Below are 69,048 nucleotides of genomic sequence, written 5' to 3' on the forward strand. Positions count from 1 at the left end.
CACATCTGGCCACCCCAGCACCCCATCACTCCATCCCTGGCCCCCTCCCACCGCAGCCCCCCCCCGGGTCCCCCCCCACTCATGTACCCGGCCCCACACCGGGACCCTTCTCTGCCCCTGACCTCTGAGGGGACCTTCCCCCCTTTTATCTCCCAGATTAGAAGAATTTTACCAAAAAAACCCCTTTCCTCCTGGGCAGATTCTCCTCAGCCAGCGGAGCTGCTGGGATAACTGCTCTGAAAAAGCCCCAAACCCCTAAAAAATTAAAGGGGGGGGGTGTTTTTTAGGGCTCTGCCCTGATTTATTTGTCCCCCCCACATAGTCTGACCCCGAAATTTGCGGAGGCGATGCAAGAAACTTCCCTCCTGCGTTTCTTTCCCCGGTTAAAAACCTCCCCGGATGGGTTTTTTTGAGGCAGGAGGAGTTTTTTGGTGAAAAAAAAATCAAAAGCAGGAAAAAAATTTATAATAAACTCACCAATTTTCCTAAGGGGGGAAAAAATATGTGAGGAATTCCCGGAGTATTTGCCTTTTCCTGCCCCGCAGCCGCGCGGGGCACTGGATGCAGGGGCCGAGGATGGAAGAAAAAAGTTTCTTTCCGTGTATATCGGCGGGTATCGCGACATACGACACGTGCACGGACGCAAAACGCGATTTATACCGCACCAATGACACGAACGCGTGTCTAATCAGGGCTCTGCGCAATTATATCTCTGCTAATACCGGTATCCATTAGCGGTAGATGCCCCGTGTATTATTGCTAATAAATATTTCTAATAATTAAAGATGCTCCTGAAGTGCTGAAGCGATTTTTTTTTAAGCCTAATCGGGAAAATATCGAAGGTTTCCCCCCGCCAGGGATTAAACCCAATATATTATTATTATTATTATTATTATTATTATTATTATTATTATTATTATTAAACTTGCTCGGCGCAGCCCGGCGTTATTTGGATATTTTTATTTTAATCCTAATCCAGGCGGGGTTAAATAAAGCTTTTTCAACCTTAAATAAAGCTTTTTCAGCCACAGTTTAGCATCTCCCCTCAGATAAGTTCGCAAAGGTGGAAAATAAAGTTAAAAGAGGTGGAAAGGGGGAGGAAGGGCCGGGGGGGGGGGCAAAGCCCCTCTCCGGAAGGGGCAATAAACCCATTTCCCAGCTGCAATTAAAATTCCCCCCGAGGCCAGAGGAGGAGGATGAGTCCCTTCCTCTGAAATTAGCTTTTTGGGGGGGAAATCGAGGGGTTTTTTACCCCCCCCCCAGGAGCAGGCTGCGGGTGTAGCCGATTTACCCCCAGCTTGTTGCCCCCTCCCCACCCTGCCCCTCTCCAGCTGCATCCCAGGCTGGATATTACCAAAAAATATAATAAAAAATAATTAAAAATTAATAAAAAATAAAATAAAAATTAAAAAGTGATGGATTAAACCCCCTGCTCCTGCCCCCGGATTTTTAGGGCCGCACCATCAGCTGAACCTGCGGGACCCCCAACCCCAGACTCTTCCCCCTCCCCTTTTGTCCCGCTGGCCAAAGCCGGGGTCATGACCCAGCTAATGCAGAGCCAACCTGGACGTAAACACTTTATGGGCTCTTCTTTAAATATTTAGAGGCACTTCAAGGAACCTGGGATGGGGCCGGGAGGATTTCAGAGTATTTGAGGGGTTTAGTGGTTTGGGGTTGTGGGTGTTTTTTTTGTCTGGCATCTTCCTTTGCAAAAGGAGCCACCTCCTCCTCCTCCAAAAATAAACCTGGGCGTGGGAATAGGGATAAAATAGGAATAAAATGGGAATAAAGATGGAATAAAATGGGAATAAAATAGAAATAAAATAGGAATAAAATGGGAATAAAGTAGGAATAAAGTAGGAATAAAATAGATATAAAATAGGAATAAAGTGGGAATAAAATAGGAATAAAATGGGAAAGTGCAGGCGGGGGATTTAAACGCCGGCGTATAGTGAGGTTTTGAGCGAGGATGAAGCAGCTCGGAGGTATTTAAAATCAATGGTAATAAATAAGGGTTGTGGTTGTTAATCGTGGGCAGCTCCACGCGTGCTGGTGTGTCCCTGGGTGCTGCGCAGGGACACGCGTGGATGTGGCTGCTTTTATCCCTCCCCAGGCAGCTCCCGGCCTTGCGTGCCTCTAATTGTCCCTATAAAAGCGAGGGATAATTATAAATTGCAATTATAAATGCACCTCGACGGATCCCTCTGCCTGCCCAGACTGGCTCAGCGGTCCCTATAAATAAATCCATATGCGCTGGGGTTGTGCATGGCTGGGCATGGTTACAAACCCACCCGCAGAAACACACTTTTTGGTTAAAAGTACCCACTCGGGGAAGGAATAAATGGATATTTGGAGAATTTACTTGAAGACGAGCGGGGACCCCCGTCGGGGAGGGTGGGGGGGATAGTTGGGAGCAGGCTGGTTTAATTTCCAGTTTATTCATTTAATAATAATAATAATAATAATAATAATAATAATAATAATAATAATAATACCCTCCTCGAATTCCCGAACCGCAAACCACTTTCAGCTTGTTTAAGTTTCTGATTGCATAATCAGGGAATTAATTGGGGATAAATGGAGAGCGGCTCCTCAGGAGAGGGGGGGATGGAGCTGGATGGGGAGGGGGGGGAAGGTGGAGTCGCAGCAGCATCTTGGCGAGGGGAGAAGGGTTTTAAGAGGAGGGGGGATGCCCTGGTCATAAATTACCTCTCGTTTCCCACCTTCCAGTGTGCTAAAAATTGGTATTTTATGGTCGCGGGGGGTGTTGTTAGGGACCGCTTTTGATTGGAGGCGCCGCTCCAGCCCTTTCGGGATATTTTTGCTGTTTCTCCCCCAAATTTGCCAAGCAAAGGGTGATTGTCCTCCTTTCTGCCCTTAATTCCCCCAGAATAAGGTGGGGAGGGGGCAGCAGAAGCTCCCCCCTCCGCCCCGGGGATGGGGCTGGCTTTGAGTGGCAGCTGTCAGCAGAGGCGGCCGGACCCGAAGCTGGACGGGGGAAATAAATACCAAAACACATAATAAACCCAGGTAAAGTTGCCAAAATTCTTTGCCCAAAAACCTCCTGACATCCCGGCTGAGTTTATTCCTCAGCAGAATTATTTTCCCCGGCTGTTCCTGAGCTGGGGGAGCCCCATCCCTGGGCTATATGTCCCATCCTCTTCCTCGGAGGAAGGGCAAAGGGCTCAAAAAGTGTCATCGGGGCAACAAACTCCTCGGAAAGAAGGCAAAAACCAAGAGAAAAATATATTAAAAAAACAACTTTTCTTTTGGGGATACAGCTAAATATTCCTTGGGAGGCAGGGAGCGGTCCCACCTCTCTGTTCCGCTGCATCCCAGCTTCCCCATTACATGGCTCGGGAAATTATGCGATACATATGTTGGATTAGAGAGCAAGGAAAAATGTTAATTAAGACACGGGAGGAAAAAAAAAGTTAATCATTTACTAAGCAGTATTTCATCCCCTGCGCAGAAAGGGATGATTTATTTATTTACCTATTATTTATTTCGCACACTCCACAAGCCTGGAGCTTGTCCCAGGCACAGCTATTTTCCAAGGAGAGGGGAAAAAAATCCCCACAAAACACCACCAAGACGCCTAAAAAAAAATAAATAAAAAGGAAAGAAGCCGGTTGCACTGAAGCAAATACCCAAACAAGCAGGAAAAGGTGATATTTGAAAATTGCTAACAGCATCCCCGCGGCTGCTGCCTGTTTGGAAAGGAAATCCGAGTCTTTCACTACTCAAAAAAAAAAAAAAAAAAAAAAATTTTAAAATCCCAAAATGTTTAGCTTGGTACTTTGCCCATCAAAATTAATCACGGCGACAGATTAGGAAGTACATAAAACTATATCTCTGGATAATGATATACGAGAGCACAATAAATAAAAGTTGCACGTTGGAGGTGCTGTCAGGTCCGGGGCGAACCAGTAACTCACTCGTTTAACCCCGGGTGCGTGTTTTGGCTTTTAATTCCAATTAACGCCGGCGAGGAACATTTTCAACCTTCCGAAGGGTTGAAGGAAATTGCTGGAAGGACCCGTAATGCCGTGTTAACTGCGAGCTAAAGCCCCGCTCAACAGGAGAGCCCTGGGGCAAGAAAAAAAAAAGGGGAGGTGTGGAAATAATGTATAAAAACTGCATAAAAAATAAAATAAACAAGTTCTCAGAAAACTGAGGCTGCTGAGGACCTTCGCCCGCCTGAGATTATCTCCCCAAAGCATCTCTGGAGCTGTTATTTGCCTTTTTTTTCCCCCCTTCCTAACAGGCAATACAGGAAGCTAATTTTCTCAGCCTGCTGATGTAAATTGGAGAGGGGTTACCACTCCTGGCAGGCTCTGGATACAAAGACTTCCTCACGCTTTTTTTTTTTTTTTTTCCTTTTTATTGCCAGTTAAACCCTTCGTAAAACGACTTTGCAACGCTCTTAAAACCTGGGTCCTTAGAGAAGCTTGTTAAAGAGAAGAAGAGGGGGGGAAAAATAACATAAAGTAAAACCCGAACTGCGAAAGGAACCGGTAAAAACTTATCAAGGAACTTCAAAACAAATTGGACTCGAAGAACATTAAAGGGGGGGAAAAAGAAAGCCCTGGCCTCAGATGTTAATTTGAGCCTCCAGAAACACGTTGTTGCTGGGAGTTTTATAGCCCAATAATCAAAGTAAAGCGAATTATCCGAGCACTGAACAATGCAGGACCCGGGATGGGGTGGGGGGACACCTCCTGCAGCCACATCTATAGGTGCCAGGGCCAGGTCTGGGACATATAGCCCAGGGATGAGCAAGCTCTGATGCCTCGGGGGGACCATTTCGTCCTTAAACCCCTCCATCCGTCCGTGTATCTGCCTCTGTGTCCGTCTGTCCCGCAGCTCCTCGCCGCTGGAGAAACCCGGGGTTATTTTGCATCGCTGCCCACAGCCAAATCTCTGTCTCCCCCTCAACCCTCCCCGCATCACCGCTCCCATTTGCATCCTGATTTTCATCCCCGCACCTCCCAAACTTTCAGAGGCTCCTTTTTGTTCCCCTTCGGCTTTTTTTTTATTATTATTATTTTAAATTTTTAAAAATTATTTTCATTTTTAATATTTTTTTTTCCCTGAAATGGGGGTTACTTACGTGGCTGGGAGCGCTCCTGGACCAGCCGGGAGGGAGAGCATCTCTGGAGGAAAAGAGGGGAGAGTAGTTTGGCCGCCACTTCACCCTTCTCTCCTCTTTTTCTCCCGGGTGATTTTGGCGAGGAAACAATACCATAACACGCATCGCATCTGCCCCAACTCCCCCTCGCCCCCCCCTTCCTCCCCATACACCCCATTACTATGGTAAAACCTACAAAGCCTCTAAACAGCGCCGGTGCCTCTAAATCTGTGTCCGCAGACACAGAAGGTACAACGTGGGGAGAGGCAGCGGGTCAGGAGGGCTCGGGGTCACTTGCTCGCCTCCAATAGAGCTGCTGGCACAGAAAAGTTGCCCTTTCCATGAACCCGCTTTTGCCGTTTACCCGAACTTTCAATAAAGTTTTTTTTCTTTCAGCCTCTCTACATGGAGGCGTCAAGAGGCTAAAAAGGCACCGTGGTTCGGGCTGTTTGCAGCAGGAATAGCCATTTTCCCCCCTTTTCCCTTCTTTTTTCTTTATTTTTCCCCCTTTTTTTTTCTTTTTTCCCTTTTGTTTAATTTTTTCCCAGTTATTCCCCCCTTTTTTCCCTTTATTGCCCCTTTTTCCCCTTTATTCCCCCTTTTTTCCCTTTATCCCCCTCTTTTGCCCCTTCATTCCCCCCTTTCCCCCTTTATTCCCCCTTTTTGCCCCTTCATTCCCCCCCTTTCCCCCTTTGTTCCCCCTTTCCCCCTTCATTCCCCCCTTTTCCCCCTTTTTTTCCCCTTTTTCCCCTTCATTTCCCCCCTTTTCCCCCTTTATTCCCCCTTTTTCCCCTTTATTCCTCGTTTTTCCCCCTTTATTCCCCCTTTTTCCCCTTTATTCACCCCTTTTCCACCTTCATTCTTCCCCTTTTCCCCCTTCATTCCCCCCCTTTCCCCCTTTCCCTCTTTTTTCCCTTTATTACCTCTTTTTGCCCCTTCATTCCCCCTTTTCCCCCTTTATTCCCCCCTTTTCCCCTTTATTCCCCCCTTTCCCCCTTTATTCCCCCCTTTCCCCCTTTACTCCCCCTTTTTGTCCCTTCATTCCCCCTTTATTCCCCCTTTATTTCCCTTCCCCCCCCTTTTTTCCCTTTTTCTCCCCCCACCCCTTCTCCCCCGGGCTACCTCGGACATTTACCCCCTCCCTCCGTAGCCCCAGTTGTGTCACGGCCAAGGCTGAGGGAGATGCTGGGTGAGGACCCTCCAGTGGGCAGCAGGTAGGAGCCCACCCCTGGGCCATGGCCCTGGCACCCCAGGGACCTGTCACCCCTGGGTGCCATCCCCAGCACCCCCCACCTCCACGGGATACACCCAGCCTGGAGGGGGGGGTGGTTACAACACCCCCCAGCAACCCCAAAACCCCAACCCACAACTCCAAACCCCCCAAAAAAAGGAGAAATCCAACTTGGAGCGATGCTCCTTCCTCCCCACCCTCCTCCTCCTCCTCCTGGCTCCAGCCCAGCCCGCAGCGGTGCAGATGCCCAGCTCTGCTCCCCACCCCCGAGGAGATTTGGGGTGCTGGCCTGCCTCAATTTTGGGGCACTGGGGTGCTTTGGGGGAGCACCCACCTCCCAGCACCTGGGGCTGCGCTTTCCCCACAGATTTTCTGCTATTTCCTGCATTAAACCTCCTTTTTTCCCCTCCCTGGTGCCTTTTTTCCCTCTATTTTCCCCCTTTCTGCTTTGATTTCTCGCCTATATAAAAGGATATTAAAAATATCCAGCCCCCCAGGATGGGCCGAGTCTTGGGTGATGTTTTCTGATAGTATTTTTATTTTATTCTATTTTATTTTATTTTATTTCATTTTATTTTATTTATTTTATTTTAGGGCTGGGTTTTATCTGGGTTTGATCAGCTGTGCAGTCTGGGATCTTCCTTGGAAAAAAGCCCAAATCCCAGCTGGCTCCCAACACCTTTCCCTGCTCTGTGGAGGAAATGTTTAAAGAGGAGTAATGGTTACGTGGCCTGTCGATATGTTTTATCTTTCCAGCCTCGTCCTTACATTAATATCCCCTAAAGCAGGACGTGAAAGAAAATTTTTTTTAAAAAAAAAAGCTGATGAGCTTTACATATAAACTCCCCAGGATAAATTATAACCTTCTCCCTCTCCAGCTCCGCATCCCCAGCTATCACAAAGGGGTTTGAGACCATGATTTGTTTAATGGCAGCTTAAATCGATGTTGGAGAGAGCGAAAAAAATTATAAATAAATAGAATAAAACCTAAATCAAAGGCTCTTCTCCACTAACTCAGGGTGCCAGGGCTTGGAGGGGGGGGCACTGAAGCAGGCCTCCCTCTCCCAGCCCCTGCCACTGGGGTTTTTAAGCAGCAAACTTCCCAAATCCAAGGCCTAAAAGATAAAAAAGGGGGTGCTCAGCCCCCCTGCCCATGCACCCCCTGCCCTGCCCTGCCAGGGGAGCACAGGGGTGGGGGGGACCCCAGGTTTTTCCCTAAAATCCCCCCCCTGCTGCCAATTTGCAGGCTGCCTCCAAAGGCCAGGAGCAATGAATTAGAGTTATTAGCGCTATTACTACCATTATTCTCATTATTGTTATTGTTATTATTATTCTTTAACAGGCTTTTCATTGCCTGGCAAAATTCAATATTGACCTCGCGGCTTGAACTAGTCGACACGAGCGCCCCACGACAGCGAGAGAAAATAATAACAATAATAATAATAATAATAATAATAATAATGATAAATAATAAAAAAATACCACGAGGAAAAAGTTCATAGCAGGGAGAGGAGCTAAAACCAGACAATTTTCTGCAGGATGGAAAGAAAATGAAGAGGAATGACTGAAAGCTAACCCAAATCCCCAGCACTGCTCTGAAAAAACAGATTTCTCTGGTTTTTGCCCCCCATATTTAAGGGTTGGGAGGGTCTGAGATTTAAAGTCACCGGCCACATCGTGATGTCATAAAAATCCGGAGCGGAGAGTTATCTTTCGGTTTGCTTAAACTTAACTTAAGCAGTAACTGGTGCACATGGGATCCATTGCACATCGTCCCAGCATTTTATTATCCTTCTTATTCTTATTATTATTCTTATTTTGGGGCGGGTTTGAGGGGAGATGTGGGGATAAAATAAGTCACCAGACATAAAAGTAAAACTAATTCACACTGACTGGTTTATTGAACACTGGGACTTTCACATACACACTAAAACTCTTTATTGCAAGTTTACAATGATCATGGAAAATCAGTCCAAAAACACAAATAACCACGACAAAAAACCCTAGCTACTGACTTTTTAAAACCTTCTTCTGCTTTGATTTCTCAAATATGTCACTCTTTCTTCCTCTCTTCCTCTCTCTCTCCCCTTTTTCTTCTCAATTTCTCAGCAAAGACTCGTCCACCCTTGTGTGCTGTTTCGTGGCTGCTTTTTGTTTGCCTTTTTTTTTTCCCTCTCTCTCTCTAAATCGTGATTTTTAAAGCTTTTTTTTCCACATTTCTATAAAAGAACTTCATCGCTCCTTCGCTCATTGTGCATTTGTAATGCAGAGGGGGGGGGAAACCCTACATTCGCCTTTTTGTTTGTTTGTTTGCTTGTTTTTTGCCGTCAATATGATCATTTCTTCAGTAAATTCACCCAACAGAACATTTACCTCTTCTTCCCCCCACCCTGTCCTCCCTCCCCATCCCCAGCCCCCCGCTTTAAAAAATAAATAAAACCCTGAAACGGCGTAAAAAAAACCCTGCAGGTACAGACACCTGGCCTCATGCTATCTGACATGCACCTAAAGCCCGTGGTCTTGGGGGGAGACCCGTTGTTTTTTTTATACGCACAGGAAAAAAATAATAATAATAATTATTATTATAATAATAAAAGGAAAAACTACCAGGGGAAGGGGAAAGGGGGAGGGAAAAAAAGAACCAAAATATATATATATATATATTAGATTCTATAAATAATCCAGAGTCATTTGTGTGCGGGTCTAGGGGGGGGTGTTTATAACCTGGTGATATCCTCCGTGCGCGGGTCCTGCGCGGCGGCGGAGGGCAGCTCCTCGCCCGCGGCCGTGCTCGGCGGGGCGGCGGGGGCGGTTGAAGCGCTGGAGGCCACCGCTGCCGTTGCGGCTGCCCTTACTTTGGTGTTAGGCAGCCTGTGGTCTTTTTTCCATTTCATCCTCCGGTTCTGAAACCAGATTTTGATCTGTCGCTCGGAGAGGCAAAGCGAGTGCGCGATCTCGATGCGTCGCCGTCGGGTCAGGTACCTGTTATAGTGAAACTCCTTTTCCAGCTCCAAAACCTGCTGCCTCGTGTAGGCTGTCCTGGATCTCTTGGGTTCGCCTCCATTGTAATTGGGATTCACTGGAAAGGGAGGGGAAGGAAAAAAAACAAAACAAAAGGAAAACAACAAAAAAAAAAAAAGGAGAAAGGAAAGGAGAAAAAAAAACAAACACAAAAACAAAAAAACACACAAGGAAAATCAGCGTGGATGGAGAGAGGGTCGGGAGAGGCGACTGGAGGAGCCGGGGGGGGGGGGAAGTAATAGGCTAAATAGGTAATAAAGAACTTTGGGCAGCTCAAGAGTTTCTATTCTAATAGGAAGGGGTTTCCCTGGCTGAAAAGACTGAATTATTTATGCACCCCTTACAAAGCTTTCGGAGTTTCACACATACATAACAGAACGAGCCACATGGCTAAGGCTGCCCACAGTAGCTCGGCTATAAAATTTATGGTGGGTGTAATTACCCATTCGGAGTCGTAAATCCAGTTCAATTGTGCTAACCCAAAGACTCTCATGGAAGGGAAGGAAATAAAAAAAAAAAAAGAGAGAGAGAGAGAGGAGAGAGGGAGCGAGCATGGTGTGAAAATAAGAGAGCGGAGAGACAGAAGAGGAAAATAAAAGTTGCATACCAGTACTGACGTGGATTTTTTTCATCCAGGGATAGACTATGGGCTGTTTGGAAGCTGTGCTGTTGGGATGGTCGGGGTTTGGCTGGTTGCAGGCTGGAGGGGCTGGGGAAGGAGTGGTGGAGGAGGTGGATAGAGCAGCCTGCTCGCAGAGCTGCTGTGCTTTCTCTGAGAGGTGTTGGCCTCCTGGAGTTTGCCCGTGTCCCCTTTGGAGCGCGGCCGGGTTGCCGGGAGCCTGGAGCCCCCCGCAGCTGAAAGGGCGGTCGGGGAAGGAGGGTCGTGGCACTGGGTACAGCTCTTGATGGTGATGCTGGTAGCTGGACTCCCTTGTCCGGCTATAATATTCCGGACTGTGGTCTGGGATGTAATTATTTTGCGAATATTCCTCGCATGGAGGAAATTTCGGATCGATGTAGTTAGAGTCCATCAAATAAGAGCTCATGATCATTAATTTCTGGAGTGGAAAATAATTTTTCTCGCTTTGTCGTTTTTCTGCTCCATAAAGCCCTCCTACTAGCTGGCGACCCCGTAAAGTTACTTTCACCATGTGACATCCCCGGCCAATCACACCCGCCAGCCCAGTCCCCGGATAAGGAACCAAAAGCTTCTGCAAAATGTACCCAAATTGGGGGGGGGGGAAGCGTGGGAGTGGGAGTGGGGGGCGAGGGGAGAGCCGGGGAGATGCGCATGGGTGCGAGGTGGTGGCTCCTGGGGTCCCCCCACCCCCCTTCGGCTGCTGGGTGAAGGGGGGGGGACACACACAATGGGGGACCCCCCCTTGGTGGGGGTGTGAGGGTGTGGGTGAGGGTGGATGGGGGTGTTGGGGGGCACCGGGCATTCCTCCGCCATCCGAGCTGGGAACAATGAGCCCCCCCACCCTTAGTGTGAGTGTGTGTCCCCCCCCGCACTGCACCGACCCTTCAGACCCCCCCAAACTCTACCCCTGGCATCCTCCCCCCATTTCCACTCCCCCTCCCAAGGCTGGGTAGGGGACAGGGCAGGTTGGGGACACCTCTGGGGGGTCACCCCCCCCCTTCCACAGCCCAGACCCCCCCATCCCAGAGGGGAGAGGGTTAAACACCATCAGCACCTATTTTGGGGGGGCCGGTACCTGGAAGGTAGAGGCAGGTTTTCACATCCTTAACTCCCAGGCAGGAGCTTTGCCCTCCCCTGCCTGCAGCCAGCGGCACGGGCAGGGCGAGGCTGGGGGGCCCCCCACCCCGCAGACCCCCCCTTTGCTCCCCAAACTGCCCCCACTTTCCTTAACCCCCGCCTTAGGGAGCAGAGCGGGTTTTTTTCTGGGGGGGGGAGGCAGCACCCTGCTTTTCCCTGGGTGCTGCAGCTAAAGGCACCCACGGGGCTCCACGGCCACGCGTGGGCAGCACCCACGCGTGGGCAGCGCTCCCAGGCCCTTGCTTTAAGCATTGACCTCCTCGTGCTCAAGCTCTGCTGTCCATATATATAAAAATATATGTATAATTTTGGGGGCAAAGCTGGAGGGATGCGTTAAAAATGGCTCCCACCTCCCCGGCGCAGGTCGGGGAGCTGGAAATGGATGTCAACATTTTGGGAGGGTTTGAGCTCCCTCAATTAAAGCTTTTTTTTAAAAAAATTTCATCTCCATCTCGCCCTAAAGAGAGGGGCAGAGGAGGGAGGTGGGGTATTCCCTCCTTGTGCTTGATAACAATTATAGTTGAAAATCATAGCTTGCAGGGCATTGCCATATTTTACTTGATAACAATAAAAGTGACACATAAAGTTAACTGTTTATGTTTTATTTATTAGACTAAATGTGCCAGCGGTGTCGAAGGCTTTTGGCTGGTTGTTACAGCTTTTTATGGGGTTGTAAAACGCCATAAATCAGTCACTGCGAAATGGTCGGGGCTCTTTGTGCTCTTGGCTGAGAGTTGTGTTTGCGGTGGCTGCTGTTTCTTCTGGAGATGAAAAGTAATAATGGGGGTTTATTTGGATTATTATCACCCCCCCATACACCCCCCCCCCCAAATCATCGCGGTGATTTTACATTTTACCCTTTCTATTTTTAATTATTATTATTATTGTTATTAACAAACCCTGGCAAACAGCAAACGCCGCTTTCGCACTTTGAATCAACTACCTTTAGCAAATGACATCAGCAGGGTTGGAGGATTTAATTAGGAGCGCTGCAATTAAAGGAAAGCAGAACTTTCCAAGGCTCTGGCATCGCCCATATATTCCCCTAGAGACGAATTTGTGACTGGGAGACGCTCACACAAATTCGAGTCTACAGGGTACATATAGGCGACGGGGAGGGTTGGGGGGGGCAAAGGGGGGTGCTGAGCCCCCCTCGGACACCAGCTCCGCACCTATTTGGGCACCGGGACATGGAATAAGTCGTTTTCTGGCTTTATTTGGCTTTTTTTTGGGGGGGGGGAGGTGTTTATTGGCGGCTGATTTGCAGGGCTTCGCTAATTGCTGGCCCCGTGCAGAGCCTGCTCCTTCCTAAAGTTGTAAAATCCCGGAATTACATCTAGAAACGCCTATATAAATACCTATATAAGGTAAAATCCTTGCTCCCGAAAGGTTTCGGGGATGGGGAGTGAAAGAGGGGGAGGGATGAGAGCTGCGAGGTTGAGAGGGAAAAAAAAAGACATGAATAGAAATGTATTCCGGAACCCAAAACATTGATTTAAATATATCCAATAAATTCCTTTTCTCCAGCTATACTTCATTCTGCCCAAACACCTCAGCCTCATGCAGGGCTTTGACATTTATAGTTCAGACTGATGCAACAACTTTATTCCAAGGCTGAGGGAATATTGAATAAAGATGGAGAGTTAATAAAGTAATTTTTACCTACGCATATCCCTTTCCCCCCCCGCCACACCACCTCTGAATATATGGTTTTCAATAAGCACCAGCAGAATAAATAAATATCCACAGGTAGTTCTCTTAAGGCTATGCTGGATTTTTTTTTAAAAAAAAAAAAAAAGGAAAATAAAGCACGAAACAAAACGGCAGCGATCAAAGCATTAAAAAATTCAAGGCGTGAAGGTCACAAACTGGGCGGCTCTGGACTCTCGCGCTTTCTCAGGGGGGGAAACGCAACTTTATTTGCACCGCCTGCCTCCCCCCACCCCCGCTTCCCACCCAAATACATCTATTTTCGAGGACTCGCTTCTCCAGCCTCTTTTCCCCATCTCCCTTCAACCCTTCTGTGTGTTTGGGGGGGGCTGCCCCCGGATTTCTGACAAGTGCACCAAAAAAAAAGAGAAAGAAATCCCCCGGATTTCTTACAAATGCACCCAAAAAATCCTGTTTTCCCCTTTTTATTCCTTGGGGATTAACGTTTCCCCCCTCCCCTTTGCTTTTTAGAGCTGTGCCTCTTGCTGAAGTGTTTGGATTTTTTATTTATTTAATCCCCCCCTCCTTTTTTTTTTTTTTTCTCTGTAAAATAAGTCTGCGGGGACGTGTGAAGAATAGTTGTACAAGAATCTGGCTCTTTTGTCTATAAAGCAGCCCTCCCACCGCTCTCCATCCCTCGTCCCCCCACCAGCACAACCGTGGCGAGAAACACTTTGGGAGGGACAAAACCCAGAGAAACGCAGCACCTCGGCGGAGAAAAAGCAAAAGGGAAAAAAAAAAAAAAAGAGAGAAAATAATTTAAAAATCTCATTTGGGGCTTTATTTCCTTTTCCTACCTAGGATGAGGGCTGCGAAATATAGATGTGGGGGGATGCGGGGATGTTTTTTAAGTACAAAGCGCCTTTTTGACAGTACTGAAGAAAAATAAGTATGCATTGTCTCTCCGGATTCATTGTGTTGGCGATTACCATACTGACCGTTTGGTAACCTGTACCTCAGCCCATTAGCAATCTGTGCTCTCCAGAAAAAAATGAAGTACCTATCTACTGGGGGTTTGTTATCCCCGTGTTTCATAAGAATAGGGGAAAGCGGGGTAAAAGCTCGCGGTGGATGAACTCTGCCTCCTTGAGATGCGGGAGGTGGGAAGCAATTTGGGAGTGGAGTTTTATTCCCTGCTTGTTTGGAGGTGATTATTGCACGATTAGTGGTAGGAGAACTAAAAAACTGTATGCGTGTATATATATTTTATATTATTTTTTTTAACACTTAGGTTCTCCCTGCCATAGGCAACGACACGTAATTAATTAAATTTTAATTTTTTCCTACCAACTTGCGAGCAGCAAGTGCAAAGAAGACCTTTCCTTTTTGTCCCTTCCTAATGCAAATAGACAAGGTCTAATTTATGCAAAGAAATATGCAAATGTTTAATTGATTTTTTTCTTAAATCTGTTGTCAGTAAAAGTAATGAATCGGCCTAAAACGATTTTAATAAGCAAAGCCTGTCACCCAAAGTCCTAGCCTTCACATTTTTCTTTTGAGCCTCTTTCGTCTCAAAGAAACTAATAATGTAAATATTTATCCCTTCATCTGAACGTATCGAAGATGAATCCCTCTTGTTTACCAAAAAATATATATAAAATAAAATATGCAAACCACTTTCTCCGTCTCTCCCTCCTCCCCCTCCCCTTCTCACCCCACCCAGGAATTCAATTTTCTTCAAATCTCGTTGAAAGTGGCTTTTTAAAAAGTGGGCGCATTTTAATATTGGTTAGACAGCGTGACCTGAATTTCACCTCAACTGTTTGACTTGATCCAATAGGTCACTGCCAAGGAGTTATTGATGGGGGAACTCCATTGAAATTTCTCTCCTCACAAATGGCCTTTAGATCTTCTAGCGAGTTCAATAACTAGTTATAATGTAGAAGGGGAAAAATGAAGCCCAGAGGCAAACTAATTTGATGTTTCATTTTTATGCTGGAGAAATTGTTGGTTTTTGTTCCTCTCACCTCCCGCTCTGTCCCCCTCTGCCTCTCCAAAAGGGAGGGTTGGGGACAGGGGGGTAAAAATAAAAATAATCTGGTCTGAGCGAAGCCCCCTCTTGAGCCGAGGTTTGTCGGTGCTAGAAATATCTGCTGGTTTATGTATAATTTAATTGGCGCTGGCGCTTCAGGCCGGGAACTCTTCGGGACTTGGCGGAGCGGGGAACCCAGCAAGAGCAAAACTTGCTGCTTGGTAGGAAACACACTTTATTTTTTGTTATTTTTATTTTTTTCCTTGTTTTTGTTTTTTTCCTTTTTTCCCTTTTCCTTTTTTTTCCCTTTTTTTGTCTTTATTTTTTATTTTTCCTTTATTTTTTCTTTTTTTCCTTTATTTTTCTATCCCCCCCCCTTTTTTTTTTGAAAGATTGTTTAAAATAAATCAAAAGGCGCCAGTAACCAAGTCACACCTCTCTCCTCTCCCAACTCCTGCGGTGTAGCAGGACCGGGCAGACCCAACTTTCTGCTCCCCAGCAAACCCCCCCACCTCTTCCAGAGCCGCTCGGACGCGGAGCTGAGCGATAAAACCCCCCCACATTCTTTTTATTCCTCGGGTTTTTATTCGTGTGCTGGGTCACCCTGGTTCATGTGACCACATCTGGGCTCTTCCCTGGTTTGTTGGCCTTGGGGAGGGTTTTCTCCCTCTCCCTTCCTTCAGATCCGAGTTTTTTAGGCTGAAAATATTTATTTAAATTGGGAGGGGGCGTTTTTTTGTGAGTAGGGGGGTCCAAGAGGCAGAGGAGGACTCAGCTGGAGGATGCTTTTAAGCGATACATATCCAGGAGCTAAGATTTCTCCTTGACTTTTCGTAGACAAAGACGACTTACACTGACCCACCGGATAATTGCTGAACCCTGGGTTAAGTTGAAAAGAAAACATTGGGCTTGGCTTGGGGAAAGGGCATGTTTTGGGGAGGGGTGGGGAAGTGAAAGTTGCAGGAGAAAGTGTCCAGGGGCTGCAGCGAGCCCATTAGCAGATCTATAGCTGTTATTGTACGGGATGGAAACATATACAAACTTGAGGCTGGTGCCTCTTGTTGGAGAGAGCTTCTGCTTGAGTGGTACTTATAGCTCTCACCCCGTAGAAATCTTCCTCCGGGATGACAATATTAATAATTAACATCATTTCCCTCCTCCCCCAGACCCCCTCGGGTTGCAAATCCACTTCTAGGCTCCATAATCCTCAGTCCTTGATGGCTTGGGCCGGGGAGAAGGGGGTGGAAAAAGTTTCTGTGTAGGGACAGAGGATAAAAATGAAAGTGTTGGGGTTTTTTCCCCCCAGAAAGTTAATCCAGCCCCAACTGGAGTGGTTTGTACCGGGGAATTTTGGGAGGGGGGAGCCCTGACCTGCTGTCGCTGCAGAGGAAATGTGGCCGAGATGGCTCAGCCTTCGCTTGCAGGGATGCAGAGCCCATGGCCTGGCATCAAAATGGGGTGAAAGGGGATAAAATAAGCAAAACCACCCTCTTTTCGGTGCATTTTGAGTCCTCCCAAGCGCAGACGAAGCCCAGGTTTTCCCAAGCTGCGCTCATTCCTTTTTAACTAAAAACCCTTCGCAACTAAAAATCAATCCCGGGGGTTGCCGCCTCCGAGGACGCGACCCGGCACTTTTTAAGCAAAAAGCAGCCAAAAAAAACTCTGCAGAAACCCCTCTTTTTTTTTTCCGCCTCGTTTCTCTGAGCAAACCCATCCCCGAGACCCCCCAGCCCCCCTCCATGCACCTTGGAGGCTGCTGAAAGCTCGGATCGATACCCTGCTGTTATTAAAATCCTTGGGTATCCCTTCCCTCTGGATGCAGGGCAGTGAAAAGTGGGGTGAGGAGGGATGGAGAAGGGGAGGACACGCGTGGGGAGTGACACGGAGGTGGGGGGGGTCCTGCTGTGGGGCCAGGCAGCATCACATGGAGGGCAGATCTCCCCCCAGCACCGCAGCCAGCTGCAGATGGGGAAGGGATGGGATGAAGGGCCGGATGATTTAAAGTCCCGCTTTTATCGCCTTTCGAGCCGTGTTTTAAACTCTCTCGATGTGTAAACACGCTCTTCAAACCCGACACGAGCCAGATGCGCGCAGCTCCGCGCCCATGTGCGCACCCCCGGCCCTGACAGCTCGCAGCCAGGCGGGGGAATCGGGCTTTTCCCAGGGGGGAATTCTGCTCCCCCGGGGGTCAGGGATGGGGGGATGATGTCCCCTCCGCACCCGCAGCCTGGAGCCTGCCGAACCGCTTCGCCGAGCCATCACATGTATTTAAATCTTAATATTAATTGCAATAATAAGAATAATAACTCCCCGGGAAGGCGGCGCGGGCACCCTGGAGCCCGGGGGACCCTTGTTAGGGTGGGAAACAAGGGATTTAAGGCTAGGAAAGGCTCTCCCCGCTCCTTTTAATGTTTATTTATTTTTTTTCACTAGGGTACTTTCAGTTTAATCTTTCGCAGTGCAATAAACTATTATCTTAGTTAATCCCCAAGGCGAATCCATCAAAACCTTTTAATAAAACGTTTCGTGGCTTCCGCGGGGGCCTCCAGCAACAGGGGCTGAGGAAGGGCGAGCCCTGGGTTGGGTTTTTTTTGGGTGGGGGGGGTTCTCCCTAAAATTTCCTGTCAGTAAAATGGGGGGAGAGGGTGTCCCCCCCCACCCTGCCTCGGTGAAGCCATTAGGATTCCGGCGGCATGGGGAGCTGCGGGAGCCATCACTCACGGCCCCGGGAGCAAAGGGAGCCAGGCTGGAACAAGAGGAGCCGCGGGGATGATATAGAGAAGCAGGCCGCCAGCATCAATCCCGACCTGATAAGAAATCGGCTGCTTCCCTGGGGGAAAAAAAAAATAAAAAAAAAAAAAAAAAAAAAAGAAATCACGGCCCGTTTGCCTCGGCCGTAAAGGTTTTTGGGGAAAAAATCGCCTTTTCCCAACGCTAAAGACGTCCCCGGTCCTTTAGGTTTGCTGGGAAAACTGGGAAAGGTGAGCTGATTTTTTTGGGGGAAAAAAAATGGGGCAAGCAGCCCTTCGCCCAGAGGACACGGTGAGGGTCGCTACCAGGACCAGCCTACGAGTGGTTGTTCAAACCTCAGCTCCCCCAAAATCTTCTTTGAAGCCCCAGATCTGCCCCGGAGCGTGGCGTTTGGGGCTTAAGTGAAGAATTAGGCGTTAGTGCGGCACGCTGAAAGCCTCCCATAAAATATAGGTTTGTTCATACTCCACTTCTCCCCTTACACATGACCCGGCCGCTCCAGCCCCAGCCTATTTTTTAAAGCTTTCTATTTCGCCACAATATTACAGCGAATTAATTCCGACAAGAGGCAGGTACCGAAGAGGAGCAGACACAGATGTAAAGTGTCAGCTTGAGTCTGCAGGTAAATATTTTCCCCCTTTTCCAACGTGCAAAAGGGTTTTATCCTGCCTCGGAAAGGAAAAGGGCAGGAAAAGGGGATTTTTCTTTGCGCAGGACACGCGTGGACACGCACAAACCCACGCACGGACACGGACAAACCCACGCACCCAAGTGGCCTTTCTATTCCCCCCAAAAAAATTCTCCCCCGTGTTCTCCAGAGGAATAAGAAACCCCCCAAGGGAGAAAGGGAGAGGGGGGATGCCCAGCGCACCCCCCCAGCAGAGAAACCCCCTCATTGCTCCCCAAAAATCTCTCTCGGCACCCGGGGGGTTACACGCACCAGAGTGGATCTTTTTTTGGGGTGGGGAGTTGCTTAGATCCCAAATTTGAGGGGCGTTTTGGTGAAGCGGACTGTTCTGCAGGGTGCTGGATCCCAACGCAGGGTGTGGAGGAGAGGAGGGGGGGATGAGGTGGCACCGAGAGGGGGGGGACACGAGCTAGCTCGTTGTTAATTACAGAAACTCATCAAGCTCAGCCTGCAAACCCCTTAATGTGGGCTCTGACAGAGGGGCGGCGTGTGTCCCCCCGCAAAGGAGAGGAGGGTTTGAGCTCTGCAGAAGGTTTGCTGTCCCCCCCAAAAAACAATGTGTCCCCCCAAGGTCCCTACAAAGGACAAATCTGCTGCTGGAAGGTGTCTGTGTGTGGGGGGGGGCATTAAAAATAAACCCAAGAATGAGTGAATGGGGAGAAATAGGGGTGGAAAAATCCCCCAGGTGTTGGGGTTTGCCAAGGGGCTGCTCGGGCTTTCGGGGGGCGGGGGGGGGGGGCTTCCAGGGAGGTGCCTTCGGTTTGGGGTGGAAAAGCAGAGTTTAGAGGGCGGGGGAAGGTGGGGGAGAAGAGGGAGAAGAGAGAAAGAAAGACGAGATGTATAGAAAGACGGAGAGAGAGAATGAGAGAAATATGGAAAGAAAAAGAGGTGGAGAGAAAGGGAGAGATGGGGAGAGAGAAGGAAAGAAAGAGAAAAATAAGGAAAGAGAGAAAAATAAGGAAAGAGAGAAAAATAAGGAAAGGAGGAAAGGAGGAAAGGAGGAAGGAAGGAAGGAAGGAAGGAAGGAAGGAAAGAAAGAAAGAAAGAAAGAAAGAAAGAAAGAAAGAAAGAAAGAAAGAAAAGAGGGAAAATGGATGAAAACATGAAGAAAAAAGGAAGAAAATAGGGAAAAAATAGGAAGAAGAGCGGAAGAAATTATCCCAGAGATGGAGGTGTATTGATGGCAAAAGAAATCCCCGATGTGGCTTGACGGGTTTTGGGGGGCTGGCGGGTCGGGGGTGTCCCAGCAAACACCTACCGCTGTGTCCCCCCCGCCCCACAGAGCCCTCCTGCCCCCGGCCATCCCCGGCTGGGAGCCGGGGCCGGAGCTGAGCCGCGAGTGCGGGGCGGGGGGACACGGGACGGAGGGAGCGGGGAGCTGGTGTCTTGAAAATAAAATTAAAAAAAAAAAAAATAAAAATCAGTGCTGCATCCTGCTGACTCCCTCCGGGTTGTATTTATTTATTTTTCCTAAACCTACAGAGAAGACAGCTTCATTTTTTCGAGCAGGGTGAGCAGCAGCTCCAACTCTTCCCCAAACTCCAACAAACTCTAAAATCCTGCCCTGGACGCGAATAAATACCAGAGGTCAACAGTAGCCGCTCGCCTTCCCTGCTGATTATTTTACTGCCGAGAGGGAACCGGAGGAATCTGCTAAGTGCCAAGAAAACATTTAAATACACCCGTGTCTGTTGACAGAAGCGTCCGGGTCTGTGTGCACACACGGGCACAGCCCGAGCTCTGCAGCCCCCCAGCACCTATAGACTGCACGTATATACATCCCTCCCCACACACGCACAGAGTACCGGTGCCTATGGCTGCGTGTAACATAAATCTGCACATAGACACAGCCCAAGCGGGAAGAAAAGGATGAATAAATTGTATATAGGCGGAAATAAAGGTGGGGGTTAGTTCATGTCTGGCCAAACCGTGTTGCTTTGACCCTTTTCCCTGTAAGGAGAAGAAAAGGGTTGGGATAAAGAGAGATAAAGGATGTGTCCGGAGCGAAAGTAATTGGGGTGTTTATTTTCTTTTCTCCTTTCCTTCCTAAAAGTAGGGAAAGTGGATGGGGAGGATGGATATTCCCAGTCCCTGCTGGGAAAAGGGGTCGTGTCTGCCAGGCAAGAGAAAAATCGTAAATAAATCTCCCCCCACACCCCCAAAAAGGAGGGAGGAAAAATATAAATCGATAACTCGGAATTCAACTCTTGACCGGGAAAACCCAGATCAAAACATCATTTGATAGAAACGCGCTTTGAGGAGTGGATAATAAATCAATAAAATCAATCCATCAATAGGATGTGCAGGGACAGGCGGGCTCCGCAGCCTGGCTGCCGCGAACGGGCGGGGGGGGAAATGGAAGATGATGGTTAGAAACTCTCTTCCCCACCTCAGGGAGAGGAAAAAAAAAGGCCCAGATGATGGGATGGCAACACGGGGCTGCACCTACTGCAGCCGCCTTTCCTCCGTCCTCCCATCCACCCTCCAATAACCCACTTTTTTTTTCCAGCGCCGAGGTGGATGCGAGGAAATTATATTCCCCAGACTTTATTTTTTTTCTTTCTCCTGTCCAATTATGCAGGAAATTATTTTGCCTGTTCCTATAAAGGGGGTTTTCTTACGAACACCGTGGTTTTTGAATCCCGCAATTCACACCGCAGACGACTGGAAGCTCTCCCGGTCACGTATACAAACGCGAAGAGCATCTAAACTCAAATTAAATTATATTTAAGCGAAACCCCAAAATATCTGGAAGAAATGTCTCCAACCCGGCATCTATTTTTAATGACCCCAACATCCATCACCGAGAGGAAGAGGTGGGAAACGAGAGGTCGCAGGGGAAAAGAGCCGAGTTTCAGTCGGGCGCAAAAAACTTTCTTCTTTCTCCCCAAATCCAGGACCCTCCCCCGTGTTTCTGCCACGGCCAACCTCGACACGCGTGGGAGAACATCCCCTTTCACCCTCGGAAAGCTCTGGTGGTCCCTGGTGAAGCTGGGGGGACCGCTACCCCCCAAATCCTCCCCCTTCCCTTAGGATGCTGCCAAGTTTTGAGCCGCTTTGTGTCATCCCAAAAGCACTTTTTTTTTTTAAACGAGCCTCGCGAGGACTTTCCGTGGGTTGTGGGGTGATGGGGGGGGGGGGGCTCCGGGGTCCACCCAAGCCCTGCGTGTTCCCAGCTCCCCTGGGCTGGAGCTGCCCGATTTTTTGGCACCGTTTTTTCTTTCTCAGCACCTTTCCCCACTATTAACGACCGCGGAATAAAGGGAATAACTCTAATTTTTAGCTTTTTTTTCCCCTTCCCAAGCCCGTAGCTCCCAGCCAGGCCAGGGCAGGACCTGCACCTTCCCGTGGGGGGGCAAGAAAAGGATGCTGAGACCCCAGGGACCCACTCCGGAGAGCTGGGGACAGTGGCCTTGTCCTCCACTCGTGGGGACACCTCCCTGCTCGGGGGAGGGGAGTGTAAAGAGAATATTGATTATTTTTGATGCTATTTTGGGGTATATCCTCGGGGAGGGGGCATGCTCAGGGCACGCCCGCCCCAGCGATGGAGCCCTATAAAGTCCTATAGAGCCGTATAGAGCCCTATAGAGCCCTAAAGAGACTTATAGATCCCCATAGAGCCCTATAGAGCCCTATAGAGCATTATAGAGCCCTATAGATCCCCATAGAGCCCCATTGCTGCACAGGGCTCAGGTAGACGGATCTGCCCGGGGTGGGGAGGGAGGATCCACCTTCTCTGTGGGATTTGGGGCAAAAATTAATCTCTATCTCCATGGAGACTAATTCTCGACCCCCCAAAATATGCCTCCGCATTGGTTTGTGCAGCCCCTGGCCCTGGTGCCAAAAGGGGGGTGCAAAAAGGGGGGGCAGCAAGGGCTGGGGGGGGGCTTACACGGCCCCTGCAGAAGAGAAGCCCCCCCAGAATCGCTGAAACCACCCTCCGACCTCACCAAGACCCTCTGGGATGGCGAACTGCTCCCCCCAGGAGAGCTCAGCCCCCGCAGGACCCCCCCAAATGAGGGTCCCCCGATAAGGCCCTTGGAGAAGGGGCTTAAAATCCCCCCCTCGGGTGCCCCAAAAGGAGCACAGGTCCCAGGGGGCTGCCCCAGGGCTGCTCCCTGCTTTTGGGGGGGGGGGCTTGAGCCCCCATAGGGCTCTGAAGAGGAAAATATTTGGGGGTCCCCGGGTGTTTCACCATGTCCCTGTCATCCTGCAGTAGTGCCTGAGGAGTGGGGTGCACCCTGGCTGCCCCCCAAGCACCCTGGGGTGGGGGGCAGCCCCGTCCCCCCCCCCCCGGGTGGGGAGCAGTGGTCCCTGGGGTGCAGAGGAGGGGGGTTCGGTCCTGGATGCAAGTGGGGTCCCCAACCTTGCAAGGGAGCTGCTGGGAGAGGCTTAGCACCCCCAGAGCCCGCCAGCACCCACAGAGCCCCTCCCAGCACCCACGGGGGAGGTTGTGCATGTGGGGTGTGGGTGTTTGTGTGTGTGCAAGGCCTTGTGTGTGCACGTGCACTTGTGGGGGGGGGTGTGAGCACGTGTGTGCATGCATGCACGTGTGTATGAGCGTGTAGTTACACGTCTGCATGTGTGCTGGCATAGGGGTGCACATGTGTGTGCATTTGCACGCTTGTATGTACGTGCACGTGTTCATGCATTTACACGCTGACCTGTGCATGTACACATGTGTTCATGCTTGCATGTGTGTGCACGCATGCGTGTGCACCCCCGGGTGGAAACCCCTCCAGACAACTTGTGTCACGGTGGGACCCTGAGGCCTCTGCTCCCTGCGCTGCCCCCCCCCAAAATACAACCTGTGCCCCCCCACCCCCGAGGCTGCATCCCCCCTAAATGCCAGGCCTGGGATAACACCAGGATGGGGGCTCGTAGGGTGGGGGGGGACACACAAAGCTGAGCATCTGCCCCCCCCCTCCCCGGAGAACAATAGGGGCCCGGCCATTGTCTGGGGGGGGGGTGAGGAGGGGGTGCCCCATTGTTTTCTGTAGGACCCGCTCCTCAGGGGGGGCACCCAGGGGTGGGGAGCAGGGAGCGAAGCCACCTCTTCCCCACCAGGTTGCCCCCCCCGACCCAGGCTCCTCGGGGAAGTTTGACCCCAAAGAGTCCCCCGGGATGTTGGAGGGGGGCACCCCGGCACCCCAAGGGCTCTCCAGGAGGGGCTCCCTCACCCCCAGCTTCCACTCAGACCCAGCGATGCCCCTGCCCCACGCGTAACCCCCCCCACGCGTGACCCCCATCGCTTCACCAAACATTCCTCACGGCCCGAGGGGGGGGTCCACCCTCTTCCCAGACCCTCCTCCTCCCTGCGTGGGCCCCCCTACCCCGCCCCGGGTGCGGTGGGGCCGCGCACGGAGCGACCCTCCCTCCGCGCACCTGCGCGGGCCCCGCCCGCCCCCCCCCCGCGCATGTCCCTTCCCAGCGCGGCCGCTTCCTTCACTCTCCTTGCAATAGTTCTATTTTTTCCCCCTTTTTTTCCCCTTTTTTTTTTGCTTTCTTTCCCTTTTCCCTCCTCTCTTTGCAAAGCCCAACTCTCCCCTCAAACACAAATAAATCCCACCCCACCATCACCACAAATAAACCCCCCCACCACTCCCCAAACTCAGGGACGGGGTTGAAACTTAGGGACGCGCACAGCCTACCTTCGGGGGGGCTGATGGGGAAGGGGGGGGTTGCCTGCTGAACCAGTAACATATAGACCTTCTTTGGCCTTATCTCCTCTCCAGCAGCCCTGGGGATGTGAGGAGGGGGGGGATAAAGGGCGGGGGGGGGGGGTGTTGGGTGAGATTCCTGCCAGATAAGATCCTCGCCTGCAGGATCTCAGGGTTTGCACAACTCACATTCCAACTCTCCCCCCTCCCCAACGCATCCCCCACCCCCTTTTTTTTTTTTCGCGCAAGGAGGGGGAATTTTCAAAATGTTTCGCAATTCCTAAAGAGGTGAAAACAACAACAAAAAAAAACCCACAAAACTGAAATAATTCGAAAGATATTTAAAAAAAAAAAAGAAAAGGAGAGAGTGAGGAAGAAGAAGAAGAAGATGATGATGAAGAACTTACAGGGGTGGCCGGGGAGATGCTGCGCCGGGAGCCCCGCAGCCGCCGCGCTCCGCACTAAGCGCCTTGTCCCACTGTCCCAGCGTTAAACAGCTCTAGCAGCTGCGATGGTGGACAGTTAAGATTATATATGATGTAAATATATTGTGGGTTTGTCAGCTCCCCCAAACCATAAAACTTAGTTTAATGACATCACGTGCTCCCTGAGAGCCATTCAGGGCTTTTGCTTAGGGCCATCCACATAAATAACCTTCAAAAGTTTTAAACTACTAAATTCACATAGAAGCCATGAGTATTTCTGCTAATGTTCTCGGTGAAACTAAAAGAGCTTTGCTTTTTTTTAAAAAAACAAACAAACAAACAAACAAGTTCTGGATTTATAGCTATAAAAAAAAAAAAAAGCAACTTTGGTTTGTTTGTTGTTTTTGGGCCATTTTAAGTTCTCACGGGGTTGACACGGATGACGGGGCAAGGTAAGTCCTTTTCTATTTCCTACTTGAGTCTTTGGGAAGGGATTGAGCAGCCGAGAGGGGAAATAAAAAGGCAAATCTCTTCCAGACAGCACCAGCAACACCATCCACCAAACACCCACCAGCCCCCAGAAAAATGCCCCTTAAAGAAGAGAGGGATGAGGGGTACAGAGAGCACCCCCCGCCCCCCTCTCCCCCCCTCCCCGGGGCAGGAGAAGCCAATAATTAATCATAAGTAGCCGCACTCCGCTCCGCAGGGTGGAAATGCGAAAGTTTGAGGTTTAAAGTGGTTTTTTGAGGGTGTTTTGGGGTTGTTTTATTCCCCCCCTGCTCTCGCAGATAAAACACGCGTGGTCTGGGAGGTGGTTAACCCTTGCCTTGACAAACCCGAGCTGCCTTGACAGCTTCCCGGTTCAAAAGGAGAGGAAAAAAAGGTGTTGTTAGAGTGCGAAATGTAATCAGAATGAAAAATAATAACCCAGAGACGCTGCAATAATACCGGTGAGAGTGAAGGGGAGACATTGCTTAAGAGAAAATTGAACGGAATAACGAGCAATTACCAGCACACGCCAAGAGGGGTTTTGTGCCTGAGCAACCAGTCAATAGGTTTACACAGCATGGGGAAAAAATAAAAACCGAAAAAAAAAAAAGAAAGAAAGAAAAAAATCTGAAAAGAGATGATTGGAATCGCTACCGAGCCCTGCCAGCCCCCCTGAAATCACCCCAGGCCCCAGGAGTGGGGGAGCCACTCTCATATAGGCAGAAAATACATGTGCGAGGCGAGTCTTGCTGGGCTTTGCAGTATTTCACTCCAAAGCGACGGGAAAATGACAGTGGAGATGGAAAGAAAAGAAAAAAAAAAGAGCATTTTTATCCACTGACTGTTAAACGACAGTAAAATTAAATATCTTTGCAGCTCGCAACTCACCAAATAACCAGAACCCAACATCCACGAATAACAACCATCAAATAAAATAAGAATTGAAATAAGGATTGGAATAAGATAAGGATTGAAATAAGATAAGGATTGAAGTAAGGATTGAAATAAGATACGAATTGAGATAAAGAATTGAAATAAAGAATTGAGATAAAGAATTGAGATAAAGAATTGAGATAAAGAATTGAGATAAAGAATTGAGATAAAGAATTGAGATAAAGAATTGAAATAAAGAATGGAAATAAAGTAAGAATGGAAATAAAGTAAGAACAGAAATAAAATAAGAAGAATTCAAATCAAATAAGAAGAATGGAAATAAAATACGAAGAATTCCAACCAAATAAGCAGAATTCAAATAAAAGCCCTCGGAGATGAGGAGGTGCCCCACTTGAGCACGCTGTGCTAATTGTACCCCTCAAGGCAGCCGGAGCCGGGGCTGGAAGAAACTTTTGTTTTGCAGGTTCAGGAAATTGTTCCCTTGTTTCCCATGTGTAAAGGAAATCCTATAAAGTTTTATGGAGCTTATTGGCTTCTCCCAGCATTTGTTTTCGCCTGTAAATAGCTGGCAAGACCCGGGAGGAGTCACCCTGCGTGTGCGCGTCTGGGTGCGCAGCGGAGCGAGCTGCCTGGGAAAATATAGGGTGAGCCCTATGCAAATCCGCCGGCGCACCTATAGGCGTTGTGCCCGCACCTCTGGGCAGGGGCACGAGTGGGTTTGGGCCCCCTCGATGGCTCCGTGGGTGGAAAAACACGTGGGGAGGGACGTAGAGACCCGCCACGAAGGTTTTTCTCAGCCCCCGCGCTTATGCCATATGGCTGTAGGGATGGAGAAGTCCATATGGACCCAAGTGTGAGGCTCCGGGATGTATGGACACCCCATGGAAGGCGTGTTTCCACCCCGAGGGCAGAGCCCATGTGTTCCGCGTTAGGCCCCTCCACCTCAGCACAGACAGAAAATAATATATATATTTTTAAAAAGCAATATATATATATATATTTAAATAGCCAAGAAGGGGGCTGCAGCCCACCCCCCTTCCCCCGCAGCCACCCTGGGGGCTGCTCCCCTGGGGAGATGGGGGTCCAGCAAGGCCTGGAGCCCCCCCTCATTCCCATACAGCCCCCCCCATCCCCATCCCAGTCACCTCCAGTCAGGTACTGGGACCTCCTTCCCGCGTCCAGGTGCTGCCCAACCTGCAGCAAGAGGCAGCGGCTGCCAGATTTTGGGGTAAAAATCATTTTATCCCGACCATACATGAGGGAGAGAAGAGGGGGAGGAGGGAGAAACAGAGAGAGAAGGTAATTTTAATGCGATATTCCTATTAAAATGCCATCTGCCAGGCGAGGACACCAGCCTGGAAAGAAAAGCCTGAGAGAAAGAAAGATTTTAAAGTCCGAGCTGGGACAGGGAGCAACTCACCTTCCTCAGGGCCCAGCCAGCACTTAATCACCAAATTAAAAAAAAAAAAACCAACAACTTTTTCCCCCCTTCACCATGCTCTGGGAAATAGGAAATGCAGCACGTACCTTTTCCAGGGTGGGGGGAGAAGGATACTCTGAGCTAAAGCATCCCTTCATCCCCCCCGAAATCGGCTTTTTTAAAAAAAATAAATAATAATATACCAAAACGCCATACTAAAGCAGCAGAGGAGCAGAAAGCTCCTCCAAGGCGGGGAAGGAGCACAGAAATATCTGCCCGGCGCGCCAACTTTTGGATTATTTACTGTTTATTCCGTATGACAAAATAGAAGTTTCCTCGCCCTTTTGCAAACGAAACGGCGACTAATAAATACACCGAGTACATCATTGGGGTGGGGGGAATAAAAGGAGGTACTGCAATGGACTGAATTTAGACAGAGATGTAGAAATTGGGGTTCGCCTTGGCTTTTTTTAATATATATCTTAGCATTTAGCAAATCTACATTAATTACGCAACAAATAAATACACAATAATATTAAGTCCAGAGGTTATTTCTCCCTCCCCCACCTCCCATGCTGCACTTTCCTGCCCGGAGATTTCGGAGGAGCCGCACAAATCGGTGTTCCCCCCACCCCACCCCTCCCCAAGTCTATTCATTTCTTTTATATGCAAATAATAATCAAATGATGCCAGCCGAGTCCCAAGGAAAACACGTAAACACACACCAGGGACACCCCCGCCTTCCCCCGGCTCCTCTCCGGGGTTTTACAAGTGGATTTTCGGGGGGTCCGAGCCCCGGGGAGGGGGAAGATTTTTCTTTCCGACCTGGGAGAGCCCAGGCGGAGGTGCCGGAGCATCTTCCCTGGGCAATTCCCAGCAAAGCCCAGCAGGAATTTCCTTTTCCCATCAGAGAGCGAAGCTGGGACTTCACAAAACTTACTGGGTTTGGGGCTGGTTTTTTTTCTCTCCCTCCCCCCTTATTTTCCTTTTTTTCCTCCTTCACCAGCCCTTTTTTTCCCATTTCTCCTATGAATATTGCGATTTTTAGAGCTGAGAGGACACGACCCAGCCACCCTGCGGATTTTTTTTTCAAGCTTTTTTGGTAGTTTTTTTTTATTATTATTTATTCCTTGGTGATTTTTTTTTTCCCCAAAGAGCGCACAGGTTAGGACACTTAGTAACAACCTAAAGAGCGAGACACTAAATTTTTGCATGAAGCCAACAGCGGGGTCGGGTTGGGTGTGGGTTGGTTTTTTTTTTGTTGCATACTAATAAGAGATCTCCTTTGTCTGAGGGATTTGTGAGGGTACGGACCAGAGCTCATCCAGCAGCTCCCTCCCTCCCCACCCCAAAATCAAAGTTTCCTCAAGGTAGCTTCCACCAGAAGAGATGGAAAAGGAAAAAAAAAAAAAACCCAACAACAACAACCAAAATTAAAAATAAAAGGCAGGGGACCCCCCCCTCCCCATCTCCTGCAATCCCACCTAAAGAGCCTCTTTGCTTTTCAACTTGGAATCTTTCTTCCACTTCATCCTCCGGTTTTGAAACCAGATTTTGATTTGTCTCTCGTTCAGGCAGAGGTTGTTGGCGATCTCAATGCGCCTCCGCCGGGTCAGGTATCTGTTAAAATGAAATTCTTTCTCTAGTTCCAGAGTTTGGTAGCGGGTGTAGCTGGTTCGGGAGCGTTTACCATCCGTTTCTGGGGGGAAAAAACAACAACAAAAAGAAAAAAAAAAAAGAAAAAAAAAAAGAAGGAAAGACACCGCATGAAAAGCCAAAGCAATTCTGGATGGATTTTAAATTTTTTTATTAATTATTATTTTTTAAATTATAAAAGCCGGTTACAAATCTAGAATATACAGAAGTTTGCTGGGGCTGTGGGCACGCAGGGAGTGAAGTAGCCTCGAATCCTTCATTCCCCAACACCTTCAGCCCCCAAAAGTCCCCCCCTTCCTTTCTAAAGCCCACATCAAACGCATGTAGATGAGCCAGAAGTGAACCTGTTTCCTCTCGGACAATAAGGAAGTGTACAAAGGGGGGAAATCTCTTTTCTGGAGGCTCTCGTCTCTTCCCCCCCCCCTCTCAGCCCTGGGAAGGTGAATGGGGAAAATCTCTCCACGCTTTTCCTCCCCTTTCTCTTCTAGTGTCTTTTTTTTTTTTTTTTAAAGCTCACCCTCCAAGAACATGTGTATTTCAAGTTATTTTTAACCCCCCCTTCCCCAAAAAATGGAATATTGCCTTTTATACACGTTTTGTTTCTATGATCCAATTATGCTGTCATAAATTTGGGCGTATATAGCCTCTAAGCCTTTTAGTGGACAGTTTTACGAGCAATTGATGCCTTAGTCGTAAAATTTACGACCTCAGGTTTTTTATTATTTGCCCCGTATGGCCTATAAAAACCCAAGGCAAAAAAAAAAAAATCCTGTGAAACAAAAAAAAAAAAAAAAAAATCAAGAAGTGAAAGTTTTACCATGGCTCATGTGTAGTTTGGTCATCCAGGGGTAAATTTGTGGAGGTTGTTGCTGCTGCAGTTGTGGTCCTCCTTGTTGTGCTGTTTGCACGGGCTCAGCTTTGATTTCACCCGAGCTCTTAGATCTCTCCTCCAGCGTCGTGTTAACACTCTTCTGACTGTAAATCCCGGGATTTAGGGATGCTTGATCGTCTCTGGCTAAAGGATGCCCTGAAGAACCCATGACCGTGCAGGAAGGTCGCTCGGGGTTAGCTCGGGGGGTTGCAGACATGTCCAAGCCGTTCAGGGAGTTGGTAGCCCCGGAGGAGGGGAGGGTGATGCTTAGATCCAAGCCACTGTAGCGGTACCTGGGTGGTTGAACCTCAGGCACACTTCCATAATTTCCATAACTTTGCATGGCATAGGCAGGAACGGGGGGACTTTGCTTATAAAACGAATTGGCGACGTAAGAACTCATGGCGGAGGAGGGGAGAAAAAAAATTAAAAAAAAAAAAGGGGGGGAAAAAGAAAATTTGGGGAGGGGGGATTTTTTCCTCTTTTTTTTCCCTCTTTTTTTCCTCTTTTTTTCTTCTTTTTTTTCTTTTTTCCTCTTTTTTCTTCTTTTTTTTTCTTTCCCCCCCCTTTTTTTTTTCTTTTTTTTTTTTTTTTTTTTTGTGCGACCGCTTTGATTAGGGTGATTTGTGGCCCTTTGAAGTTCAGGGGTGGGGGGGCGCGTTTTGTTCCTCCTAAAGTGCAGAATTTATAGGTGGGGATTCTTCTTTCTTTTTCCCCCCCCCCCGCTTCTCCGCGCTGCCCAAATATGGGATATTTAAGTGGCGTCACGTGACGGCGCCGGCCACTCATCAATTTGCCTTGATGACCCCCGGGGCGGGTTATTGATGAGCGCCCCGCGGAAGGCGCCGGGGGTGCGCGGGGGGTGCGCGGGCGGAGCGCGCGGCGGGACGGCGAGGCGGCAGCGGCACCTAGCGCTGCGCCGTGGCACCGCACCGCTCCGCGCAACAACCCCCCCCCCCCGCGTACCCCCCTCCTCCCCGCGCAGGCTGCGCCCGACGGCTCCCTCCGCGCAGCGCTCCGCGATTTTCAAAACAACTGTTTTTTTATTATTCTTTTTACATTATTTTTAATATTATTTTTTATATTATTTTTTTTATTCTTGCGCGCATTTCCGCGGGTTTTGTTGCTTCCGTTCCAAAATCGCAGCTGCGCGAGGAAAAAAATAACCACTTTTTTTTTCTCTTTTTTTTTTTTCGGTGGGTGCAACCAGGAGGGGAAGCTCGCAGCAGCGCGTTACCTCCGCCTCATTTTTAATCGTGGTTTTTTTTTAATTGCACGAAGCTCTGCTGGCTGGGTGGAAGGCAGGACATTCCCCGCGTGGTTTTCCGAGGTTTTTAGGGAGCGGTGGCGGCCGGGGAAGCTGCTGAGCGTTATGCAGGGGCTGCTCCTCGCGTGTAAGCTCCTCCGATGCGCCAAAGTTTACATTCCTGGTACCTTTCCCCCCCCTCCGCGCTCCGTCTCTTTGCAATTTATTGCTGGCAGAAGCCTGGATCTTCCTTGTCTGCTGCTCGCTGGAGAAACCAGCCCCTCTCTTCAAAGGGCACGGCGAAGGGGAAATAAATACCTTCAAATCTGAATTTCCAGCCCTCCTTTCTGCTCCGGAGCAGGGAGGGAGCGGGGGGGGGCGGTGGGAGACGGGCAGCTCCGAGCCCCCCCAGCCCGTTTCGGGCTTTGCCTTGCAGACCTGAGCACGTTTTCTTTCTATTCCGGCTCCATTCAACAGCCAGAGAATGCCTTGAATGCGCTGGGGGTTACATATCGCCTTCCTTCTCTCTATAGGCGCTGAGTTATATATGTGTGCTTGTGGATATATGTTCAGTTTTGTTGGTTTTTTTTTTTTCTTTTTTAATTTTTTTTTTTGAAATTCAGGCTGATTTACACCCAAGGAGCCTCCTGCTCCCCGGCCAGGTCGTTCCCCTCTTGCAAAACGCTCTTGGCTCCTGGTTCTTGATGCTGTTTGCTTGTTTTCTTTCGTTTTAAGAGAGATTTATATATATAATTCTTTTTTTTTTCTGTTTCGTCTTTCCTGCGCCTTGTAAAAATCGCCTGCACATTCCAGGCTGGAGACGAGCAAAGGATGGGCTGAAAAAACCTCCCCGGGCTGCTTTTTTTTTTTCCTCTCCCCATTTTTTTTTTTCCTGGTTATGGTCACTTAACATCAAATCCTGGTTGTTTTATTAAAAAAAAAACATCTTGAAGGGAACTAAGCCGCTTCCAGGGAAATATCATCCCTGGCTAAGTGCTACCTACTGAACAGCCCAGCAAATATTAGAGCTGTGACAAAGAGGCGAGAAAAATGCAGGTTTTAGGTTGTTTGTTTTTTTTTTTTAATCCAGCCTTCGCAATGGGTTATCCGAGCCTGCGATCCACAGCAGCGGGGTTTGTTGCCCAGCGTTATATCCACATTTTTCGTTCTCCTAAGGATGAGTTTTCTGGATTAAAGTGACTCCCCCCCCCTCCCTGGAAAGGTTTATTGGGTCGAAATAGAGTCTGGGAGCTGCAGGGAGGGGGGGGAAGTGGGTCCTTCCGCAGAGCTGGGGGATTCTCAGCTGTGTAGAGCTCGAATTAAATCAAAATAATAATAAAAAAAGCAGCAGAACCTTTGACCTGGTGTTTGACTGAGGAGGGTGCAATAAGAAATATATACTGTTTTGAACTTTGGAAATCCATTTTTAATCATGAAGCGAGAGGTATGGCATAGATTCCTGATGCCACCGAACAATACAGTAACAAGACTAATTCAAGGAGACAAAGCGAAATGTAATTTCCCCCCTCCCTTCTTTTTTTTTGGAATACTCTTGAATGAGAGAGGTACGAAGGAGGGAGAAAAAAGGAGAGAGGGAGCTGATTTTCAGGAACAACACACAGAAGATAAGTGAACTTTCTAACAGGCTGTTACCAACACGAAAGGTTTCAACTGAAGCTCAGAGGCCATTCTATAAACTTTAAAAATAATATTCAGTTTTTATTAAATACTCAACATAGTCCTCTGGACATGACCTTTATACATGAGAGGGTGTAACACAAGATTTTTTTTTATTATTATTATTATTATTTTTTTTTCCCCTTTTCTACTGCTATAGACCTCCATTCACTTGATACCGTGGAACATTACAGTGCTAAACATAAATATAAATACAGGTACCACAAACACAGTTAAAAATATTCACACAGAAACTGTCACAGTTTGTAGTATGCAGTGATGAGCCCAGGTAGCTGCTTAAATACAAGGAGGATGCTCTTGGAAATGCTATATTTAAGGTGGAAGGAGTTTTCTTCGGGAAATCAGATTTTTCACCAAGGGAGGAAGAATTGCTCTGGCTGGGGGGAGGAGAAGCGACTGGGCAGGGTCCGACCCCGGCAGAGCGGAGGGTGGATGCCCAATTTTGGGGGGGGGAAGAGGCGGAGGGATGGGGAGGAGGGTGGGGGGGAGTGTGCGGCTTGAAACAGTCTTATCCCGAGTTAGATAAATAGGCGATGGTGGAGATGCGTGTGCGGGGTGGGAGGGGGTCACTGGGGAGAGCGGGGGGGGGGGGGCACTGTGTAGCGGTGGGGAGGGGGTGTCCACATTTCCACATTAGACCTTATTTTTTTTTTCAATCCCCCCCCGCAATTATTATGATTTTTTTTCTTTTTTTTTTTTCTTTTTTTTAACGTAGCCAAACATTGTGCCAGTGATAAATACGGGGTGAGAGGGGCTCGGGGGGGGGGGTCCTGCCGCCGAGCTGTCACTTTTTTTTCACTCCTTCTGCTTCTCCTCCTCTGTCTCTTCTCGCTTCTCCTCCTTGGCCAAGCTGTCGGCGGCGGCGGCTGCGGGTCCCCCCCCCGCCCCGGAGAGGGTTGAACTCAAATTACTTTCTTTTTTCCATTTCATCCTTCGATTTTGGAACCAGATTTTAATCTGTCGCTCCGTCAGGCAAAGAGCGTTGGCGATTTCAATCCGCCTCCGCCGGGTCAGGTACCGGTTGAAGTGAAATTCTTTCTCCAGCTCCAAGGTTTGATAACGGGAATAAATCTGGCGGCCCCGCCGGCGGTCGGCCCCGTAGCCCACTCCTAGGGATGCCGAGACAAAACAGACTAAAAATCGTCAGCCCGGGAGAACGGAGAGGGGGGGAAAGGATGGGGAAAGGAGGGGGACACACAGACAGAGACACACACACAACACCCGCACCCGCGCAACCCCTCCGCCCCCGCGCAACCCCGCGCCCGCCCCGCTCCTCCTCCCCCCCCAGCCACCACCTCCCACACCCCCGGCGGCAGCGCGGCCGCCTGCCCCCTCCCCAGCATCCCCCCCCCCCCAAAAAAAAAATATAAAACACCTCTTTTTTTTTTTCTTTTTTTTTTTTTTTTTTGATTAAATTAACCTTGTGCGCGCAGCATTTTCTCTCGGGTCATTTTCTCCCGGGATGCTGCTCCCCCCCTCACCCCCCCCATTTCTTTTTCCCACATTATTTCTGCCAATTGGAGGATTTAAGGGAGACGAGGGGGGGGCAAATGGGAGCTTCCCCCGGCCCCTCTTCGTGCGGGGAACCCGCCACCGCCGCACTTCCCGCACCCGTCATTAAAACTTATTTTTACCCCGGTAATATTTTGTGCTTAACTCCCGAGCAGAGCTCGCTGCACTTTATTATAGATATTTTACACTCTCGAAGTCTTTTAATTAGAAAGAGCATAACAAGCCATATTTGCTTGCAACAACTTAACAAATAAAAGGCCTGTAGCTGCAACTGTGAAGGAGCTATATTATTGTTTTTATGGGGCCATAAAAAGTCGCTCAGCCTGTTCTGCTAGGGAGAAGGTCGTAAAGATGGTTCAGTTTATTTAATTTATATCTCCGAGCTGTAAAACTTACCACTGTGGGAGTTCATACGCTGCATCCATGGGTATATTTGAATGCTAGTTTTTTGTTCTTGCGAAGTGTTCCTGTTTTGGTCACTGGTAAAATCCTGTGCGATTGATGTCTGTGTATTATGTCCCATAGAATTTTGCCTGCAGCTAGAAAGCATGTCTTTTTCTTGGTAAAAAGCATTAGATCCATAGTCATAAGGTCCTCGGCTGGAGCTAAACACAACATTATCTTGCGGTGAATAAAAAGGAGAAGAATAAATCCGGTTTTGAGCAACGGCTGCTCCATAAGTAGAAAAATGCCTGACAGGGTCATAGGCAGTTGAATTGAGGGCTACGTTGGGAAGCACCTCTTGGCCACTGGTTAGATGGCAGGATAAAGATGGGTTTGTAAAATAGGAATTCATATCGTCCTCTATACCTGGCTGTGTGATTTCTTTAATATTTATTTCTGTCTCCAGTTTGTAGTCTGAACTAGATTGTTATAGGGAAGGCTCTGCTCCAGGACAGACAAAATGACAAAGTCAGCTGACCCGGGGGGAGCCAATGGGGAGGCGGGTGTCAAAAAGGGAAAAAATTGCTTTTGCTTCTGTTGATTCCCTAGTTGAAACTAAGTGGGCATGGAAAGTAAGTCCTGCACCCCCAAAACCCCCCCAGCACCCCCGGGGTGCCGGGAGATGGGGAGGATGCGGTGGGGTGGGGAGCGCTCCTGGAGCCAGGGCTGGGGGTCCTGCCCGGGAGGCAGCTGAGCTGGAAGGGAAGGGGGTGGGGAGGGGGCACAAATTTCTTAAGCCAGGCTTAACTTTTCCCCCCCCCCCCCCCTCCCGACCCTCACCCCCCTTTTCTGCTGATGGACACTGGGGTTTGGAAGCACCGTCTGTGTGTCTGTGCATTATGTTGCTTGTGTTTTGTTTTGTGTTGGGGTTTTTTTTTAAAGAAATGTTTGCTTAATATCTTGTAATAAAATAGCTCAGAATTCACAGTAATAAATCTCAGATGTCCACAGAATATTAAGCCATAAATTACCCTCTTTTTTTTTTTTTTTTTCTTCTTCTTCCCCCCTCTTCTTGTTCTCCTGTAGTATTGGTCAATATTATGGAATCAAATGGTTGTGTTCCTGATGAGAAAATATTGCATAAAGAGAGGGGGGAAAACATGGCGACTTCTGAATTGATAACGTGTTTCAGAGCCTTCCCAAAGTGTGTCTTGGGGAGAGGAGAGAGAAAAAAAAAAAAAGACATCCAGAAAAGCAACACCCAACATTGCAAACTCACGTTAGCCTGGAAGTTAGATTTCTCCTCTACTTTGACATTTCTCCCCTCAAACGTTTCCCTGCTCCTTTTCAGTGCTAGAGGATATTTACGTTTTCAACTACAACAACAGCAAAAAAAAAAAAAAAGAAAGAAAGAAAGAAAAAAAGAGGATTTCTATTTGTACTGGCGAGGAATGGGGAGCCTGGGCTGGGGACGCAACCTCGTGTTTGTGTTTGCAGCAATTTATAGCTGCAGATATTTACAACTGATTGGGAAACTTCTATGGCAAATATTTAGTTAGATGAAAGGGGGGATTATATTCTAGCTTCTCTGGGTAGATTGCACCTAGAACTAATTGAAATGAAGACAGCTAATCTAATTTTAATTTCAATCTAGAGCCATAAATTGCCCCTTAAATGTAAAACATACCTGCTGATCTGTAAATATTGCGAGGTATCTTTATCATTCTGGTGGCTTGCTATTTAAAAATTCAATTATGGCAGGGAAACCCTGGCCTCCTCTGTGGTGGGGTTTTTTTTTAAAAACCTCCATCGTGTCCACGTTTTTATTTTAAATGTGAGGGTGCGGGGGGCTGGGGAGAGGAAGGTTTGTGGGTGCACACTCCAATTCAAAACTGAGAGTATTTGTTTGTCTTCCTCTCAATCAATAGACTTAATTCCTTTTTTAGCGATGTATCCCTAAAAGATTTTAGCTGACAAAGAAGGGTTGGGGGGGGGTGTGTGTATATTTTTTTCCCCAGCTATAACAGGAACCCGGATGCCAACGGATTTTATGCTCTTTTTCCTCTGTGTAACAAAGCAAAGTAATCAATGGTAGCAATAAAACCATAAACGAGACTACAACTGAAAAAAAAAAGCTCGTGTATTCATCTTCTATAACGTTAAGGCTTCCCCTGAGTGTCACTAGGGGAAAAAATAAAGTTTCTAACCAAAAAGGAGATAGCTGGAAGTGTGCACCATCTTAGTTAGCACATGGACCTTGGTGGGGAGCGCAGCCTGGCTCCCACCTCAGGCTGCCCAACTTGGAGCCAGCCTGGTACAGATATAAGACTCATGGACATGGGGAAGATTTACAGGCGGTTTCCCCCCCAAAAAAAAGCCAACTTCAGTTTCGTTTCCCTTTTCTCCCTTTCCCTAGAGCCTGCCCGGGGATTTCTGGAATCAAAGAAAGAGGCGAGAATAAAGAAATTAAGGAAGAAATGCGATTACTGGGGGGATTATTATTATTTTATTTATTTTTTTTTTCTTTCCGCCTTCTGCTGAGCTGTTAAACCCCCAACCAGAGGCACTCTCAGCTGGACAGATCTGGAGAACCAGGGATGTGTTGTAAATATTATTAGCCCTGGGCACATAATGTGCACCCCAGTCCTTGCAGGGCAGGGTTCCTTTGGAAACCACCCCCCCTCCGACCCTACAAGCTCCTTCCAGATATTAAATTGTTGCGAAGGTTCAACAACTGGACTGGAGGGAGAGAGCTGGATGAATGAGGGCTTTGCAGTTATTGGCGTGTTGTCTTACCTTATGTATTGCTTACAGCCCGGTGTAATTTGGTGAGTAAATTAAAAGTAGTTACAGCTGGAGGGGCTGGACCTTTGCTAGGGCAGATTGACGTGGGGAGCTGCACCTATGGAAGGGCATTTAGACCCACGCCAACCTTGCCAAAGTTTGGAGGAGTTTCTGGAAGGACTCCTTCTAGTTGTTTTTTTTTAATTATTTTAATTATTATTTTTATTTTTTATTATTATTTTTTTGCTCCCCCCTATTTTTTATGCTTTTTTTTTTGTATAGGTGCTCGGGGGCTGTTGTATCGGAGACCTGTGTGATAACCGTGTGACTAGGAGTCGAGAAAGTTAAGTGTTTTATTACTTCTCTAAACAGAGGGCAAGTCTTAAAAGTCTGGTCGATTTATAGTGAACAGAAACCAGCTGCCGTAAAGAAACTTAAAATAGAATCCTCTCCCCACGTTAAAAACCAGGTTTCTGGGGAGAAAAGGGAGGGCAAGAGGAGGGGGTGGAAAAAAAAATAGAGCACAACCACCCCAAAAGCTCCTGCAAATACAAATGAGGCATCATTAAAGTATGTTTTACTCATTGCAATTCCTCAGCCTCACGTTTTGAATGCACTGGATATTTTTTTCCCCCCCCCCCCATTGATATTTTCTAGCAGTTTGGGGATTTCTCGAAAGTATTTCATCAAGATATGTCACTACCAAAAAGGTATTTATTTTTTCCCCCATGAAAACATGCAGAGGGAATATGTGGGGCGCTTTCTGGTTAAATTGGTCTGCAAACAATTATGTAAACTCATCAGCAGAAGCAAGAACAGATGTTTTATTAAAAGTGCTACACAGCAGTAGAAATATGTACAAGTCTTCGAGTAGCTCTTTAATACGAGTTGCTCTTTGTTCCCAGAAAAGAAAAGCGCCCATAGAAATCTGAAATAACATTCACTCATAAGCCATATTTCCCCCCCACACCCCCCCCTTTTTTTTTTTTCCCCTCTCTCCCCCCACTGATGTTCACACAGAGAGGGGGGGAAGTAAAAAAAAAAAAAATAGAAAGAAAAAAAATACGTCAGGAGATTTCCTCCCCCCTCCCAGCTATAATTAGCGAATTGATGAACTGATTTAAGGAGAGGAGGAAAAAAAAGACTTAAGAAAAAAAAAACCTGCAATCCCAACACATGTGTTTTCTATCCCTCAGTAATTACTGAAAGGAAACAAATCCAAATCGGTGTCCCCCCCCCTCCCCTCCCTCCCTGAACAGCCTGCAGATACCGCTACTGGCAGCGGCCCTGCGGCCGCTCGGGGGGGGCGGGGGGTGCGTGGGTTTCTCTTCTCTTTCCAGCCACGTTCCCCACTTGGGGCTGATCCCGGCGTGGGGCAAGAGATGGGGGTGTCCCCCCCCCACGCGTGTCAGGGTCGGGGGTTGGGTGGTGCCCGCCCGGGGCACAGAGCCACTACATGCCCCCCCTCCCCTTCCTTAAAAATTAAAATTATTCAAGCAGCGTGAGGGTGGTTTTCTGTAAACTGCTGCAAAAACGTCTCTTTGGGGGATGCAGTAAAGGGGGGGGCACCCTGAAGCTTATCCCCCCCCTCCAAATGCCCGCACCTATGCGTGTGCAAGGCCCACGCGCACCCACGCACACCGCTGACATCTGCGCGCTCCCCGGCTGATTAAATACTCGAAGCTCTTAGAGGTAAATACAAGTGATGCCATTAAAAGCCTTTTTATTTAAACTGATTTCACCTTGTATCTGGGATCTCTGCCTCCCCCCCCTCCCCTCGGCCTTTTTTTTTCTTTTTCCTTTTTTTTTTTTTTTAACTTGACATTTATGGCACACGTGAGTCCTAATTATTTATTTGGGGCTTTCGCTGGGAATTTATTCCTGCTCTTTACAACAGGGTTTTCCTACTCAAAGATTGCTTTTTGCTGTAAATAACGCTTAAAATAATAATAATAAAAAATAAAATAAGCAGAACAACACCCCCCAAAAAAAAGGGGGGCAACAGCGGAACAACAACAAACTCTTGGAGGTTTATGTGGAGGTTTATTTACCTCTTCCCCCAGCCTGAAATGGCTCGCATTGTTTTGGAGCCGTCTCTATTCTCTGTAATTACAACCTCGGAGTCAGAGTCTGGGCAGCTCTTAATTAAAAAAAAAAAAAGGAAAAAAAAAGAAAGAAAAGCAATGAAATCTCTCCTTCCCCTGAATACTTCTATTCAGAGCTTCATAGACTATTTAAAGTTTTATTCCGGCGCTGCAGACACCGCGTTTGGAAGAGGGTGGCCTGTTTGGGAGGTTTATTTGCTAATTAAAAGGCATTTTCTGCACCAAGATGCACAAAGCCATTAGTAGCGAAAACACCCATTTTCCCCCCATATCTTTCCAAGAAAAGGGGCCGATAAAAAATCCAACCAGCGCCGTTTCGGCTCTTTTATTTTTTAAACGCAAACCTCCGCAAACCCCCTTTTTGTTTTCGCCCTGGGTGGATAAAGAAGAGTATTTACCACCCCGTAGAGTTGCCCAGACGAGACATTTCTTTGCTTTTTCCTATTGATTTTTTTTTTTCCAGCAGCGTGGTGGTGGGAAATGGCCTTAAACGTGTTCTTGTTGCCTTTATTTTATTCTCGGAGTTGCTTTAGGGAAGTGCACCAAAAGTTCAGGGCGACTCCCTTCAAGTTGCAACGCTCAGCGCGAAAAAAAAATATGTAATAATAATAATAATAATGGGGGGAAAAAAATTAAAAAGGCGTTTTCTCGCTTGCAGACCCTCTCAGTCGCTGCACACATTTCCAGGGGTTGGAAGGGAAAAGAAAAAAAAAAAAAAAAAGGAGAATTCTGGCAATTGTCAAAACACATGTCTGCTAACCAGGAAACCGGGAGGTGTGTGGGGAAGAGAAATTAATCTGTTCCTACTTCTGAAATTTATCCCTCTTCGTTCCGCCGAGGCTTGAAAGCGCTTTCTGACCCTTTTAAGCGTTTATTTAGATTTTTTTTTTCCCCCCGCGTTGATATCGCGACGGAAGGAGGCTTTTAATTCTCAAATATTCTTTTTAATAGAAAGGGGGGTGTGTGTGTGATTTATTTCATTATTTTTCTCCTTCCCAGATTTATTGGCGAATCTCAGCCCAACAAAAGAAGGCAGCACCGAAATCTCCCCGCGGAAACGGGACTTCGCTGGGTCTTAAATTACCAAGTAACCACGTTGCAAAAAAAGTTAACAGCAGCGAAAAAAAAAAAAAAAAAGCAGGGGGAGAACTCCCCCCTTCCCTGCACCGCCGCCTCAAATTTAATTTGCTGATTAAATGCGCTTCGGAATAAATCTCGTCAGCGCGAGGAAGGGGAGGCCCCCCCAAAAAAGCGAGAAAATAAACCAAGAATCCCTAATATTTTAGGGGATGTAAAACCGCGGAGTGGGGCTTTGTTTATAGGGAAGTGTCTGGCTGCTGCGGAACATTCACGGGGGCTCCTTGGCTAAAAGTGGGGATAAATTGGGGTTTTTAATTCAATCGGATGCCGGAAAATACCTTTTTTGCCCCAAAACCGGGGTAAAACCTGCTCAGGTAGCAGGTAGCAACTTTCCAGGGGAAAAAAAAAAAATAAATGTGCCTTTCAGCTTTTTAATTAATGTTGTTTAAAATTTGTGTCTCCTTTCGTGATGGAGTGGAAATATTCCCTAAAATCCCTAAAATTAAGAAAATGACAGCGGCGCTTATGACGTCACACCCGTCACTTTGTGGCGTGAAATCATAAAAAGCGACATTTTGCCGCACACATGTGCGTATCTATACGTGCATCTATAGGTACATGTATGTGGAGGTGCAATTACTTCTGCAGGGCGTAGATTAAAAATAAAAAGGAGTGGGCTGTTATTGCGTTCTGCAAGGATAACTCAGGAGTGAAAAATTGTTGTCATTAACTATAGGCAGTTTTATCCTTTATTCTTTGCAGATATGAAGGCAGAAATTTAATCATAGGTGGCTCGGAAAAAAAAAATAATTCAGGAAACAATAATAGTTGCCTTAATGATGGGGTTTTTTTTAGAGGCGATCACTTAGGCAGAATTAAACTATATATTTGGAGACAACCTCTTGAGCACTTTGTTGAATTTATACATTTACATCGTCTTTAATCGAGCAACAATTTAATATTTCAGGATTTGCTTAAATACACTCATATTTTCAGGGGGAAAATACCGTTCCTGAGTTGACATGCCTTATCTATTTTTATGAGTTCACGTACATTGGGATGATTTAAACCCCGGTAACACGAAACGAAAGGAATAATAATAATAATAATAAAAAAAAACCCAACCCCAAAACCGCCCTGAATTAGCAGAAAGCGCAAGTGAGGAGTTTCAAATGGCTTTGGGAAACTTGGGGAAGTTTGTGGTGGGGAGGGAGCCGGGGGGGACACACACGTCTCAATGTTAAAGGTACTAAAACTTCTTTGCAAAGTGATTTTTGGGGGGGATGGCAGAAGCTTTTGCAGCGCTTTGCACCCTCTCCCAGCCGAGGGGGGGTCCTCTCCTCTCCCAGCCCCTGTTTCCCACCCCTCCTATAATCCCCCCCCGCAATTACACACACAGACAGAGGAGGGGGGGGAGAAAAAAAGGCACCAAACTGCAAAAAATTGCAAGTTTCTGTCACTTGGTGGCAGTATACAAAACAAGTAAACAAAAACGCAGAAATTTAAACACTTAAAGCGGGGGGGGGAGAAGGGGACGGGGGGGCCCCACCTGTGGGACAAACCCCCGTCCCCCCGCATCCCTCGGACCTTGGCTGGCGGGGGATTTAGGGGTGTTTTTGTTAGTTTTTAGTCTTTTTTTTCCCTTTTTTTTTTGTTTTCCGCCTTTGCTCTCAGTCTCTTCCTCCTCTCCCCCCCCCTCGCCTTTTATTTTTCCCCTCCCCGCCCCCCATTGAAACGCGGGGTCTTTAGTCTGGGGACAAAAGACTTTTACAGCAAGGTGTGTCCCCATGCGACAAAGGCGACCCGAGCAGCCTGTCCCCCGCAGACTGCGGCCAGACACCCGCAATTTCGGGCATTTCGGCCTTTTATTGTGTTTGTGTCTGGGGAGGAAGAGGAGGGGGGAGACGGGGCCGCTTTTCGCCTTCCTCCTCCCCAGCATCTTCCTTCTCCCCAGTATCTTTCTCCCCCTCCGAAGCTGGAGGTCACGCTGCCCCCCCACACACACACCCCGGAAAAAAATCACCCTCTTCAAATTTTGGGGTGCTTTTGCCCCCATTTCCTCACTTTTCCTCCCAAATCCCTAGTCCACACTTCATCTTCCTGCTGCCACCCCAAATCCGATAAGGAAAGGCCTTAATGTTTTTTTTAATTTATTTTTTTTTAGCCCTGACCTCAAACACTAGCACTGAAAATTGAATATTTTTTTTTTCACCTCTTTTTCTCATTTTTTTTTCCCCAAAGAGGGCGAGCTGCAGGGATTAAACCCCCACCAACAACAGTAACAAGATCTCCACCTATCTCCTCCAAAAAATAAAATTCTTGATCCCTCACTGTTACGCATCATCTTTCCCCAAAGTGTATTTCCCCCTCTATCTCCCCTCGCCTTTTCTTCTCCTCCACATGCCGAGCTCCACAAATTTATCTTTCAAGGAAAAAAAAAAACCACCAACTCCAAACCCCTTTGCTGCACAAAGCTCCGGGTAGAAATACAGCCCCAAAAAATAAATAAAATCACATTTATTGGGGAAATAACCACAAAGAAACGGACCCCCTTGGCAAATCGATCCGAGCAGCACCACGCACCTAACGCCGGTGGAGTTTGCTTTTATATATATCTATAAAAATATATAAATAAATAGATTATTTCTGGAGGGTTTGGTTAATTCGTTCCCCAAACTGAAATTCCTTCACACGACAAGTTGGGAAATCGCTTCTTTTTAATCAGTTCTTCGTAGTTACAGGTTTCTTTCCAGGCTTTTACAACACGGCGGATTTGGCATAATAAAACACCCACACGTTCCTGTTCTGTATTTATAGATATATTTGATCGTAACACGCTTGTAGAGAAGCGGAGATAAACGCCCACGCGCGGGGCAGATCGTATCAACCCGGAGTTACGCTCGGGTGTAGATGTGCGAAACGCGGCCGCCTTCAAATAAAATGTAAATTCCTCCGGTTGCACACATCTTATTTACGTCCTTCACCCGCGAATAGGCTCGTACTCAACACCTCGGAATAAAACGCCCCTATAAATAAATTAGGAAGCAGTTGGGACGGCGGAATTCCCAGTTCAAAATTTCTGTAGGATCCTGATTTTAATTTGTTTTTTTTTTTTCTCCACCGACTACATCTGTCAAAGAAAAATATCTCATTCCCTTAAAATCCATGTCAATAACACGTGGCAATTTTCCTATAATCCCTGATGTTACAGATAAAACCAGCAATTTATTTCCTCTGGTTTAGACTGGGATAATAATAATAAAAAAAAAAACACCACCAAAAACCATCACGGAGAGTATAAATCATCCCGTTATTCCAGCTCTACATCCTAAAAATGTTTCTCAGCATTGCGAGTGTCTGAAGGATGACAAGACGTCAAGGGAAAGGAAGAAAATCAATATATTTTAAAGTTGGTTTGGGGAGGGGGGGTGGTGTCCAGGCCTGGTGGAAGGAGGTTTAATGGGGGGCGGCGGTGGGAACCGGGGAACCGGGGCTCGGGGAGGGCGAGCAGACGGATTTCAGTCTGAAAACAATAAAAGATCCCATTTCTGTAATCATGTGGTTCCAATAAACACTCATTGTTTGCTCATAAAATGTCTTTACGACCAGGCGCGGTGCAGGCAGAGCCTCCCCACAACGGCGGGTTCCCAGCGAACAAAACCAAGGCAAAACCTTCTCTTTCCCTCTTTTTTCCCCCGCATCCCATCCCCGAACCCTCTATTTATTTAATGCTCGGAAAATAAAAATAAATGGGGGTGTTGTCACCCCTATTTATTTTTTTTTCAACGCTCTGCGACAAGGGGAATAAAATAATTCCTCTTCGCTGGGGAAGGGGAACGGCAGCGCTCGGTTTTGTTCAGCCGATAATTTCCAGCCCCAAAGGCAGGCGCAAGGATTTACCCGATTTCTCAAAAGAAAAGGGAAGCCAACTTGGGAAACTTGGCTTTTTTTGGGGTTTTCTTGGCCTTTCCCCTAATTTCCCCCCCCCCCCCCAATTAAATTTCACACATCGCCACCAGAAACCACCCCCAGAACTTCCCAAACCGCTTTCGCTAATTAACCTCTGCCAACGCGCGCTGGAAATTAAAATAGAGGAGGCCATTTTTATTTAAAAACCACCAGAAAACAACAACAACCAACCCAAAAAGGCAGAAAGCGAGGAGCTTCCCTCTCCAACCTCCAGCTCCCCCCTTTCCTCCGCCAAATCCCCCCTCCCGCAGACGGCCCCCGCTGGAAGAACCCCCAAAACCGCTTATAATAAGCCAGAAAATTGCCATCGCCTCCGCTCCCCCTCCCCCACAGGGTTTATTTAATGTCCGCCCCTATATATGTATACATCCAGCCCTATACGTGCCCAGGCTGGCAGCACCAGCAGCAAATCTCTGCTCACACACACGCTCCTTATTATTATTATTTTTTTTGAAACACCGAGGATTTATCAAGAAAGGGAAAGAAATACAACCTCGAGAGGAAATGAAGTCACTACATTACATATAGATACATCTATATGTCTCTTTACACAGCAGCGGTATATAGAGGGAGATAGATAAGATTAGATGATGGATGGGTAGGTGGGTGGATGGATAGGTAGATGGGGAGGTTAGCAGGGGAAGGGTCACGCTTTAAATCTCACCCGTTAAACCTGAATTAAAGTTGCTGGAGGAAAAGGGGGGGGGAAAAAAGAAAAAAAAAGAAATAAAATAATAATAAAAAATAAGGGAAAAGGGGAGGGACTGGCATGCAAATAAAATATAAAAGCCAACAGCGTGTTAACCACTTCGCAGGAAAAGCAGAGCGCTCCTGAAAGTTATGGTTGTTATTAGTTTTTACGACACGGAGCTTGTTTCAATCGCTCCTTTGCAGGGGGGAAAATCCCATAAAATTCCATTAAATTCCATTAAATTCCATAAAATTCTATAAAACTCAATGAAAACCCCTTTTCCCGAGAACTTTACACCCTCCCCGGGTTGCAAAAACCGAATAAAAGGACGAGCTCCTTGGGATGCAAAGAGTTGATTGTTAATCAGCTCGCTCTTAATATTAATTATTGCCCCGGGAGCGAAGCGCGCAGCCCCGCGGAAGAGGCGCAGGCCGCGGCCGGCGGCCCCGGGGCTGGTGGGGGGGGGGTTGAAGGCTGAAGGGGGGGGACAATGGGCGTGCAAGGCCGGGCCTCGCGCACACAATTAGGAGCGCAGCTCATTAACTCTGGCGCTACCGGCAGCTCGGGCCGCCCCACCCGGGCTGCGCCGGGCCGGCCCCTCCGCGCATGCGCTTCCCCCCCCCCGATTTATTTATTTTTTTAAAAGGAAAAGTTCGGAGCATTCATTTTTCCATCCATATGTATTTTTATTCCCCCCCCCCTTCCTCCTCTCTCCTTCCAACGCGCCCCCACCCCACAACACCCCCCCTCCTCCCTTTTCCCCATCCCCCGGAGCCCCCCGACCTGCCTCCCCGCACCCCGAATATGACATCAGCAACAGCAAATCCTGGTTTGTTTTTTTTTTTTTAATCCCCCCCCCTCCGAATTAACCGCATTTCTGCCGCCCCGCAGCAGCTTTTCCCTCATATCCAAGCTACACCCCTCGCTCGCACAACGATGCATCATTATCCTTAACACCCGGGCTATGGATCATTAGTTACACATTTTAACCAATAAGGGAACACTTACCAGAGGCTCCTGTCTCCCCCTCTCCCTCTCTCTCACACTCTCTCTCTTTTTTTCTCTGTCTCTCCCTCTTTCTGATCCACTGACGCTGCAGCTCAGCTCCACAGAAACATTAAAAAAAAAAAAAAAAGGGAAAAAAAATAAAGGGAGGGAAAAAAAAAAAGATGGAAAGAAGCAAAACAGTCCTTCTCTGGTTGGGTAAGGGATGGGGGAAGCTGGAGGAGGAATCTGTCTTTCTCTGGGGTTTTTTTTTTTTGGGCTTAAAAAAAAAAAAAAGGTATTTACAACTGCTTGTGCCCCCTCATCATCGCGTCCTGCAAAGGAAATGCATTGCGTTTTGCCCCTGGGGGTGGGGAATAGGAGGCGGCAACCAGACGCAGCAGTAAACTCATTAATGCCAAAATGCCCAAAGCAACCAAGAATTCCAACCCCAAGGAGACGAGGGAGGGGGGGGTAAAAAAAAAAAAAAAAAATCGAGAATTTTTTTTTTTTTAGCCAAAAAAAAAAAAAAATCATCATCATCACGCTAATAATTAAGGGGGGGAAAAATACCATCCTACCCCTGGCACTGCTTGGACTGTTAAAGGAAAGACTACTGCGAAAGAGTCATAAGAGAAACCACAATAAAAAGTTCACGTTCATGGATGGAGTCCACATGACTTCCTGTGGCCAATCCAACTTGTGATTCAGTCGTAAACTTTTATTGCTCAGCTGTAAATTTTCTGCAAACAACCAGGAATGCGTTGCATTTTTTTGTGACGAGTGCAAATGCTCTCGTCTGTCGCCATGTTTATACAATTCTGCTTTAATATTCGCTTTTTTTTCCCCCCTCTGCGCCCCCCCCCCCTTCACCGTCCCCCCTTTTTTATTTTTAAGCGACTGCGTTAATACAAGGAAGGGTAGATTTTTATTTTTTTTTTCTTTTAAAGATAGATTCGGTTTAATTAGATGCTTATTAAATGCTGGGGTTAATTCTCAGCATTTTTTTTTTAACTAAGGAGATTTGGCCTTTGGCGCTGGGCGTTATTAGTCTCCGTGTTGGTAATTAATTGCGAGGCGTGGGGGGGGAATAGGAAAACATCGAGGAAGAGAGGCAGTGGAGATTAAAAATGGAGCACGCTGGATTTGAAAAATGAATACTTTAAACGACGAGGGCATGTTAATTTTCAAAGCGTTTAATTAATAATCAAGGACAAAATGCTCGAGGGGGGAAAAAAATAGGGAAAATGACGATTTTTGACCACCCCGGATTTCCCTGCCAGGCATCTCCGCAAAGGGTGTGTCCGCCGCAAATGAAACCTTCCCAGGGCAAAAAATTGCCCTCCCACCTTCCCCCCCCCCGCAAAAAAAAACCCCTCCCGGCCCCCGCATCCCCGCACACCCCGCAGAGCCCCGTCTGCCCAGCCCAGCCCCGGGGGGGGCACCTGGAATTGCCCAAATTACACCCAAAAAACTTGAGCCAAAGGCGCGGTATTGACCCAGAAACTCTCGTATCCCCTTTCCTAAATTCCCCAAACCCACTCAGCTTTATGATTCGCTGCCGGGACACCTACATACATGTTTTAAAAGCATTTAAATCGTTTTTTTCCCTTTGCTATTTTTCCTCCCTCAAGCCCCCCAGCCTTTTGTTTTACCACGCCACGACGCGATACTTGATAAAAGGCGGAATTATTATTATTTTTTTTTTTAGCCCTTTGATTTTTTTATCATTTTTTTTTCCCCCAAGCCCTGGGGGGGCCGTGTAGAGGGCTGGGAAATATTGATTTGGAAGGGGAGGGACATTTTTTGCCGTGTCGAGGCCTGCTTTGGGGGCACCGCGCGAACCACAACCGGTGTAAATAGGCGACCGCAAAGCCCAGCCTGCTCAGATGGGCTCCTCCACATTAAACCCCTGCAAGGAGCCGCCTTTCTGCTCCTCTTTTCCTTATGGAAACAGATATATATATTTTTTTCCCCACCCCTCAACCCCAAATTTCAGCTCCCAGGGCCACCGCACTCCTGCAGCCAGAAAAATTCGGGCGATAAAATATTTCCCCGCAATTTTTCCTCCCCATTTCCCTCTGTACCCGCACATTTCCAGGGATTTTTCCCCCCCCCTCAGGTATTTCCGCGCCTTAATTTAATTTTAATTGAGGAAAATAAGACAAGGGGGGAGTGTGGAGGGGGGGTCTCACTCCCTTGCCTCTTGAATTTATTTATTTTTTCTCCCCTTGGCTGGATGCGTGTCTGTCTGCCCAAACAACACAAAGGTTGTAATACAACCGGATGGAAGGGAAATTACTTTATTCACTTTACAAACCACCAATAAATTTTATAACAGGTAGTTAAAAGTTACGAGGGGGGAAACTCCGACCACAACAGCTTCCCGAGCACAATGGAGATCCCATTTTCCAGCGAGCGGACAAGATAATAAATTCCATAATGTGAAGAAGGAAATTTTAATCCTGGCTGGCAGAAAGTAACCTGGGCGCACATTCGCTAATGAGAATTTCGGACCATCGTTTCGCTCCTACCATCAGCCCCCCCCTTGTATAAACCGTCTCTCCCAATATTAGCGAAGGTATTTTTGGGGGTGGAGAATAAAAGAGCAGTGAATTTGAGGGGGGTTAAGTCTAGGAGGAAAAAATAAGACGAGCTTAAAAGAAAAAAAAAAAGAAATGGGGCAGAATTGCCTTTTTTTTTGTACAGATCTAGCTCACAAAGTTTCGCCCCCCCACCTCCGCCCCCGCGCATCTTCCTCCCCTCCCTCCTTTCTCGCCTCCATCCGCGCAAAAAAAAAAAGAAAAAAAAATTAATGCCCGAGAAATTCGTTGTCTCTCAAATATAATCCGTGCCCATTTCGGAGTATAAAATCTAAACGAATTTTTTCGCCTAATGGCTGCATTATGGCACGGCGGCGGCTGTGATTAGAATAATAAATTAAGGGAAAATAAGCAATATGCTCAAACTCAGCTTTTCGAGGAATTATATTTTTCACAAATCACAAATGGAGATCCGAAGGAAATTTGATTGGCTAATAAAAAGCCTGGAATAGGACGATATTTCTTACTTCAGGCGGGTAGATGAGTCTAATTTCAGTAATACCCAAGCTATGATCATTTCTGAATAAGCCACTTTGTGGAGAGCGAATCTTCTTTCAAATTACTTTCCCCCATAAAATGGTCTCTTCTCTTTTTCTCTTGAAATGATGGAGTGATTACAGAAATAACTGGATGTCATCTCAAGATGCGACTCTCTTGTGTTGACTACAGAGCATAAACATTTACCCCAAAACGAACTGCTGCAGCTGTAGTTTCAATAATTTAACTCCAGACCCTTTTGATAGATAAATGTCATTCCGTAGTATTCGTTCGGATAAAACTACTTAGATTTGTGGATTTAAATATGATGGATAGAGTGCGGATGCAGCTTCTTTTTTATTTTTTCTTTTATTATTTTTTAAACACTTGGATAAGTTCTCCCTCTCCTTCCCCCCTCGTTGGGAGGATATTTTCTACGCAAAGCCTTTATCACGAGTTGGGTTGTTTGTTGGTGGTTGGTTTGGGGTTTTTTTTAAGTAACATAACAGAAAATATATATCATTTTCACTGATTTCTGCGGATTTTTTCATGGCTGGGATGAATGAGCACACTTCCATCCTGTGACAGCAAACGAGGGGGAGAAAAAAAATTAAAAATCCCTTGTTGTAAACGCTGGATAAATATCCCCTAAGAAAAAAAAAATGAAAAGCTCTCTTAGAATAAACCACTCTCTTTTATGACTAATAAAACTGCTTACCTTCCGTGCCTGCCCTCGACATGGAAAAGTCTAGAATAAACCTTACTGCTGTTTTTTTATGTATTTCTGGGGAGATTAACGCCGGTTACCGAGGACATTGCAGGCTCTGCAGCGAGGGGAAATCTGCCTGCATCGGTATTTGGTGCAATTCGGGAGTGGGCACCCACGGGAGCTGCACACACACGCAGGCGCTCAGCCCCAGCCCCGGGCAGGATCTGACCCCGCTGATGCCATTTTTGGTGCATTTCTCCCCCCCCCCCCCCAGCCCCATTTCGCCCTGGGGGGTGCGACCAGCGCTGCAAATATGAGGGGGGGGGGAGGAAGGGAGAAGCGGTGGGTGCCGGTGCACCCACCCGAGTCCCCTTTTCCTGCGCGTCGCACAACTTCGGTATTTCTCTCTTTTTTTTTTTATCTCCCCCAGCCCTCCCGGGCAGAGTCCAGCAATTTCAACCCCTGAGGCATTTAAATCCTTTAAGCTTGGTGGGTTTTGGGTGAAGAATGTCTGAAGCCCACAGAGGAGCCTCCAGACATAGCTCAGAGCATCAGGCTGTGTGTGAGGAGCCTTGTGCTCCCTTATCTACAATATCTGGGTAAACATCCCGTCTACTTCTGCATCCCTGGGCTCTAGATGATGTAGTCCATTTATCAGCAAGGCAAGGGGAATAAAAAAAAAAAAAAGAGAGATATAGACCCGGTTTTACAGATCAATAGACCCCGTTCAACGCAATGAGGCTGGTGGTTAAGAGAAATATCTGTAAAGTTCATCTCCTATCCGAGAAAAGAGAGACCTGAAGGCATCACCGCCAGGTTTTGCTGTAAATAAAATAAAATATAATCATAATAGTAGTAAAATAAAAGGATGTGTTACGTTAGGGGTGGTGTCCATGGGGAAGAAGGTATGAATTTGGGGGAAGAATAAAAGGGATTTTGCGCCTGGGGCGGAAAAAAATACAAATAAATAAACTCCTTTCTTGCCAACTTCATGTTTTTGACGTTTTCCTATAGGGAAATACAGGAAATAGAGGTGCCCAGTCGGCCGCCGCGGGTTCCCGCAGGTTTTAACGCACACCTCCTGTCCCTCCAGTCCCTCAATCTTTCGCTAAAGATCGCCTGCGAGCACCGGATTGCGCCCAGGAAGGGGGAAAAACGGCGGCTCCTGCCTCATCGCCAGCCCAGCCCGAGCAAGGAGAGGCTTTTTCTGGAGCCCGGAGCCAGGCAGGACCAGGGGTTTGCACTTTCCAGATCTTTCAAATCCCACTTCGCAGCTGGGAGAAGGAAAAAAATCCAACCGCACCCCCTTTATGCACTTTATTCCCCCCTTCCCACCCCACGAAGGAGCTTTTCCCACAGCAAAGAACCACTTGACAGTGCTGGAGTCATTGCAATATTTGCTTTTATTATTCTTTTTTTTGGACCTACAGCTTCAGTCAGACAATTAGCAGCAACATTGCCATTTTTAATGAGCGTTTGCCATCGCAGCAGTGAAATGCCCCGCTCAGGCTCTGGCCAAGGGAGGCAGGAGGGGGGGAATCCTCCCCCCCTGCCCGAGCCACCTCCGCTGCTCGGGGTTGAGCCAAGATTGTTCTGATTTCCTCCCAAATAAAGATGAGCTTTGGTTTTTGAAGCCTGCCAAAGATGAGGTGAAGGATGAGATATTAGTCGGAGCGCACTGAGTGATGTGTACGTGTGGGTGCTGTTAAATAGAGACATAGCACTGTAGGCAACGCAGTCCTTTTAAAATCTTTTATTATTATTATTATTATTATTATTATTATTTACGTAATGTCTCACGTATACAATACAAATCCACGGTGTCCAGAAATGTTGGGTTTTTTTTTTTTCTTTTTCTTTTTCTGGCGGTAATTGCTACATTCAGAGTTTGAACACGCAGAACTATGCTTTTACATAAAACAAATGACGATTTTTTTTTTTTTGTTTCGAGCATGTTGCATTAACAGATAAGTCAAGACAAATAGATAACTATACATTCAGTGCAATTTAGTTCTACACTACTTTATAAGCACAATAAAATAATACAATACTGTGCGTTCTCAACTAGGCAGTTTCAGTTGTTGGGATTTTTTTTTTTATTATTTTTTTTTTCCAAGAAAATAAGCAGCAACAAACGACAATAAAACCGCATTACAAATACTTTCAAAGCATGACTCCTTCTATAGGTAGTGATAAAGTACAATACAAGGTTGGTTGGGTTTTTTTATTGTATTTTTATTATTATTTTATGCTACTTAGTAGCTTGCATCAGGGCAAAAACACAGCTCTCTCGCTCTCTCTCTCTCTTAAATAAATTCTGACCAAGTAAAATTTAGAATACGTAAGCCCCTTGTTGATAATAGATTTGATAATTATTGCAGGTTTTCCCTTTAGGTAGTACATGAAGAATTTCGAGTGCTCACACAGGCAAAGGGTAAACAGCGCCTATAGAAACAAGGAAGGGGTTGGGTTGTGTATTTTGGCCTATCAAGGTATATACAAGCCTCAATCCTATAGAAATGGGGGGAACCTATGGGGGGGGGGGTGTGTTTGCGGGCGCTACCAGGTATGCTCACCCTCCAAGCTCCTCTTCTTATCTGGCAGGGGCCGCAGGACTGGCCCCTCCGAGGGGAATTGATAAATGGCTGGTAGGAATGGAGATCTCCACAGATAGACAGACACTACACAAACAAGCTAAGGAAGCTGGAAGCACCCTGGCACTTCCCTTAGGGTCATTCGGGAGAGGCAAAACCAAGCTTAAAATATTAAAAAAAAAAAAAAAAAGCAAAAATGTTCGCATAAATACATATTCTGCACCCATCCGTGTGTGCAGCTTCGCAGGCGGGAGCGGAGGGAGCAGGGGACGAGCAGTGACATTTGCTTCCAGGCTTGGGTTAGGACTGCTGGGGCTTGGGGGTGGCTTTGCTTTGCTGGATCATTTAATTTCTTTTTTTTTTCCCCCCTGGTCTTGCAGTCAAGCCAACTATGTATTTATTGAACTAAAAACGCAGCTATTAAAAAAAAGGGGAAAAAAAAAAGTAGGGGAAGTTTCTATGACAATAAAAAAGGCTACAACTGTTTGACAGGTAGTTACTGCTGTGTGAGCCTCTCCATTCTATACTCTATAAAAGCAAATGACCGTCGTAAACATCTCGATTTATCATCTGCCATAAAACGAGACTTCAAGGGGCTGAGAACTCAGTCCTTGCTTTCTTCTTTTTCCTCCTCTTCTTTTTCCTCTTCTTCATTCCCTTCTTCTTCCGTTTTCTCCTCGTCCCTGGCCCCCGGCAGCTTATCTTTATTGTTTTCTTTTTTCCACTTCATCCTCCTGTTCTGGAACCAGATCTTCACTTGTCTCTCGGTCAGTCCCAGGGCGTGAGAGACCTCAATCCGCCGCTTCCGTGTCAAATACGGGTTGAAGAGGAACTCCTTTTCTAACTCCAGGGTCTGGTACCGGCTGTAAGTTTGTCTGCCACTGCGTCTTCCGGGAGCTGTAGGACACAAACAGCAAATAACTTCTTATTTCTCCCCCCTTTGGAGGCTTTGCTCCCCCCCTCCCCAAGTCCCCCTCACCTTAATTTTCCTAGAGAAACTGCTGCCCTCCCCCCCCAAAAAAAGCCCCCTCAACCCTTTGCATATTCAAGGCACTAAAGGGAAGGCGCTGGGTTATTATTAATAACCAGAGGGCTGATGTTGCTGTTAATGCTGACAGGCAGCTGCCCTTCCCTGGCTCTGCCTGGGGAGTGTTCAGCTCTGGCTGGGTGCAGGGAGGTGTGTGTCAAGCTCATTCACAAAAGAGACCTTTCCAGTTTCCTAAAAGGGGATTCTGGATGGGGAGTCCTGGTGGGCAGCTCCATTTTATCAAAAATGGATATTTTCCTATGAAAGGTGCATCGTTCACCATCAAAATCTCTCCAGCCTTTCTCCTTCTCCCCATCCCCTTTTTCTTTCTTTCTCCTTCCTTCTTTCTTTCTTCCTTCTCTTTCTTCCTTCCTTTCTTTTTCTTTCCTTCCTCCTTTCTCTTTTTCTTTCTTTCCTTCTTCCTCTCTCTCTTTCTTTCCCTCTCTCTCTCTCCCCCTCCCTCTCTTTCTTTCTTTTCCTCAAAATGCCCAACTCTTGTTTCCTTTTCCAAATTCTCTTCCCCAAAATACAGACTCAGGGTCCTCCTTTTCCCTAATATTTCGCCCTGAGAATTGGAATTTTCTATTAAATCCCCTCTCCCCGTCCTTTCGGTTAGGGCTGTGTGTCTGTGAATCACACAGAGACAGAGATGGGGATTTATTTGCCTGTGCAAACACAGAGCTTGTATTTGAAACAAGTCGAGGTGGACGTTTGCAGCAATAGCCAAAAAAAAAAAAAGAAAGAAAGAGGTTGAGGTATGTGCAGCTGAGCCCCTGCACTTCCTTCTGCACCGTCCTTTCTTAATGAGAAAAACAATCTATTTGCAGGAAAAAAAAAAATATGCTCCAGTTGGAAATGCTTGCATCCTTGAGACTACCTCTAGGTCAAAGCTTAGATAAATAACATGTTTTCCTCTGCGTCTATCTCCCAGCCTCTGGGCCACATCCTCCCTACATTAGCCAGAACTCCTTTCTATTTTCCTTTTTTTTTTGTTGTTAAATTTTGGTGGGGGTAAGGGGGAAAACTTTGGGGCTCTGATTGTCCTTAAAATTAACACCAACCTTCACATGTTTTGAATTAGCAAGGCTTCTAGACAACCTTGGTCCTTAGGTGGGGGAAACTTGTACTTTGAAGTATTTCGGTTTCTGTGCAATTATCTGGACTTCACATGAGCAAAGTTCCATTCAGCCCAAATTATTTTGAATTTCCCACCCCCTTTTTTTTTTTTTTTTTTTTAAACCCAGGACAGCAAGCTGTTCTCCTTCACCCCACCCCATAGCTCTGAGCTAAGTTTCCTTTTCTGCTTAAACTTTTATCTCTAGGCTTTAAGAAACAGATGTAAAGTATTAGTAATACTTAGACAAGTTCCCACCTTTCAGGCTTCATCTCCCAGCGGTTATGAAAGGCTATATGACATTTTAAAGAGCAGTGTATTATCAACATGCAAATAACCTCGTGGGAGCTGTATCTTATTGCCTATCCTCAAGGCAAGCAATAAAAAACAAGTTTTACTTTATTGTGATTTAAGCCTTTTGCAGGGAATCACCTTGCTGGCTCTCTAGTAACTGCTGTCTTGTTTGCTTTCAAAGGTCTTCCTAAAAAGAAGAAACATTAGCACAAAACTGCTCATTTCTTTCATATTTTACATCTACGCCTCTTATATTTATATTTTCACGTATATATATATGTATGCATACGTGTGTATGTGCATGTTTATAGATCTATACATATGTTTGTGCCTGGATATGCATACATATATATATAGATAGACAGATAGAGAGAGAGAGGAGAGAGAGAGAGAGAAAGAGAGAAAAAATAAAGGAAAACATTTAAGGAGGAGGAAAAAAAGGTCCTAACCGTGAGGTCTCATCCATGGGAACATGAGACTGGGAGACGAATTTTGATTTAAATGCCCTTGTCCCTCGCTAGAGTTACTGTTGGAAGACGATTTACAGTCAGGATATTGTACAACAGTCGTCTCTTGCTGAGCACCATAAAGCGATTGCCTCGGTAGAGCTTCATATCCATAGAATTTAGAAGCGTCTCCGTGACACGCCAAGGCGCATGGGTTTTGCTGGTATCCAGAGTTGGAGATGCTGGAGGTTCCGTGGTGGAAAAACTCTTGGACGTGGTGTGAAGGGTGCTGGAAGGTGGGAGCAGTAGTGCCCGGACCATACACGAGAGCATGGCTCCTGCTAACACTTTGTGGAAATCTGCAGTCGTAGTAAGTTGGCTCCAGCGATTCACCGCCTTTGTACTTGGAAAAGAGAGGATTTACAAAGTAGGAACTCATGACCCTCGCATGCAAAAAAAAAAAAAAAAAAAAAAAAAAGGGGGGAAAAAAACGGAAAAAAAAAAAAAAAGACGGCTTTAATTCTAGATTAGTGCGAGATTGTCCCTGGACTGTCTCAAGTCCTGCTTTTTAGTGGCTTTTTTTTTTTTTTTAATGCGATCTCAAAGGCGTTTCATGGTGCCTCTGTGTGTCTGTACGGTTGGTTCTCGGTGCTCTTGACTTCTCTTGTAATCTGTCGGTAGGTAGAGCTCTCTCTCTCAATTTCTCTGTAACTCTGCTCCTTCCCTTTAACACCACAGGCAAATTCCTCAAAATCCCGGTGGTGTGGCTTTTTTTTTTTTTTATTATCTTTTTTTTTTTTTTTCCCTCCTCTCTCCCCTCACACGCGATATGTACACATCCCTCCGCCACGCTGAGCCTCCTGCCAGCCAAATGACAGCGTTTGGGGGGCCTTTTTTTTTTCTTGGGGGGGGTGTGTGGAGAAAAGGTGGTGTATGTCGGGGACACACACACACACACACACACACACCCCCTCCGGAAAAAGGGGGGGCACCCACACCTAATGAGTGGAGGAGGGTGAAGGTGCGCATTAATATCCAACCCCCCCCTTTTTTTTTTTCCCAGCAGCAGCCTCTTCACTGATGGCAGCAAATACATGCGCTGGGAGGTCAGCCTAGGTAACCTCAACAGGTAAAGGGAGCCCAAGCAGCCCCCCCTTGCCCTCCCCATCACCCCCCCCTCCAAAAAAAATTCGGGGTGAGCTTCTCCTAGTGCTCAGCATCGCCACCCCCCTCCCCCATGGGGTCACCCGTTTGCCAGGGAGGATGGTGGGGGTGCCCCTGGTGTTGTTGTTGTTGTTGTTGTCATTGTGTTGGAGTTTGGGGGGGCTGCGAGGGTGGGCTTGGTCCCACCTAGAGGGGGGTAGAAAAGGGGAGGGGGGTTCTGGTGTGGTTGGAGTCGCTGAGCCCAGATTTCCTCTTTTTTTTCTTTTTTTTTTTGGCTTTTTTTTTGGGGTGGGGGGGTGTGCGTGTGTTGTTGTTATTGTGGTGATGGTGGTTGGAAGATTGGAATCAAACAAGCAAACAAAAGCAAAACGGGAGCGAGCGGGCGAGGGAAGCGTCTCCGTATTGATTGGCTGCTTCTTGCTGTCCTTCTTTAAAGAAAATAAAGGCAGAAAATTATGGGGAGTTATTTATTATTTTTTTTTTTCCCCCCTCTTGCTTCCTTTCAAACCAACCACTGAAAATCCACGGCTGGAAATAAGAGGGAAGAGTCCTTCCAAAGGAATAAAGTAGACCATTGCTTAAAGAGAGCTACTTTGGACGAAAAGAGAGGCAAAGTGAGACAGAAAGTATGTACTGCCTTTTGTGCATGCCTGTAAAAAATAGCCATCGACCTTTTTTTTTATCGTTTCGCTGTTCAACGTAGCGATTTCCCCCGTCTTTTCCTCTTGCAAGTGGTATTGGTGCCCCTCGCCCCCACTTTTTGCACTATAAGTGACCACTCACTGCAACCCTTCCCTTCGGACACTTCATTTTTACGACTGCATGAAGGAACTCAGCTCATTAAAAGATCACATCAAATCACCAGGATTCGTGTTAATTTTTCGGTGGAGGGGGGGGACATACACGACACCAACACTTCACAAATGGATATTTTCTGTAGAGCCGCAAAAAAAAATACCAAACCCATTAAATGACATAGCGTTAGGAACAGTCCCCGTGTTCCCCCCAAAAGTCTACAGACCTTCAAATCTTTCCCTCATGTTCTTCCACCAAAAAACACCCCCAGCAGCCTAATTATTTTCAGAAGAGACCTGGGTGACTCTGACCGATTCCAAGTGTGGAAGGAGAAAAATACCATCTCAGCTCCGCTCGCCAAGCTGGTTTGAGGTGTGTTTTTCTGCCCACTAAAGGTCACATTCTCGATTTTTTTTTGAGGCATGGGGTGGCTCAACCTCTGGTGAGGTTGAAACTGTATTTTTTTTTGTTGTTTTTTTTTTGCAGACACCTTCCCAAGAAGAAGAAAAGACCCAGTAGCCACCCAGTCCACCTTTATTAGATTTTCATACATCGAGGGTCCATTTTTCCATTTAGGAAGGCTGCATGTGGTGGGGTTTTCTTCCCCGTAAGCAGACAATGAACTATGCAGGGGAACAGTGATTTTTCCACCGCCTATTGTGAAAATATTTCTTAAAAAATCGAGCTACGGTTGCTGTGAAGAAATAGTCTTCATACCCGAATAATCTCAAGGACGGCACGATGACCATGTTCATTTTTACAGGAGAAGTCACCCACCTCATCCCCCCTTCCCCAGATTACCCCTTCCCTAGAGACCCCCCCCCAAAAAAAATGAAAAGAGCAACTAGGGACAGAGGCTCCTTAATTAACAGCTAATAGTCGAGGTGACCGTTTTCCTCCCCTAATCAATAGCATTTCTATTTTTAAAAGCCCACTGCCTGCCCATGCAGTAAGGGCAACCGTGTAAATTAAAGTGTTAAAAAAAAATAAAGTTGTCAAATCCGGGCAGTTGGGGCTGGGATTGGGAAAAGCTGCTGCATTTTTCCACTCGTTATCCCTGGATGCAGCAAGCAAAGGTGCAGCGAGGCTTCCAGAATCCTACCTTAGGCTGGGAAATAAATGTTTGCCTTCAGTGGCTGGGAAAGAAAGGACCCACCACCCCCTTCCAGATTTCATGAAATAAGATATATAAGATATACGCAATTGCCTGCTGCTTTTTTTTTTTATTTCAGGGAAATATCTTGACATTTACTGTCTGGGGAAAGTGCTGCTCTTTGTCTTTACTGTTTTGGCCGTGTTTAGGTGTGGGGATGGATGTGGGGGGGGGGGGTTGATGTGTCTTGCGGGTGCGTGCGCTTGAATGTAGCTTTAGCTGTATTGTACTTTTAGGTGTTTCATTGTACCCTCCCGGAGTTTATTTTATGCCCCCCCCTCCCCTCTCTCTTTGCCCTGACCTTCACTGAAAAATGTCATTCCCTCCTTCCCCACCCCAAAATGAGGAGGCTTTGGAGAGATACGTGACGTGCGTAAATAAAGAGGGGAAAAAAAAAACCAACCCACAACCACTTCCAAAGAGGCAATTTCTCTGCGCAAGCATTTTTATGCATTTATGCGCTCCCCGCGCTGTCAGATGTCAGCCCTGAGCGCGGCTCCGCGCTCCCCTCGGGGAAAAAAATGCATTAAAAAAAGCTGTTTATGCGGGTTTTCAGCACTGTGCGGGGTGTGGGGAGGTGAAGGAAAGCACCTCCGCGTTCCCCCTTCCCATCCCCGGGCGCGGAGCCGTTTCCGCGGGTGCGGGGGTGCCGCGGGTGCGGGGCGCTCCCCGCTGCGCGCAGCCCCGCGCTAACATTGGGCAACAGCGCCATCTCGCGGCCTCACCGGGGCGCAGCGCGGCGGGCGGGGTGGGGTGGGGGGGGCCCCCACCGACCCCCGCGGGTTACCGGGCGGTGCGTTATAACCGATAATCCCTTACCGGTGCCCCGGGACGATGGGGGGTGGGTCGCGGCGACCCTTCAGCAGCGCAGTGCGGCCACCCCAACAGAAACACTCAAACACGGGCAGGATTTTTGGAAAAAGCCATTTCCCCCCCTTCACCCCCTTTATTTTTTTTCCCCATTTCCCCCTTTTCTCACCCATAAAAACAACAACAACAACAAAATAGCAGCGCACGCACGCGGGGCCAAACAAACCCACCAGATGTGCCACCCCCCCCTCCCCACCTCCCCGCTTTTATCAGTTTTAGCTTCGAGTTGGGGTTTGATTTTCTCTCTTTTTTTTTTTTTTTTACCTCCCCTCATCCGAGGGGGGTCTGTTGTTTGTAGCTTGTAGACAAAACATTCCAATAATCCGGTTTCAAAGAGAAGAGCACCCACCTTATTTAAACCATAAAACAATTAAAGCCAGACGTCTAGCCAGATCTAGGGTCCTGTTTTGTTCGCTCCCATTCAGCCCCGCATAGCAGGGAGACAAACAGAGTTGTAAAAGTGGCATTTTTTTGGCTGCGGAAATGTACCTATGGACAGCTGTAGGGTCCTGTCGGTTTTGTGTGCCTTACAAAAGGGCAGATTTCAAACCAGGCACACACACACCACACACGCACCCGAAAAAAAAAAAAACCCACCACTCCCAGAACCTTATATACTATATATATTTTTTTTTATTATTTTTTTCTCTCTCCTAAAGCGCATCTCTCCCCGGGCAGAAATACATGTGCATGTTCACAAGCGCCGGCACACAATAGCTGTATCAGTATGCGTCTGCACACACGCGCCATATGTCAAAGAATGCCCAAATTGGAGCATTTTGATACACTAATGCGGGGAAACGCTGGGCGCAGGGTGTGCTGCTGGGTGCGAGCCGCATATATATATATATTTTAAATTATTATTATTTATTTGAAGCCACACTGGGGTTTGTTGTTTTTTTTTTTTCTCCTCTGGCTGCTGTGGAGGAGAAATTCAATGGCTGAGCCGCACCAGCGCAGCCTCCCAGCAGGGCCAAATGGCATTTTATAACTGGTGTAACCCTTCACCGGGGGACGGAGCGGGGAGGGGGGGGTTTAAGGATACCGGGGGCCTTGCACATGAACTAAAACTGCGGCAGGATTTTAACCCAACCCAACCCACCAACAAAAGAAAACCCCAACCAGCAGCTCGGTGGAGACAAAGGGGCATCTCCTCCTCTGCCCGCCGGCTCGAATGGGGGTCTGGCCGGAGGGATGACTGCGGCAGGGAGGGAGAGGGGCTGCGGAGGGAGGGGGGAAGCTGGGGAGGGAGTGGGGGGGGACTGGCGAGGGAGGGAGAGGGGAGGCAGGGGGAGGGAGCAGGCTGTGGTCGCACTGGAAATGAGATCCGCTTGAATGAAAGGGGGGCCAAAATGAACTTCCATACATCATGTCTTTTCAACATCGCTAAACGCTCCTGACAAGCCCCTCCAGAGAGCCGGGTCCGAAACTGCCTCCAAAGTCCTGTCCAAATGATGATCGGGATTTATTTAATTTTTACCCCCCCCTCTTAATTAATAATGATAAAACGAGGATGATTTCTCCCCTCTCGCGAAGAGGACGTGGGCGAGCCGCTTGCAGACCCTGCAGGATTTTATTCTTTATTTGAGGCGGGATGAACGAAGGGAGAGAAGCAGATGGGAGGGAAAATAATAATAATAATATTTTAAAAAATGAATTGACATGACTTAGATGGAAAGATTCCCCCCCCCCCTTTTTTTTTTTTGTCCATAAATCTTTCGCTCTGCTAAAATGTTTTCTAACCTGACCATTTCATTGCGCTCGTTAAGGTTTTTTCCAAACAGACCTAGCACAAAACTGGGATTGTAAAAAGGCTTTTTAGCTTCCCCTGCTCCAGGGATGTCTCCGCTGATAGACCGCGGTGCGCCTGTCCCCCTCCGGTGACCAAAATAGACCCCGCTTTAAAAGCGAGGACACAAATCAGGGGAAAGGAAAAGAAACCTCCAAATGCTTCAGCAAGAAATATTAAAGAGCAATATTTTATGAGATCAGCAGAAGTAATCGCTTCCAGATTTTTTTATTTCGGAGGAACTGGGACGAGGGCGACAAACGTATCTCGCTCGCCTGATCTGGTTTTGATTAGAAAGATTAAAACGCTGCTCCACTCATTTCATTAAAGAAAGGGACCTATAACAAGTTTTTATGATTAAACATCCCTCGCTGCTCATTTTTTATACAAGCTCCTGCCTCTTGTTCCTCATTCAGCAGCCTGGAAAGCGCCCAGAGCAGGAGCCATTGATGCAGCCCGGCTCCAGGCGCTGTGGGCAGCGGGTTTGCTCGCCTCTGCACAACCCACTGCAGCACCAGCCCCATCTCGCCCTGGCAGGACGGGGGGGGTTTGACCTTTCCGCAGCCAACAACCCTTTTTTATTTATTTATTTTTTTAATCTCCCTCGTGTAGGGCAAAGGAAGGGGCGGGGGGGCTGCCTTTTTTTTTTCTTTACCCCGAAAATGTGCAGCCTGCCGCATCACCACACATTTATTTCTTTATTCCCCTGCTCTTTCTTCCTCCCTCCCCAGCCCTTCTCCACCGCAGACAGTTCTGGGTTTGTTTTTTTTTTTTTTGTCCTTCTCCTGGGCTGTCTTGCGAGCTGCAGCACTTCCAGCAACCCTCCAAGTTTTTGGCAACCCATCGATAAGGCAGCAGCTCCCCCTGAGCGGATGGCAGAGAGCGGATGCCTTTGCCAGCTCCTCTATTCCCAGCATCCATATTTAGTCTTTTTACATATCCTTCGATTGCCTGGGGTCATAAATTAGTACAATTAATTATCCCAATCTCAAAATTGATGGCACATAGAACCCTTACCTCAGCGCCTTTTTATTATGGTACTCTGAAATGGAAAAGTGCTGGGGAAGGAAGCAGAAAGCTCCGCTCTCCTTCGGCTGCGGGGGATGCTCGGGTCCGCCCCGCCGAGGCACCGGCACCGCCTGGCAAAGCCCCGGGGCTGCTCCTCTGCAAAGGGCTTTAAATAAAAAGACACCTACATACTGATTTTTTTTTTCTTTTTTTTCCTTTTTTTTTTTTCCCGTGACGTTAGGTATATTTACATAGAGCTGCTCTACAATAGCGAACGTAACAATATTACAGAACGGTTCTGAGACGAGAATAAAATACACAAATAAGTACAGCAGAAACGTCCAACACCATGACAGAACATCATTGAGCCATATTCCCTTCAGTCTTTTTTTTTTTTTCTCTTTTTCCTCTCTTTTGTACAAAATATTCACTCACGAGCTCGCGGAATTAAAAAATAAAAATACTGGATAAGTTTAATTTATGAAATAAAATACAAAAAAAAAAAAAAATTCAAGTACTTCTTGTGTTTGTTTTGCGAGGAGGACAAAACAAGGAAGAAGAAAGGAAGAGAAAACAAACCCCCCGGACATCTTTCTTTTATTTAGTTGCATTTTAGAAAAGACTCGTGTCCCAAAACGCTTGCTGTGTTTGCCTATAATGCTAAACATTCATCCGCACATTCAAAGTCAGAAACATTTCAACCCCCAAAAACAGCCTCTTTTTTTTTTTTTTCCTTTTTTTTTTTTTTCTCTCCACCCTCGTTTCTCATTGCCTGGACTTTGCCAACTTTATTGCTGTTCTTTATCGGTTTTTTCTTTATTCATTTTCTTCATTTTCATTCGCCTGTTCTGAAACCAGATTTTGACTTGGCGTTCAGTGAGATTAAGGACTCTGGCTACTTCGTACCTCCGGTCCCGTGTAAGGTACATATTGAATAAAAACTCTTTTTCCAGTTCCAGGGTCTGATACTTTGTGTAAGGACATCTTTTCTTCCTCGTGGAGCGCGCATGAATCCAATTTGCGACGGGATTGTCTGAGAAAGAAGATTTTTATATTTTTTTGGGGGGAAAGAAAAAAATCAATGTATACAGCTGGCCTTTCTTCCCTCCTCCCCCCTCCACGCCCTGGTGTATCTATAGGAAGAAACCTGTTTAATTAGCAAATCTTACCTAAATATTTTAAGTGACCTTCAGAAGAGTTTAATCTGTTTATTTTGGAGGGGTCATTTCCTTCTCTTTTGCTGCTGTTCTCACATAAAAGTTTCACTAAATAAAACTGTAGCAATGGGTTTAAAATAATAATTATCCACATGACTGCTACCAGCAGTAATCTAAGAACATAGTCATAAAAAGTCAAAATTCCCACCATTTCATAGGCCCATAAACTCTTTTTACAACCTCAGCTCTCCAATACTTTCCCTAGAAGCTTTCCCAGACCTGGAAAGCCGAGTTTGTTTTTCTTTTTTTTTTTTTTAATATCTTCAGGATGACACGCGAGATGTCCCACTGGCTCCCAGAAATTGGCTTTATTTTTTTTTTATTTCCTCCCTCCTTAACCTAAAGGACCTTCCACGCTGCTGCCACAGCTTGGCCAGGGGAGCAAACCCATCCTTAGGATAAGGGTTTTTTTCCCCCTCTGCCCGTTTTAGGCAGCTGCCTGCCAGCCAAGGGGCGACTTTCACCCCCTGATTCCTCGACTTATTTTTATCACGAGGGTGCCTGGCACCAGCCCGCCTGTCATAAATAGAGGTGTGAGCGTCTTACCAGATAGACAGCGAGATACCGAGGCACCAAGGTGCTCCCAGCTGCTGTCACCCAGCTTTATCGCTCGGAAATCACCCGCATCTTAGGCCGGGGAAGGGTGGTGGTGGGGGGTTGGTGTCCCACCAAACCCAGGGCACGGCCGAGCGGTTTGCGGGGGGTGTGCGGTACCCCGGCGGGTGCACCCGCATCATCCCTCCTGCATCCCCCGCGGATGCTGAGTTCCTCTCCGGGAGGGTTTGGGGAGGAAGGGGTTGGGGTTTAGGGGTTCGGGTTTATTTTTTAATCCCAGGAGCTGAGCTGCCCTCCTGCCTGCATCCCCCAGGAGCTGGTCCCCTCTGCAGAGCCCCTGCGCTGCAGCCTGGAGGTGAGGGTGATGGTGGCCGTTACCTGACTCCTGCCCCTACAATGTTCAAGGTTTCCTGATGGCTGAGTTGGTTGTTGGTTTGTTTTTCTTTTTTTTAAGCTTTTTCGCCCCCCTCCCTCTCTCACTTGGGCTGCAGAAGATGTTTCTTCAAGTGTATGGTCCAATGTCCTGCGCTCTCTGCCTTTTGCCCTCAGCTACCTCCACACAGTTAGTTTATGCCTTTACAATTCCAATTTTCCTCCTTACTTCTCCCTACACACACCCCCCACACACACCCCCGGCCCCCCGCCCAGGGCACCCACCTTTTCCTTTATTCCCACGTGTTGGAGCATTTTATGGATAATTGCACCGGTGGAGCTTTTATTGATTTTAAAAACAGATAAAGAGACACCTCTGCATTTATCCAGCTGTATTCCTTTCCCCTCCCAAAAAAAAACCCCACATAAATATGTTCGCTTCCAGCCAGCTACAACTCCTCCTTGTTCTTTGAAAGTGGAAATATTTGAAAGCGAAGAGGTTTCTCCCTCTGCTACCCCCCCTCTCGCTGCCTCTCACACACGCACTCTCCTTCTCTATTTTTTTTTTAAAATTTTTTTTTCAATTCCCCCCGGTGGAAGGTGATGAATATTTGAGCAAAGCAGCCAACAGCATCCCCCCCGCCAACCCTTGCAAAAAAAAAAAAAAAAAAGAGAAAAAAAAGACTAAAGAGCCCCAAACAAAATACAGATATTCGCTCTCCGGCTCTGCTAGGCGGACTCGCTCAAACCCCCAGATCTTCCTGCGTATCTGGAGTTTTAGGGTCGGGCTCTCTAAGGTAATTTCATTTTATTGAGTAGGGTCCTGGAAGCCGTAATGCCTCCCCGGTCGTAAACAAGAATGACTTCGACTTACTAGGGTCTAATTCGTGCTTTTCTTCTTTGTGTTTGCTGGAAGCGATGGCTTCGGACTCCGGGGAAGGAATTGTCTGCGCTGCTCTGTCTCTCAGCTCCCCCGGAGCCCCGTACATGTAGTCCGCGTAGCCGCGGCCGTCGGCGGGGCCACACTCCGCCCGTCGCCCGGGGAAAGCATCGGGCTTGAGGCCGTAGGGGCGAGCACCGGGGGCGAAGGCCGGGAAGGAGACGGCCCCGGCGAGGGGTTCCAACCAAGTCCGCATGTACCTGGGCTCGGCCCCCACGGGTGCCTGGGGAGCGTAGGGGTGGTGGTAGCCCACGGAGGATTGGGAGTGGACGGGAGCCCAGGAGGTGGTAAAAACGGCCGGCTTGGGGGCGAAACTGCAGGACGGAAAGTCGGCACAGTCCGGGACTAATCCTGACGGTCGGGCAGCAGCCGGGTGGGAGGCAGTGCTGGGGAACCTGGAGGCCAAGAGCTCTTCGTTTTCGTGGCTTATCAAGGAGTCAACATAGTAGTTGCTTATGGGGCCAGAAGCCGACATGGTTCCCCCCTCTTTTACATTCATAAGATTATTGTATGAACTGTATGTGTACTTTTTATCTTCTCATAGAACAATCAGGGCAGGTAATTATTTTTTCAGCCTTTCCCAGTGTGCCATTGGCTGCCCGCCCTCACGTGATTGTATTTACCCAAAAATATAGCGTGGATCAATCCGCAGGTCTTTTTTTTTTTTTTTTCCTGCCTTTTTTTTTTTTTTTTTTTTAATAACGCGACCCGGCTTTTCCTAAAACTGATGGAAACGGGGCGGAGATGGGGAGGAGGGAGGCTCGGCCGGTCCTCAGCTGGGGGATGCTCTGCCCGCGGGTGGGGGGGGGGTGAGATTTGCCCTGGTGCTGAAGAAGGTGGAAGGTAATTGTGGAAGGTAGTCCAGGAACTATTTCTTGACGTAATTTGTCTCTGTCCTTTGCTTCTGCAGCTTCTAGCCTCTAATGGATACATTAAATTGAATATCGGTGGGAAGGGGAGAGGGGAGAAGTGCGGTGGAGGTGGGCTCCCCACTTGTAGAAAGGAGCTGGGGGGGGAGAAGCTTTTAACCTAAAAGCAAAGGGGGCTTTTGTCATCTTCTGCAGCGCTGTCTCATCGTCAGGCTGCTGAGCAGCTGAGAAATCCGTGGGGCACAGGCACATCTAGTCCTGCTTTAAGAAATAAGTGTCTTCAGGAGGAAAAAAAAATTATATCTAGTATGAGGAGCATCTTTGAAAAGAGGAGGGGGAAATAATAATACAAACCCCCCCCCAAAAAAAAAAAAAAAAAAAAAAGGAAAGACTGAGCTTTTGCAGTGAAAGGCTGCATTATTCGGCAAGTAGTCGTGGATGTTTTTATGTCCTTCAATAAAATTTTTACGAGGATCATTTGATTGTTCATAAATGTGTCGTTCATTAAATAAAACCGTAGGACCGAGTTTCAGCTATGTAGCTGAGGAGGAGAGAGCTTTTGCGTATCAGGAGGAAGCAACAATATGTGTGGGGCACATGATTGTTCTTTTTTTTTTTGTTGTTCTTTTTTTTTGTTCTTTTTTTTGGTAACGCCTGGAAACTTTTCTTTTTGCACCAAATCGATTGAAGAAGTTGGGAGCGTTAAAAAATCGGTGATAGCCTGCCTGCATTTTGAGGGAATAACCTTTCCTTTGTAAGGAAAGACAGGTAGGTAAATAGCTCACGCCCATTGGAGTCTGAAAGAAGGGAGTCAGGCGATTTCTCTGGAAGAAAAAAAAAAATAAGATACCGAACCAAAAATTACGTCTCATGATTTTTTTTTTTTAGAAACCGAACCCCTTAAAAATATGGATTATCTGGGCTCTCCAGGGCTCTCCATCACCTCGTGTTTTCCAGGGCTGGGGGGACAAGGAGGGAAATGGTCCAAAATTGCAAGAAGAAGGGAAAGTGTGGGCTCAGAAAGCGCTGGGGGCTCCTCCAAGGGAGAGGAGGGCAGGCAGGCGGGGGGGTGGGCTGGGTGCCTCCAGTGATGCAGCATGCACCAGTGACAGGCGATCTGCCCAGGCTGGGCAAGTCCCACGCACGGACACGGCAGAAATCTCTGCAGTTATTATTTTTATTATTTTTTTTTTCCTTCCTCAGTAAATTGCGTGGGAAATGCAAGCAGGAGGAGAAAAGAGATTAAGGCAGATTCGGGGATAAACAGGCAAGAAGGAGTGATGCTGCCAGGAGACCCCCCCCCAGCCTCTCCAAACTTACCCCCTCAGCTGAGCCAGGATAAAATCCTGCACCTCAATTCACAGGGCTCGAGCAAAAAAACCCCAAACAATAATGCCCAAGGCTGCCCTCGCTGCTGGTAGAAATAGGATTTCCCTCTCGAAAAATAGGGAAGGCTTTAAAACAAAAATATGACGGGGGGTGTTTGTCAAGGGACTCCGGATTTTCCAAATTCGAAGAGAGAAGTCATCGACTCGCTCCCCCACTGAATTTATTCCTCATTCCGTTTTAAGTCCCCTGCTTTATGTGAGCCCTTAAAGGGAAATATTCCTGCAGGAGCAGAATGTCTTCTTTGGCCTTTATCGACACCAATTTATCTGTCAATCACCAGTCTCCAATGACGGTTATTTTTATGTTCGCGAGAAAAAAAAAAAAAATATATACACTCATCATTCTTTTATCTATTCCCATTTTTAAAATACTTACTCTGCAGGGCTGCTAATATAGTGGGCTGTGACATGTGGAGGGGAAAAAGCAGCTTGGCTTTTCGACTTTGGGGGAATATTTTAAAGAGAATCCTTACAAAAGAAGGGGACGTATATGCAGAAGGGGAGAGGGAGAAAGAAAAAAAGAGGCAGAGGGAGAAGGAGGGAGAGAGAAAGGAAGGACTGAGCATGCAGAGGGAGAGAAGCATTGAAAAGCAGAGTCAGTGGGGAGGTTTTCCAGAGGAAAAAAAGAAAAAAAAAAGAAAGAAATGTCAGAATATACCACAGACAAACCGCAAAACGAGCAGAAATTACCAAAGCCACGCAGTTGTAATAAGTAGCAGCAGTTTTTGTAACCTTAATGCAAGCAGGCAAGGTCGCTAAATTAGTCGTGGATGGTGCATGTTGGTGTTACACAAAGGCAAACATATCTGGCAAAGGTTTCTTTTATTTGCACGGAAACCTTCAGCCCACGGAATTATTCACTCCGCGTGTTGTTGTGGGATCTTAAATGAAAAAAAAATAACGTAGCGTTTGGCATACGAACCCCCTGCACTCGGGGACTGCTGGTCTCTGAGAATTAAGCAGTACAAAGCAGAGATGGAGACACTTCACCTTAAAGCAAACTAAAGACACGGCTTAAGACTAAAGACACGGTTTAAGACTAAAGACACGGTTTAAGACTGAAGACACGGCTTAAGACTGAAGACACGGCTTAAGACTGAAGACACGGCTTAAGACAACGTTTTCCCCACGTTTAGCTGCAGAATCCCGTAACACGATGTGAACCCCCATAAAATTTAACACGATGTGAACCCACATAAAATATTGTCCTTTCACGCTTATCTCGACGTGAAACCATCCCCATGGCTGAATGCAAAGTTATGTGAATCAAGTCCACGCAGAGTGCAGGGCAAATAAAGCAATATCCTGAAATACTCTTCTTTTCAGTAGCAGTGTCTCCAAGCAAATATCCAGACTGGAATTAAAACACGCCTTGCTATTGAATTCAGCAGCTACAAGGTTATCTCGCAGCTTTTATGCATGCTCCAGCTAGAATCCTATGCCTCCACAAAAGCTTCGGTACTTGTTTAATGGGAGATTACCTCTTCTGAAATGATGGTGAACTATCACATCCCT

General features: G+C 47.2%; 5 protein-coding genes across 7 annotated transcripts; all 5 read right to left on the reverse strand.

Moving 5' to 3' along the window:
* Positions 1–9,079: 9,079 nt before the first annotated feature.
* Positions 9,080–10,435, reverse strand: HOXC4 (homeobox C4). The gene is made up of 2 exons (XM_068409814.1): positions 9,991–10,435; positions 9,080–9,441 (listed from the first exon to the last, which is right to left on the reverse strand). Exons 1-2 carry the CDS (start codon positions 10,433–10,435, stop codon positions 9,080–9,082), a joined length of 807 nt encoding a protein of 268 aa, XP_068265915.1.
* An 18,218-nt stretch (positions 10,436–28,653) lies between these two features.
* HOXC5 (homeobox C5) lies at positions 28,654–30,099 on the reverse strand. The gene is made up of 2 exons (XM_068409816.1): positions 29,643–30,099; positions 28,654–28,868 (listed from the first exon to the last, which is right to left on the reverse strand). Exons 1-2 carry the CDS (start codon positions 30,097–30,099, stop codon positions 28,654–28,656), a joined length of 672 nt encoding a protein of 223 aa, XP_068265917.1.
* Positions 30,100–32,520: 2,421 nt separating this feature from the next.
* On the reverse strand, positions 32,521–46,554 carry HOXC6 (homeobox C6). 3 transcript variants are annotated; one of them, XM_068410694.1, is made up of 3 exons: positions 46,174–46,554; positions 34,549–34,757; positions 32,521–33,749 (listed from the first exon to the last, which is right to left on the reverse strand). In XM_068410694.1, the coding sequence occupies exons 2-3, from the start codon at positions 34,700–34,702 to the stop codon at positions 33,436–33,438; spliced, it is 468 nt and encodes a 155-aa protein (XP_068266795.1). In that variant the 5' UTR covers positions 34,703–34,757; positions 46,174–46,554; the 3' UTR covers positions 32,521–33,435. The 3 variants fall into 3 exon arrangements, with proteins under 3 accessions (XP_068266795.1, XP_068266794.1, XP_068266793.1); XM_068410693.1 differs by having other exon boundaries at positions 34,549–34,773; XM_068410692.1 differs by lacking the exon at positions 46,174–46,554 and having other exon boundaries at positions 34,549–37,941.
* Positions 46,555–52,465: 5,911 nt separating this feature from the next.
* Positions 52,466–55,852, reverse strand: HOXC8 (homeobox C8). The gene is made up of 2 exons (XM_068410566.1): positions 55,417–55,852; positions 52,466–53,429 (listed from the first exon to the last, which is right to left on the reverse strand). Exons 1-2 carry the CDS (start codon positions 55,850–55,852, stop codon positions 53,137–53,139), a joined length of 729 nt encoding a protein of 242 aa, XP_068266667.1. The 3' UTR covers positions 52,466–53,136.
* A 7,128-nt stretch (positions 55,853–62,980) lies between these two features.
* Positions 62,981–65,775, reverse strand: HOXC9 (homeobox C9). The gene is made up of 2 exons (XM_068410662.1): positions 65,211–65,775; positions 62,981–63,225 (listed from the first exon to the last, which is right to left on the reverse strand). Exons 1-2 carry the CDS (start codon positions 65,773–65,775, stop codon positions 62,981–62,983), a joined length of 810 nt encoding a protein of 269 aa, XP_068266763.1.
* Positions 65,776–69,048: the final 3,273 nt, after the last annotated feature.

The sequence above is a fragment of the Nyctibius grandis genome, chromosome 11 (genome assembly GCF_013368605.1).
Source record: "Nyctibius grandis isolate bNycGra1 chromosome 11, bNycGra1.pri, whole genome shotgun sequence".
Lineage (NCBI taxonomy): Eukaryota > Metazoa > Chordata > Aves > Nyctibiiformes > Nyctibiidae > Nyctibius > Nyctibius grandis.

Coding starts and splice junctions, on each gene's coding strand:
- HOXC4 (XM_068409814.1), bottom strand. CDS start 10,435: ATGATCATGAGCTCTTATTTGATGGACTCTAACTACATCGATCCGAAA. Junction 9,442..9,990: donor AAAAATCCACGTCAGTACTG/GTATGCAACTTT, acceptor CTCCCTTTCCAG/TGAATCCCAATTACAATGGA.
- HOXC9 (XM_068410662.1), bottom strand. CDS start 65,775: ATGAATGTAAAAGAGGGGGGAACCATGTCGGCTTCTGGCCCCATAAGC. Junction 63,226..65,210: donor AAAGCACGAATTAGACCCTA/GTAAGTCGAAGT, acceptor CTTCTTTCTCAG/ACAATCCCGTCGCAAATTGG.
- HOXC5 (XM_068409816.1), bottom strand. CDS start 30,099: ATGAGTTCTTACGTCGCCAATTCGTTTTATAAGCAAAGTCCCCCCGTT. Junction 28,869..29,642: donor CAAACTACACATGAGCCATG/GTAAAACTTTCA, acceptor TTTTCCCCCCAG/AAACGGATGGTAAACGCTCC.
- HOXC8 (XM_068410566.1), bottom strand. CDS start 55,852: ATGAGTTCCTACTTTGTAAATCCTCTCTTTTCCAAGTACAAAGGCGGT. Junction 53,430..55,416: donor CCCATGGATGAGACCTCACG/GTTAGGACCTTT, acceptor TGTGTCCTACAG/CTCCCGGAAGACGCAGTGGC.
- HOXC6 (XM_068410692.1), bottom strand. CDS start 34,948: ATGAATTCCTATTTTACAAACCCATCTTTATCCTGCCATCTAACCAGT. Junction 33,750..34,548: donor GCGTATGAACTCCCACAGTG/GTAAGTTTTACA, acceptor CGGCATCCCTAG/GAGTGGGCTACGGGGCCGAC.